At 37.7% G+C, this 72,089-nt stretch overlaps 2 protein-coding genes across 5 annotated transcripts in view; one reads left to right on the top strand and one right to left on the bottom strand.

Annotated features, from left to right (window-relative positions):
- Positions 21,207-49,294, bottom strand: LOC109726066 (uridine-cytidine kinase C-like). The gene is made up of 9 exons (XM_020255495.1): positions 48,900-49,294; positions 48,107-48,236; positions 46,564-46,662; positions 46,322-46,390; positions 46,111-46,245; positions 25,101-25,156; positions 24,809-24,968; positions 21,315-21,479; positions 21,207-21,218 (listed from the first exon to the last, which is right to left on the bottom strand). The coding sequence occupies exons 1-9, from the start codon at positions 49,292-49,294 to the stop codon at positions 21,207-21,209; spliced, it is 1,221 nt and encodes a 406-aa protein (XP_020111084.1).
- The window catches only part of LOC109725817 (putative SWI/SNF-related matrix-associated actin-dependent regulator of chromatin subfamily A member 3-like 2), a 36,081-nt gene continuing 27,837 nt past the window's right edge, over positions 63,846-72,089 (top strand). For 2 of the 4 annotated variants that reach the window (XM_020255186.1, XM_020255187.1), the window contains exons 1-3: positions 63,847-64,736; positions 64,866-64,999; positions 65,128-65,263. In XM_020255186.1, the coding sequence (XP_020110775.1) occupies positions 64,158-64,736; positions 64,866-64,999; positions 65,128-65,263 (849 nt within the window). In that variant the 5' untranslated portion in view covers positions 63,847-64,157. Of the gene's footprint in view, positions 64,737-64,865; positions 65,000-65,127; positions 65,264-72,089 lie in introns of all 4 variants that reach the window. The other 2 variants (XM_020255188.1, XM_020255185.1) reach the window with 2 other exon arrangements.

The raw sequence follows: 72,089 nt of genomic DNA, 5'->3' as shown, positions 1-72,089 counted from the left end.
CAAGTAGGCATGCTGCCATGACTGGAGAATTTGATGCCTTACTGACCAATGCTACTTGGAACCTTGTTCCTCCTTCTATTAATCTTATTGAAGAAGAAGGCGGATGGTTCTCTTGAGCGTCTCAAGGCTCAATTTGTGGCTCGGTTACAAACAGCAATAAGGTATTGATTTTGATGAGACCTTTTCTCCGGTTGTAACTCGACCACTATTTGTGCTGTTCTTTCGGTGGCTTTCTACTCTGGGTTGGTCTCTTAACAACTTGATGTGAAGAAATGCCTTTCTTCATGGAACTATCTGAAGAAGCTTATATGAAACAACCGCCTAGCTTTGTGCATCCTTCTCTTCCTCATCATGTTTGCCATCCTCGAAAAGCGATCTATACTCTCAAACAAGCACCTCGGGCTTGGATCTATAGTCTCAAACAAGCACCTTGGGCTTGGTTTCAGCGGTTTACTTCTTTTCTTTCTGAAATTGGTTTTGTTGACAATACTGCTGATCTCTCGATATTTGTTTGTCATTCCTCTTCTGGCACTCTTGTTCTTCTATTATATGTTGATGATATTATTGTTACCGGAAGCTTTTTCTCTCTTTTAGAGGCCCTTGTTGTTACCTTACAATGAGAATTTGCTATGAAAGATCTTATGCCGCATATTATTTCTTGGACATTGAGGTTAATCGTTCGTCTTCTGGTCTTCATCTGACTCGGCAGAGATATGCGCATCAACTACTTCAGCGCCATGGCTTTCTTGATAGAAAGCCCGTTTCTAGTCCTTTCTCTCCGACTTCTCGTCTCTCTTCTCATGAGGGACGCCCTCTTGAGGATCCCTACATTTATTGTTAGATTGTTGGTGCTCTCCAGTATCTCACCTTCACAAGACATCTCGCGTGTCGTCAACTTTGTTGCCTAGTATTTACATGCACCTTATGAACCATACATGTAAGTGGTCAAGTGCATTCTATGTTATATTCGCGTGATGTTGTTTTATGGCATTCCTATCTCCCGCTGCGTCAATCCTTCCCTTGTGGCATTCGCAGATGCTGATTGGGCTGGTTGTCCAGACACACGTCGCTCTACTTTCGGGTATCGTATATTTCTAGGGCCCAATCTTATCTCCTGGTCCGCTAAGAAACACAACCCACTATTTCTCGTTCCAATTTTGAAGCGGAGTATCATGTTGTGGCTTACACGCTTGCTGAAACAGTTTGGATCCGATGTTTACTTCGTGACCTTGGTGTGTTCTTACAGCGCTTTATCAGTATCTATTGTGATAATCTCAGCACAACTTATCTTGCAGCCAATCATGTTCTCCATGCTCGAATGAAACACATTGAGCTTGACTATCAGTTCTTGCGAGAAAAAGTCCAATCTGGTGATTTAGAATTGGTTCACATCTCTTCTGATAAGCAACTTGCTGATATTTTCACAAAGTCTTTGTCACCTTCTTGGTTTCGGCATTGCGGCTCAATCTTCGCATCCGACCAGTGGATGTTTAGCTTGCGAAGGGATGTTATGATATATTTAGTATATTATGATATATTTAGTATCTTATGGTATATTAGAATACTGTATATTATTATCATATATAGAGTAGAATTATATGGCATGTAATCCTAGTTGTATTATTACTATAGTAGGCAATGTTACTATAGTAGACCTATCTCTTGTACTATATATTTTCATCAATTCAACCCAAGAGGGATTGTTTTTTTGCCCTTCTTACAGTATTTCATTTGCTTCTTAAAAATAATGTTACAGCATATAGCAATATCCATTGCTTTGTCAATATTAATATATCACCGTTAATTAGGTAATTCTAGATTAATGAATAAATGGCAATGTAAAATTAATAACACAATCTGATTATGTGAGAACAAATTAACTTCAGTGCCAAAATATGTAGAAATACCTTACTTAGTAACGATATATCGAGGGAGCTATATTCATCATACTTGAAGTCCTTCAGTTGTTCAGGCTTGTAATAACTTTCCAAGGAAATCACTTCACATCCAACTATATTTGCCATCTTCTGAGCCAGACTTGTTTTACCTGATCCACTTGGACCTCCTACAAATACGCCATCAGAATGCAAGTTAATATATAGACCTAAAACTTGCATCATAAAAATGCAGTGTAACGGCATGACAAATGAAGGAAATAAGAGTAGAAAAATAAGCATATACATATATTTGTTACAGCATGATGGAACAAACGAAAATGATATTTAATGGGTTCAGGGTGTGTTTGTCAATTCAGAAATGAAGGGCTACACTCCACAGCACAGAGTGGGGACTGATGGCATTTGGAGAGCAAATAGGATCTACAAACACACTAGGACAATGGGCCCAGTGTGCAGCCTATCTTACATGCTCCTGAGTTTGCATATGGAGCAAATTTACAACATCAACCCTCCTCTACAGAACGTCGATTTCTCCCATATAGAAGGAACTCGAGAAAAGGCCGGGCTGCAATTCCAGATTACCAAACAGCCCCCAGTCACGGTTGGTGCAAACTGCAAAGGTCCTCCAATTACTAAAATGAAAGAAACTTAATAGCACTCATCCCACCCTCATCCCAAGTAGAGAAATAAACAATATACCAGTTTTGTATCTAGCTGAAAATGTGATCTTCAGAGAAAATATACAAGATATTCAACAGAATTTCCTTCAAAATTGTCCATGCCCTTCTTGGGCGAAAATTTTCTAGATGGAGGAAGAAACTTAAAGCTAGTTTCAAAGTCCCCCAAACCTAAAGAAAGGACAAGGAAAATGGGATTTTCCGTTTCTAGGATTCAAATATCGTATAGATCAATCTAATAATATGTAAGATTGGCCCTTTCAGTACATCAGTCCCCTCAACAGAAAATAATATAATTCACAGTCCAAGCTAATTTCAGATGGTTAGCTAGTGAGTAATATAACATAGATCAACCATCTCGAAACAGAAGGATAACTGATAGAAGATTAGGATAAAGAAAGAATAGGAAAGACTCATAGACACCATCTAGTTCTCGAGGACTCATAGGCACATCTAGTATTCAGGACACAGGTCAAAATATAGTATAAATTTTGGAATCAGGAATAGTAAAGGATGTGTAGATCCACTTGTTCTAGCCATCACATGATCCCTCCACCATGGGAATCCCTCCACCATGGGGTGAATTAAACGGATCTCATTATTGTTGCAACCTTGGTACACCATACAAATCGCTTTATCAATTTATTTTCCTCGTATGGAGAGTTGTGCACAAGTACATAGACTGCCACTTTCATAGGCCGAAAGTAACCAAGAATCATATTTACTATCCAAAACCCCAAGAAACAACCTTATAAGACTTCTTTTGACCGAAAAGGCCAAAATAGGACTATACTATAGCCCGATGCAGGTACCAGAGAACAAGATCATGTCACCAGCAAATTACGTTGCCTCAACAAGCTAGTTCGAAGGAAAATTAGGTTTACCCAAGAATATTTCCTATCCCAACCCAAGAAAAATTTATAATTAAGTTTTTTTTGCCTTTTAACAAATCAACAACAATTAATAAGATCGTTTCTACACATTTCATTTCAGAAAAGGGGCAATGAACAAGTATAAATTTAAATTGAAGGGAATGCAAAATAAATTTTAACTAAAAGGAGAAAATAACACATAGTTCCTCTCACTTTATGTAAAAACTCAATACAAAGATCAAGCATAATCTGAAACACAAATGGTAGCGTTTGGTTCGGGAACAAGGGGGAGAATAAGCCCTTATTCACCCCTTTATTCCCAAACATAATGTTTAGTACCCGGGATCAGCAGTTTTCGGGTTTCTGGAATAAGCTGGTATAAGGCTGGAACTGTTGTTCCACCCTTTTCCCGGAACAAGCTTGCTCCTCGATGAGAACAAGGTTAATTAAAATCTAAATTTAATTTTAATGGTAGTAAATTATTAATTAATCTAATTAATATATTTAAATCATTATTTATGCATTAATAATTAAATAATTAATTAATTTATTATTTATAATTAATTATTAATAATTAGATAATTATTATAATTAATTTATTATTTATAATTAATTATTAATAATTAGATAATTATTATTATTAATTTATTATTTATAATTAATTATTAATAATTAATTTATTATTTATTTTTAAGTAATATTTTAATGTTAATTAATTAGATAATATAATTTTAATTTGTAATTATAATTGTTATTCCTCTTGTTCCAATCTAACCATCAAAACACTATTTACTTTATTTCTAGGAACAACCCAATTTTCATCCAAACGCAAAATTGATTTAGTTCCTACTTATACCTGACTTGTACTTATCCCTGGAACTAGCAGTTCTTACTTATACCCAAACCAAACGCAGCAAAGTTAATTACAGAACCATATTCAACACAAGGTCAAAGTTGATCAATTAAGCGTACTATTACTAACAAGCAAATTATGCAAGAAAGTGACAAACTAACCACCAAATGGAAATTTTCAAATGTCTGCAAGTTACTTAGGGAAGCAAAAAAATCCATGTAAACATTAATAATCAACAAATGTCAGACCACTTTTGAGGGTCAGTAGATTCAGTACGATCCATCCCAGTTTTTCTCAGCAAGGAAAAAAAAAAGCAATACACCCCAACAATCATACAATAGCTTTGTATAGAAAACTCATGCAGAAAACACATAAACAATATTTCCAAAAATGATTAAATGATTGCATGAGAAATTAAGTCAATTGATGTATTTCTGTTCAAAATGACAAAATGAATAAGTGATTTGAATAGTTAAAAGTGTGAGTCACCAATCCCAACAATAACTGGAAAGCCCTTGTTCTCTAATAACGCCTGAAAGATAGAGTTAAGGAAAAGGTAAGTGAAGTGTACAGATTAAATTGATAATAGCACTAAATAAACTTGCTTTTTCAACAGTGTGACTCACCTGAATTGCTTGAACGGAAAGGAGCAGACCTCTATCCAAGTCATAAGAATCGGGAATTGGAGCTAGCTGCATTTTACCCCTGGAAGAAGAATCTGTGGACATTCATAAGAGAAGCATATGCTTGTTAATTTCCAAGATTGATGATGCAATTAATCTTGTAATATAAGTACGTTTTTGAAGAGCACAAAATGACAAATCAGGAAATTGCACCATAGCCAAAAAAAAAAAGGTACTCCTGAAAGAATATGAGTTGAAGAAAACCTGGTATGAAATGCCATTTTGCTAAAACAGGCTCAATATCAGACTTTTTTGTCGGCGATCGAGTCCATGGCTGTGAGAGATCCTCAAGACTCGGTGCAATATTGGTAGATAAGCGAATTGGTTTTGGAGCAGCAATTCTCCTTTCTTGACTTTCAGTTAATAGAGCACTAGAAAGCGGTGGTGGTGTATTTAGTCGTGGAACACCTGAGACCAGTTAACTGCTGATCAGAGAGTATGCCTTCAAAAAGAAATTGTAAAAATGGACAGCAGTGAAATCTCTGCCTTTGCTCTCTAGGATCATTTCCAAATATGACTTTGTGATCCATGGTCCCTTGATACCCAGCCTAGAAGCTTCTGCTCCAATGACCTAAATTATGTAAGAAAAGGAACCAGATTATTCCATATTGAATTACTTTGTCAACTAATAATTGGGAAAAGGTCTAATAGGAGAAGTTTAAAGACTAAGAGTTCATAAAACCCAGCAGTATAAGAGTAATCAGACAAACATGGATAAGAGGTTAGGCAGCACTAGAAACCAAGTCTATCTTTTAAATCATGGTTTTGAGCGCAAAAGACAAACATAGTTATAACTATCTGAAAGATTAAGAAATTTAACTGCCAGCTCCATTTTTCCCAAAGTTGACACATAACCACATAAACAGGAATTAATACAACCAATCACATCGCCAGTCTACTTGACATTTATGTCACATTGAAATTCTCTCTCCTAACATGTACCCAGACACCAAAATCATTTTATTGGAAAGATGAATAACTGATTATGTTTTGGAAAGTTGGGTATTAACCAAGAGAAAAATTTCTAGCCAAGAATTGTCATGCCACTTCCGAAGCCAGTAGCACATCACAACATGGCATTGGGCATGCCAATGTCAGCACATCCCCATATGCCAGTGGGCATACCAGTGGCACATTAGCACGCATAGGGATGTATTTTATTATTAAATTTTCAAAGAAAAATTGGCATTTTTAGAGTTTTATCGTGCCAATGGCACATCAACTGTAACGTACCAAACTTTGGCTAGATTGACAAAATACAAATTAAGTCATACTAGACATAATTTGTTACGGATTTTAAGTTGGCATATTTTGTGAAGTAAGTCAAAGTGTTGAAGATTTAAAGAAGAGACGAAGATCGAAGACTCGAGGACTCGAAGACTCAAAACATGAATCCATAATGCTCGGTAAGTTTAAATACTGTTAATGATGATTTATAAACATTTACAAGTGTTTGGAAGACATTAGGATAGGTATAAATTGATAAAAATTTCAAAACTGAGTTTTCCAAGTTTCAGGATCCGAACCCTAGAATCAAGGTCCGGACCCCGAACGCTGGAATCAAGGTCCGGACCTCGTGGGTCTACCTCGCATTGACGCAGCGAGGGTCCGAACTTTCGGGTCTAGGATTCGGACCCCGTGCACTGGGTTTTAATATTACGCGAGGAGAGTCCGGACCCTGCAGTCAAGATCCGGATCCCGTACATCGGTTTTGCTGTTACGCAAGGAGGATCCAAACCTTGGGATCAAGATCCGGACCTTCAAGATCCAAACCCTACTGGAAGGTCCAGACCCTGAACCCGACGTGAGTTTTCCAAATATGGTTTTAAGGTTTCTAAATATGATTTTTTTCAATCCTAATCTATTTCTAATGGTTTCCAAATATAGTTTTTCAATGCTAATCTATTTCTAATATTTTCTAAACCTATAAATAAGAGGTGGGGTTGTCTCTAAAATACGGTGAAGCCTAGATTATCTTTTAGATACCGTAAAAGCTTGTAGGTAGCCGTTTTCCTTATCTTCTACAACAAGCTTCTCTCAAATTGATTCTCGGTGCCCTAATTCTTGATATTCTTAATTCTTCTAGAATCAATTTGAAAATTGCTTAGAGATTATTCCCACATATCTTTAATGATATTCTAAGCAATAAATCATCATCGACTGTATTGTTCTTGCTCCGGACGGAGTGCGCTCGTGGATTCGAGTCGGCGTCGTGGATTCGACATGTCAAAGCTTTGTGGATTCGAAGTGTGGAAGTTTCGTGGATTCGGGACATGGCGTTCGTGTAGTCGGACATGGGGCGTAGACAACCCAACAGCGTGCGCGAGATCCAAAGAAGATAAAAGAGAGGTTTGAGTCCGTGGATTCGGTAATCACCTTGTAATCTTTTATTTCTTAGTGGATTGTTATCGCATGTTGGTCCCGTGGGTTTTTTCTCCAAATTGGAGTTTTCTCACGTAAATCTTGGTGTGGTTTTTACTTTCCGCATTTATTTTTATCGCTTTGAGATTTGTGTTTTTGGTTTATTCACCTATTCACCCCCTCTAGGTGTTTGACAGTATCTAGATAGATTCTAGGGTTTCCATAACCTACAATTGGTATCAGAGTGGGATCTAGATTTTTAACTTTCATTATGGGTGAAGGTGGTAATATTAATCGACCTCCGCTTTTTGATGACACAAACTATGCCTATTGGAAAGTTCGCATGAGAGTTTTTCTAATATCCATTGATGAGCGGGTTTGGCAATCCGTCAAACTTGGATGGAAACATCCTACCGAAAAGGTTGAGAATGTTGAAAAGCCAAAATCACGGGATAAATGGAGTAAGGAAGAGAAAGATTTATCTTCTTACAACGGAAAGGGAATTAATGCTTTATTTAACGCTTTATCTCAAACTAAATTTTCACGTGTTTCGACATGCGAAACCGCGAAAGAAATTTGGAATACTCTTCAAGTTACGCACGAAGGAACTAGCTTGGTGAAAGTCCAAAAATTTCAAATGTTAACGAACAAATTTGACTCAATTTTTATGGAAGAAAATGAGACCTTTACCGAGTACAATACTCGAATTCAAGATGTAGTTAATACATGCGCGAACTTGGGAGAGAAAATCCCAGAACCTAAAGTTGTAAGAAAAATCCTTCGAACTCTTCCCGAAAGATTTCGTCCAAAGGTTGCGGCGATAGAAACTATCAAACATCCGGACGAAATGAAAGTAGAAGAATTAGTAGGTGCGTTGCAAACATACGAAATGACTTTTCCTACTAATCAATATTCTTCCAAGTTGTCTTCCAAAGTTTCAGGTATTGCACTCAAATCAACAAAGGAGGAAGACTTGGACTCGGATTCCGACGGAGATATTTCGCTAGCCGATTTTGAATATCAATTGGCGCTCCTAACGAAGAAGTTTCGTCCAAACTTCCGGAAGAACAAGTCCACCAAAGCTTCACCTTCGAAATAAAAGATTCTTCAAGTTCAAAATCGAAAGAAAAGAAACTTGCAAAACCTTATAAAGAAAAAGATATTTTTGAAGGAGAAATCCAATGTTTCAAATGTAAAGGCTACGGCCATATTTCCACGGATTGTCCCACTAAAAAGTAATACAAAAATAAGGCTTTGCAAGCGAGAACTTGGGATGATTCTACCTCTAATGAATCGATCTCAAGTAACGAAGAAAAGAATGATGTTGTTGCTTTATTTACAAACACTTCTTTGCCTTCGTCTACTGTTGTTTGTTTATCCTCTATTATCCCTGACTCTTGTGTTTCTCCCTCTTTGCTTGGGACATCGAGCGATGATGGCGAGAGTGAGGAGTCAGACGACGATGACTTAGCCGCCGCGTACAATCAACTTCTTATCGAGTCAAAGAAGATGGTTAAGCACAGCAAGAAGCTAAGGAAACCCCTGCTGGAACTTGAGGATGAGAACAAATCATGAAGACTTCAAACAAAGTTCTCTAGCAGGAAAGAGAATCAATTTTAAAGAACAACATGATCCTCCAAGGAAGCTAGACGAATCGGAATCAACGACCAAATCCTACCAAGACAAGGTTGGTTTTCTGGAGCAACAATTCAAAGAAACTCGTGCATCCAACCAAGTCTTGACCAATCAAGTTCGTCAACTCAAATCCGATATTCAAAAATTTTCTTCCGGATCGAAAAAATTGGATCACATGCTCGGGCTGGGTCAAACGAACAAGCTTGGTCTCGGATATGAAAGGACTTGTGTTGAGAAGGATCAAGGTGCAAAACATAAAGTCTCAACATCTCCAAAAGAAAAGGTGTGCCATAGATGTGGCATCAAGGGACACATCAAGAAGAATTGCCCGAAAAAGAATAAGAAGACTCAACCGGCATCTTCTAAACATCTATTGGCATTATCCAACACTCGACTTCCCCGACGGATTCAAAAGCAACATCAATCTAGTCGAGTACCTCAAATCAATCGGAAGTCAAAGCCACAACATCAAGCTCAACCAAAGCAACATGCAACAAGAAGACCGACGGTGGATCAAAAATCGAAACAAATCGTGCCCAACATCAACAAACTAAGACAACCAATAATCCGACAAGTTTGGATTCGAAAAGGTGATATCTTAAGCCTTAATCTTTGTTTGACTTTGTGTTTTTGCTATGATCGGTTTTATTGCATATCTTTTGATCATTGCATTACATGTGCTTCAAATTTTTGAGAATCATTGGGTAATTAAAACATTAAATAGTGTGTTGAACATCGATATTTTACATTCATTCATTTCTAATTAATTTCATATTAATTATCGGTTTCACTTCATTTTCGCTATTTATGAAGATAATTTATTATAGGATATCTTAATTTTATATTCATCAAATTTGAGTAATCATGTGTAATCTTTAGGCACTTAACCTATCTCAATTGTGTGTGTTGAATTTGATAAATGAAAATTTGCTAAAAGACTAAAACTTGTCAAATTTTTCTTTCAAATAAAAGATTGCATAATTAAAGGGGAATATATTAAAAAAAAAAAAAAAAAAAAAAAACACTCCAAGTGCTTAAACTCCAAGTGCTTAAAAGATGTGAAAAGAGTTACATCCCAAAGGTTGTGTGAAAACTACCACCACATGTAGGAAAGAACTACCACCCCGGTCGTCCGGTAAGTGTGTGAAGCTACCGCATGAAATTTCAATGCATAACCGAAAATGTTGAAAAAAAATGTTCATATGATATATATAAATAAAAAAAAAAATTCGGTGTAGTAAGGTGGTAAGTAAAAAGATGCTCAAAGAGCCACCCCTAGTACATTATTGCTTGGTCTTGAATTTGAACGTTTATGCGACAAAGTTCTGTCATTTAGTAAATCTTCATAAGTCATCTCTATAATCCGTTACATCTTGATAGATTTTGAGCCTTTAGATTATTTTTGATAACTTGATTTTGAAGTATGGATAAAGAAATTTTATTATATTTTCTTTACATCTTGGTGATTTTGTAGTGAAATTCTTAATTTCCATGAAATTGATGTGGATTCAACGAAGTCTGTGTGAATTTATCATGTTCATGCACTAATATTATTATTTTCACAATGCAATCATCATATTCTAAACTCTCTCTATTTTGGTACTTTTTCTTTTGGCAATTTTTAGGGGAGAGAAATCGAAATTGATTATTTTAACACTTAGACGCATGAACAAAAGGGGAGAGATTTTCTCATGAACAAAGGAGGAGAGATTTTCATATTTTTACTACTAACTTTGTTCGAGGAGAAAGAAATCTTTTTGCAGAATTTCAAAGACTTCAAGACTTCAAGACTCCTTGTGTATAAATTATAGAGTTTGTTTAGGAGTTGCAAAATTGTAATCTTGTGTTTACTTTGGATCTTTCACGCGAGAAGTTCATTGTTTTGGTGATGGGCAATGAATTTCAATTTTGATTTTTGGAGAGTTGAACGCTGAGTTTTTTGACATAATTTTTGAGTTTTGTCACGAAATTGCCAAAGTGGGAGATTGTTACAGATTTTAAGTTGGCGTATTTCGTGAAGTCAGTCGGAGTCTTGAAGGTTTAAAGAAGAAGAGACGAAGATCGAAGACTCGAAGACTCAAAACATGAATCCGTAATGCTCGGTAAGTATAAATACTGTTGATTATGATTTATAAACATTTACAAGTGTTTGGAAGATATTAGGATAGGTATAAATTGATAAAAATTTCAAAACTGAGTTTTCCAAGTTTCAGGATCCGGACACTGGAATCAAGGTCCGGACCTCGTGGGTCTACCTTGCATTGACGCAGCAAAGGTCCGGACTTTCGGATCTAGGATCCGAACCCCGTGCACTGGGTTTTAATATTACGCGAGGAGAGTTTGGACCCTGCAGTCAAGATCCGGATCCCGTATGTCGATTTTACTGTTACGCAAGGAGGATCCGGACCTTGGGATCAAGATCCGGACTTTCAAGATCCGGGCCCTATCCGGACGCTACTGAAAGGTCCGGACCCTGAACCCGACGTGAGTTTTCCAAATATGGTTTTAAGGTTTCTAAATATGATTTTTTCAATCCTAATCTATTTCTAATGGTTTCCAAATATGGTTTTTCAATGCTAATCTATTTCTAATATTTTCTAAACCTATAAATAAGAGGTGGGGGTGTCTCTAACATACGGTGAAGCCTAGATTATCTTTTAGATACCCTAGAAGGTTGTAGGTAGTCGTTTTCCTTATCTTTTACAACAAGCTTTTCTCGAATTGATTCTCGGTGCCCTAATTCTTGATGTTCTTCTAGAATCAATTTGAGAATCGCTTAGAGATTATTCCCACATATCTTTAATGATATTCTAAGCAATAAATCATCATTGACTGTATTGTTCTTGCTCCGGACGGAGTGCGCTCGTGGATTCGAGTCGGCGTCGTGGATTCAACGTGTCGAAGCTTCGTGGATTCGAAGTGTGGACGTTTCGTGGATTCGGGACGTGGCGTTCGTGGAGTCGGACGTGGGGTGTGGACAACCCGGCGGCGTGCGCGAGATCCGAAGAAGATAAAAGAGAGGTTTGAGTCCGTGGATTCAGTAATCACCTTGTAATCTTTTATTTCTTAGTGGATTGTTATCGCGTGTAGGTTCCGTGGGTTTTCTCCAAATTGGAGTTTTCCCACATAAATCTCGGTGTAGTTTTTACTTTCCACATTAATTTTTATCGCATTGAGATTTGTGTTTTTAGTTTATTCACCTATTCACCCCCCTCTAGGTGTTTGATAGTATCTAAATAGATTCTAGGGTTTTCATAACCTACATAATTAAAATGGGTTTTGAGAAGTTTAGACAGCATTTGGATCGAATTGAAATCAATTCAGATCAAAACGAAGTTCTAAAAGAAAGAAAATCTGAGTTCCATGCTTTTCAGACGCACGGAAAAGGAATTTGAGCGCCCGAAATGGTTTCGAACGGCTCTGTAGAGTGCCCAAAACAAGTGGACACTCTTCCAAAGATTGAGGTTGGCAAGAAGCCCAGCTTTCGGGCATCCGAATAGTCCTCTGGGTGCATGGATCTTTTCAGATCCTACTTGAGGGCGTCCGAAACATTCCGGACTCCCAATCCGAAGCTTGGATTGTGAAGAATTAAATATTCAGGTGTCCGAATGACCTTGCGGGCTGCGAGCGCCCGAAACATCTTTCAAGCGGTCCCTCACTGGTGTCTGAATGGCATTCAAATGCTCAACCCGAAAGCACAGGCGGATGCCCGATCTCCCTTACGGGCGCTCAAATTGTGAACCAGGCGAACTGCGTGGGCATCTGGATCATCAACCAAGCACAACTATGTGAAGTTCAGGCGGGCGCCCGAAACCTTGCATATAAAGCAATGTGTCACGGCCTTAGCGTTTTTGCTTGCAAAGCCTATACAGCGCCCGCCTTCTTGCTCGAAGATGGACAAGCCTAACTCTCTATTGCTAGCCTAGACATCCGCATCCTGTGACTAAGTATGCAAAAAGAAGAAAAGAGAGAGGCAGCGGTTCTCAAAAAACTAAGTACTCTACTACTTAGAAAAAGAGGTATACAATACACTCCTCTAGTATTTCCCCTTAACCAACCCTCTATTTATAGGCACAAAATATATTGAACCTAGCCTACAATAACTCATCCACTAAGCATAGGAAAGAGCCCTCATAAATGTAAGGTGATCCCAAGAATTGCCCATGCCCCTTGGGTTTTCGTTGGCAATTATGGAGGCATTGATTGCAACAGTTTCATAATCCTTCATCTCCCATGAAAGGCTGCTGTTTTGGTGCCCCTTTGGCTGCCCACTTAGCGAAGTTGGGCCAGGGACTTGGCGAGACTTGGCCAGACTGAAAAATCGCCAAGTCCCTGACAGGTCGATTACCTAATAGCAAATATGAAATGCTAGGGGATTTATGTGCTATTGTAGCACCTCTATATAACCCAATATCACAACCAAAACCCTAATCCACACCATTTTCTTCTCTCTCATTCTCCCTCTTCTTTCTCCCTCTAGAGGAAATGAAGCTCTAAAATTCCCCATCGTTGGAGCTTGAGGATTTATCTCCTTGGGAGCTTGGGGAAGATCAAAAGGATCGAGAGGAGACTCCAGGAGGGGGAAAACAACCACTTCACCCACGTTTCTCTTTCTAGGAGGTTGAGAGGTGAGTTGATATTTTTACACGGGGGGAAAGCAACCACTTCACCCACGTTTCTCTTTCCAGGAGGTTGAGAGATGAGTTGATATTTTTATTAAATTATTGTGGCATATTGTGTAAATATTGAGGTCTTGTAGTTGTATTTGATTTCTTACACTTCTATTGTAGAAATAGATGTTTTATTATCTGCTAATGCTTCTTTTGGACTGAGTGACTATAGAGCGTCACTTTCGGCAGTTGCACCTACTGGAAACTTATTTCAAATTATCACCGCATTGTTCTTTTAACTTCACCCCTTTTTAGATCCTACTATCACCGGCAAGGCGTAAGACCCCGACAAGGGCATTGCAGAGTAGCTAGATCGTGGTGAGTCAGTCTAGTGGGTAGCTTTTTATATGGACAAACCAAATTGTATTATTTGTGGAAAGATCAGTGTTGTAAACCTTTAAGTGAAAAAATTGTAATAATTTTAATTTAGAAGTATTACTCCGATGCTCTATTATACGATGCTCTATTATACCCGAGTAATCCTCTATTATACCCATGTCATGTATGGCATTGTATAGGTTCGTGCAAGGATCAAAGTGCCGCCCCGTGCCGTACACATACCGCAGGGGCACGGTATGGGGGGAGTCTCCAACCCCCCCCCCCCCCTCGGTGCCATGCCATGGCACACAGCGCCGTGTCGCAAGAGACAAAGCGGCACAGCGCCGTGTGCCGCGACACAGCGCCGTGCAGGCACTGTGCTGTTTCCTTTTTTGGTTTTTTTCTTTTTTTCCTCTTTGTTTTGTTCTTTGGGATACCAATATAGCTTTGGATCCTTTTCCACAGCATATTATCTCTACTCCTTTTTTTTGTCTTTTTGCACCTTTTCTTTCTCTTTTTGACTTGGATGTTTTTTTTTGGCCGTTTGTTTTCCTTTTTGGTGGTTTCCCCTCTGGATAACCCGAAAGCCTAAGCATCTCCCCTCTCTTCTTTTTATTTTTGTCATGTTGCATTTTTTTTTTCCCGTTCTTATTCTTTTTTCCCCTTCTCTTTCTCCAGTGCATGGCTATCTTCTCCTCTACTCTCTTTTTTTCTTCTTAGTTCTTACATTTTTTCCTAAAATTATTTTTCTCCTCGCTTTTCCACCGCTTGAAAAAGAGGCAAAGACATTGCATATCACAAATTTGCTTGTTAGTTAAGTCAAATAAATTATAATTTAATTTTTTTTGTTTATAAATACAGGGGCTAATTTTTAATTGACATATCCAATCCACCACAGACATCCACTTTCTTTTCACAAATTATTTTTCCAAAATTTCTCGCACCGCAAAGATTTCGGCGAATCAGGAGAACAAAATCGATCTCGTAAACAAACTTTGAGGTACATGAGTCATAAAATTTTATTTTTGCATTAGCATTTAGAAGACTTAAAATATTGATAAAAGCAAAAGCTAAATTAAATAAATTGGTACTTAAGTTTATTTAAGTTCTGTATTTATCGGTTTATTAGTTTAATTTATGCTTTTTTTATGATCTAACAATCTTTCTAAAAAATTTTAATAAAATTATTTCCCCTTACAAAATAATTTGTTTAATTATTTAAAATTATTTCCTTTGTATCTTATAAAAGAAAGACCGTAATACGATTAAAAGAAAGAGAAAAAAAAGATAATCTTTTGTATTTTAAAAATTGTAACCTACAATAAATTTTAAAAATAATATACAAATAATTTTAAAATAATTTTTAAAAAATTTAATTCTAGCTAAACTAATTGTCTAACTTCGTTATTTTTAAATTATTAAAATGCGAATAAAAGATAGAAGAAAACTTTAAAAAATTATTTTCTTAGAATTTTGATCAAATATTTTTTAAAAGAATAAAAAAGAAAAAAATTATGGACGTAATTGCGGTCCTATTTTGTTTGTTCTAGTCATTATATGCTTCTTAATCGAATCAATATATAGATCTTGAAAAGTTTTTAGAAAAAATAAAATTTTCTATAATTTTATCTGTTATAATTTTTTAATTTTAAAAAAGATAAAAACAAAAGAATTTTCAAGTTGATAGATATGATTCTTTTTTCATCATGTCGTTCTTTTTCTTATTTTTCTGGAATAGATTTTATTTTAGTTGTCCATATGTCAATAATTGTAGATTATAATGCCACCTAAAAAAACAGAATATTATGGTTGGCAACATGAACAAATGATTGATGGAAACAGATTTCATTGGAAGTGCAATTAGTGCAATATGGTCAGAATAGGCGAAGGTGTCACTCGCCAAAAAAAACATATCGTTAGGGGTTTTTCTTAAGTAGCGAACTCATAAAGTCCCTCAGTAAATAAGACATGCAATAAAAATTGAGTTAGAATTTGCAAAAATAGCAAAAAAAGAAAGTAAGGGACGATCGAGATGAACTAGATAAACAAGCGACTAAATTTCCCCCTATTGACCCATATGAAGGTATGGTGATGAATTAGATACTGATACTAGAGCTGCCATAGAAGCATCTATACAAGAAAGATGGCAGCGAGATGAAGTCCAACGACATAGAGCACAATTTGGACGCTCTCAGTTTAATACCGGTGGTGGGTCTGGGTCTAGGTCTGGCTCTACACCATCTGGTTTAGCTCGAAGTGGTTCTATTAGCCGCATGTTCGACAGATTTAAAAAAGGACCAAAAGGAAAAAATGGAAGACATACAAATATTATAGATATAGACCCAACAGCATTTCCTGACCCAGATGCTCAACAACAGCTCATAGATACAATGCTAAAAAAAGATAAAAAAGACAGAATTCGTCAAGCAATAGCAAAGTTTTTTCACTTCAGTCATATTCCTTCCCATGTAGCAAGCACTTCATATTATAGATCAATGATCGTTACCATAAAAAAGGAGGGTCCCAAGAATTGAACCCCAAATGCCGTATGAGGCCTCTGGTAAATACCTTGACGCGGAAGTCAATGATATTCATGCATAGGTTAAAACTTCAAACAACAGTGGGAGATGTATGGTATTATCTTGATGTGTGATAGTTGGATGGGACCGACAAAAATGAGCATTATAAATTTTTTACTTTATTGTAATGGCAGGATGGTCTTCCACAAATCAGTCGATGCCACCGGTCGATTTGAAGATGCTGACTATATACATGTATTATTAGAATAAGTGTTGCATGAGGTTGGTGAGAAATGTATGGTACAAGTTGTATCGGACAATGTTGCAAACTTCAAGAAAGTTGGCAAACATTAATGCAAAAGTATCCACATTTATTTTGGATTCCTTGTGCAGTGCATTGCATCAACCTAATGATGTCTGACTTTGGTGAGATAAATCGGGTGAAAAAAACTGTAGATACTGCACAACGTATATCTAAGTATTTGTATAATCATCTTTGGGTCCATGCATTAATGGTGAAATTCACAGGACGAGAACTTGTACGTCCTGGTATCACACGATTTGCCACAAATTTTATTGCTCTAAACAATATCCTTCAAAATAAAAATAGATTAAATTCCATGTTTGCATCAAATGAATGGCAAACATCTCATTATGCCTCCACAGCTGATGGAAATCGATTGGGCAAGCAAAGTTTTAGGATTATGTGAAAAAGATTGTTGATATTGTGGAGCCGCTATACATGGTCCTCTGTTTAGTAGAATAGGAAAAAATACCTTAAATGGGGCATGTCTATTATAAACTGAGAATGGCTAACAATAATATCAAAAAAAATAATCCATTATGGTGTCAATCTTATCTAAAAATTATTGACAGACGTTGGAACGTCCAGATGAGTCGAGATCTACAACTAGCAGATAAGTTAGAAATTATAATAAAACTATTTATTAGTAACTGTTCATTTGTATTCTTGCATTTGTTAATAGAGTGATTTCTTTCTTAATAATAGGTTATTATCTTAATCTGTCGTACTATTATCGTTATAATCTTGGATTCGATGATGAACTGTTGAAGGCATTACGAAACGTCATCAATAGATTGGAGTGGGATCCAACACATGCTGCTCTTGCCATAAGTGAGATATAATGGCTTTTTCAATGTATTATTAATTTGCTAAATGTTAGTATGCTGATTGCTGATTATAATACTATCATAATAAAGGAAAAAATATTTCGTAAATCCTATGAATCTTTTGGTGAAGCAGGTGCAATTAACAGAAGACACAACACCAATCCCAGTAAGTAACGTCATAATTTAGACATTTTACAGCTGACGATAAATCTTATTTGATATATTTTTAATTTTGTAAAGCTAAGTGGTGCCTACAATATGGTGGATTAGCAAAGTATTTAAAAAAGATTGTTGTGCGTGTCTTATCTCAAACGACAACGCCTAGTGAATGTGAACGCAACTGGAGCACATTCGCACTGACACATACCAAAGTGCATAACTGATTAGCGTACGCTCGATCAGAGAAGCTAGTTTATGTCCACTATAATATGAGGCTTCGTTTAAGATGCATGCCAGAGGAGTATGATAAGAAAAAAGAATTAAAAACTTATGATCCCTGGATACAAGCTTTATCAATGATGAATCAGACCCCATACTTGATTGGCTACAAGATAGAGACATTCGAGAGGACCCATTACTCGATAAGCCTAGAGATCCACCACGGCCATTCAGAATAATTGCTCAGGAAGCAAGAATTAGTGATGTTGAAAAATGGGCTGACGATAGCCTGACGAGAATATAGGAAGGTCTCAAGGTAATGTGCAAGAACAAATAGCTTTGGACGAAGAATCCCAAAATCCTGCACATGACTCTGTTGCAGGATTTGAACGTCTTATGCAAGGACCTAGATATGGTCATCCACGTCATACTCAAGAGTCAAATCTGGAAAGGAGAAAACGTTTTATATCGCAAAGAGGCCTTCAACGACAGTCCGAAGCAATAAGAGTAAAAAAAGTATGACATTGATAGATCCATTAGATGCAACTGATGCACTCCCACAAGATGATGATAGTGATATATCAACACCAGCAGATTCTAGATTACCAGTCTAAAAATGAATGTAGTGAGGATGATGATACCACTGATAGCAGTGAGGATGGTGGCGACTTCATTCCACCAACACAACAGGAGAGTGGGGGTGGTCTTATATTTATTGAAGAGCAAACCTTCACGCATGCGCCTCAAGATGCTGATCATGGGTCTCGACCATGTCAAACATTTAGAGTGGTATATGACCGTAGGAAAGACAAGAGGTCCTCACAACAAGATTATGAGGAAATGAGAGAAGGTTTGGAGGCAATATCAACTAGACATCCACGAAGGGATGATACTTTGCACACACAGTTTGATAGTACTTCAATATTATCGTATCCCTTATATCAACATCGCCTTTATAGAGGGATATTTGATTATGATGCATCAATTCATGGCACTCAGAGTGAATCCCAATCCATCCTGCATCAATTGGAGCAACAACAATCCAGTTAATATCCTTCTATCTTCACATAATGAAAGCACATTATCTTGTGTGCTTTGGCCTTAGCCATACCCACAATTTATAGGCCTAAAATACAATGAATCTAGCCTATCATAACTCACCCACTAATACATATAATGAGCCCTCATCAATGCAAAGCCCAAGAGTTGCCCATGTCTCTTGGCAGTTTTCTAAGGCATAGTGGCAGCAGTTTGCAACCTTCATCTCCCAAAGAAGGGCTCGAATCGGGCCTCGTTGATAGCCCGTTTCAGCTTGCGGAGTTGCGCCAGAGACCGAGCTGCGTAGAAATTTTTCTAAGTCCCTGATAGGCCGCTATAGTGGATTTACCATGCGACTACTACACCATAATGTTAAGAGAGCGATTTAGCAGAATGGGTTTGTAACTGCCGCTTTAACAACATTAAGGCCGCTAAAGCAGCCGCTATAAAGCGGGGTCGAAGCGCAATGCCCCTTTAGCGGGTGATATAAAAGGGGGTCAAAGCGAGCGCTTTGTGCCCACAAGCTTGGAAATTGAAAATGTCTAAAAAGGTCTCACTAAGTTCAGGTTTTGAAGTTAAAGAAAATGATCAGACTCTTTAAATAGATGATAGTTTTTCAAGTTTTTTGTCCTTTTGTTTTGCCAATAGTTAGTCTTGTAGATAATGACATTAAATATCCGCAGGCTTACAACACTAGAAAAAGGTAATGGTTGTCTTTTCTACAAAAATCATATGTAATTTTTATAATGAATATCGATATATTTAGTTTTTTGTGTAAACCGCTATGGGTATGTAGTGCCTGCTATGGCACCCACTATCTGCTTTCTGCCATAAGAACTCCCAAATGCTATGTGTCCGCTATCAACTATTTACAACCTTGCTAATGTAGAATAGGATTTTAATTTTGCATATTGAATATGAGTGGGATCCTAAGGCTATTCATGCATGGGTTTAGGTATAATATGACAATACCAACTTTGTTTTCATGATGCTATCGTGACAAATTTTTTACTTCATGTCTTTCTTCCACTTCGCACACACATGATACACTAACACTTGAGCTGATATCGAAGGCCAGAAACTAAGGTAAGAGAAACTCACTCTTCTTTATTAATTGAATTGATCAACTACAAAGAGGTGTCCAAGAACCCTATTCATAACTTTGATAAACCCTACGGCCCCGCTTGGTTCGGGGGATAAGCGGGGATAACGAAAGTTATCCCCGCTATTCCGCCAAACGGGGTGAAATTTGGCCGGGATATTTTATCCCGGTCAAACCTTGCTATTCCCAGTTATCCCAGATTAGCAAGGAATTTGCTATTCCACCATTTTGGTGGAATAGTGCCATTCCAATTCTTAATTTCAAACTTAATTAAAATTATAAATTGAATCAAAACTAAATTATATAAATATAATATGTTATATATTATAATACATTATTTTTATTATAAAATTATTAATTGTACTATATTAATACATATTATTTATATTTAAATACTATAATAAAATTTATAATAAATTATATTTAAATATTATAATAAATTCTTTTTATTAAATTTAAGTTTAAGTAGAATTTTTAATAAATTTATNAATTTATAATCTCAAAATTAAAGTTTATAATTTTAAATTTTAAATTTTAAATTTAAATTTTGATATTTTAAACTTTTGAAATTTAAAATTTGATATGTTATATTTTTCAAATTTAAATTTGATCTTAAATTTAAAGTTTGAAATTTCAAATTTAAAATTTGAGATTTTAAATTTCAAATTTTAAAATTTCAAAGTTAAAATTTTAAATTTAAAAATATAAATTTTAAATTTTAAAAATTCAAATTCAAATATAATAAGAGGATAATATCATTACTTTTTATTTATAAAACCCACTATCCTTCTTATTCTATCTTATCTAACCAAACGCTATTTTTTTTATTCCCAGAAATAACTCAATTTTCATCCAAACGCAAAATTGATTTAATCCCCGCTTATACCTCAATTTATACATATCCCTGGAATAGCCACTTTTTGCTTATCCCCGAACCAAACGATACCTACAAGAATCAGGAATCCTAAAACTGTCCAATAAGAAATGTAACTCAAAAGCTAAATCCTATTTGAAAAGGAAACCATAATCTAATAAGAACCAAAAACTAATTATAACAATCAGCTAAAGCTACTAAATAAAAACCTGCAAACTTTAAGAAGTATAATAGCAACTAGCAAGAATTCTCTAGTAATTCTATGCTAAAAGTTCTAGAATGTGAGGTAAACAAAAAGTCCGTACTTTCCTGCTTGTACCCTTCAGGACCAAAAATGACTTATTGAGTGTGTCAATGCTCTCTACGGCAATCAACAACTGATCTTTGTTGACGGAGGTACAAGCACGCTTGTAGCTAACAACAACATTGTAGCCCAAAGCCAGCAGTCCACCTAGCGTTGTTCGTCCAACCTGAAAGAAATGTATAATAGAGAATAAACAATCAATCAAGAAACAAATTACGACACATAGAACTAGGATAAACTAATCACATAACTTTATTTCAAATCATTGTCCCTTATCTGCCGAAACATGGTGTAAAGAACCAGTAACCAGCCAGTTACGAAGTTAATATCATGTGTAGCATACGGACATGTGCAGAGATGTGTACTGAAAAAAAGAATACCTAATGCACTAGTGGGGATAGGTGATGTACTAGACGTGCTCGGAAATTAGGGGATGGCTTAACTGTTGCTATTAGCACTAAATTGACTAATTTCCTTGCACCCAACATATATCTACTGTCACGCTACCTAACATCCATTTGACACCCCAAACTATTGAAAGTGTTCTACCTAGTCCTTGTTCTTAGATATTATTAAAAATTATATAATTGCCTAGCCGAGTGTATCTGAACATTCGTCAAGCATGCGTATATCGACCATTGATCTTGTCGTATTTTTCAATCTTACCACTCATCAAATTGTAGCCACTTTTCTATTCAAGAATTAGACTTCTAATTAAACGTATGAAATGGATGGAGGACTAATGGATTCTTATTATACATTCACAACGGATGAATCAAGTGCAGGCAATAATTATTTCGCTAACACAGTATTGAAGTGAGGCATTTTCAAAAGTTTGGGGTCTCAAGTGCCTAGTCTAAAAGTTCAAGGACCACAATGAAACTTAACTAATAAAAAGTTCAGGGAGGTGCGATTTACCCAATCAGTTTATCTTTTCGCTTAAATCATTTGCAGTCCAGCTTGTCGCAACTCCAGCAAAGCTCATATACGCAGCTATAGTACTTCACTGACAGAATAACATGCTTAACTTTAAGTTAGCCTCCATCGCATAAAGCTGACATCAGTATGGAGATTTAAAAACAAATTCAGCCATTAGGTGTACTAAAATACTACCCTATGTTCAGTGGTGAAACTAACAAACTTTTGTTCAGTACCAGAACTGAGATCTAATCTTAGATGATACAATTACACACATCAATTTAAGAACCTAGTAAAGAGTACTTAAATTTCAATAGGTCATGTTTGGTTGGCCCAAAGTGAAGCGCTGAAAGTATTACTTTCAAAAAGTGACGTCTTATATGTTGTTTGGTTTGCGAAAGTGAATATAAAATCCTATTTGCAAAGGTTAAATTCAAAACCCTAACTCAAAACCCTAAGAGACCTTTGCCACAATCTTGTCAACTTCTTCTTGCTCAAGAAGAAGGCTCTCCACTCCAAGAAGCATCTCCAAGCTCAATGCCTCCAAATCTCCAAGTGTTGGAGAGAGATTTCTAGAAAGAGGAAAGCGAGAGAGAAGAGAGAAATGTGTGTTCACTGGTAAAAGGAGAAAGAGGGTTGTGATCCTCTTTTATATTGTGTTGTGACAATCAGAACTTACTTCCCCAAACATCCAAAATTGCACCCCTTCAAGATCTATACCAAGCAAAGCTAAGTACCATTCTCGGGTTTTAGTACCGATACACGACCTTTAGTACTGATACCTCGAGTCCAGTTCTGCAGAACCCGAACATTGGATTTTTGAATTTTCTACTGCATACCAGTACTCATCTGAATCAGTACCAGTAAACCAGAACTCAATGTATCAGTACCAGTACTCAATGAATTAGTACCGATATTCGGAAAGAGTTTCGCAAAACCCGAATGTTGGATTTCTTCAACGCAAGTGAGTTCCAATACTGCAATTTAGTACAAATAGTCAATACAAAATCTGCAGTTCAGCAGAATTAACTTCCAAAGTCCATTTTTGCACCGAGTTTGTGCCGAAAACACTCCAATACTCTTCGAACCTCGATGGGACAATCCAAATAGATTCCTAAGCTACTCCTCACTAAAACTCCGCTATATGTATAAGTTCAGTGTAGTACATGTAGAGAGGTTATTATTTGACCTAGTTGGTCGGTATCACACGTACCCTTGCGACATTGCATATTGGTCGGTGGATTCTCTCGATTGTGATATCATTGCATTATTATATTATTATATGACAGGAGTTGACCTAGACGGCCAGTGTTAGACACTGATAGATACATTATCTATGACAATTAGTTGACCTAATCAATCTTTATCATATTATCACATTATGATTTAGTGACATTGTTTGACATGATTTGTCAATGGACATTATATTGATATCTTGGCTATTTGCCGACGGTTTGACTACTACTTATATAGCATCGATCACCACTGCTCATGAAGTATTTCACGTAAACCAGCAGTTTGGCAACCGCAACAGGTTTTTTTTCCCCAGAAAAGTAGTCGTGATCCGGCCCATGAGCCCTATACGGTATTTTTTGCAGTAGGGTTATATGCCCGGTGATTGAGCACAAGTGTAGCACTTGAGATCTTTAGACCAGCACGGCGGTTTTCAAATTGGGTTTGGGTATTGGATTGTTCGTCTGGTTGGCATACCCATAGTTGCTTATTTGTGTTATCGAAGCAGTATTTATTTCAGTTATTTAGTTGTATACTCCTTTCCCTGCTTTACTTTTGCTACTGTATTTTTTGTACCTGTTTATACCTGTCATATTCACTATATCTTTCCCTTCTATTGACTAGTGCGTACAGCTTGCCTTCGGTGGCTTGCGGTACCCACTAGAAAACATGTGTACATGTTTCTCACCCCCTATTTTCCACAAGTGACACTGAAAGGGTTGGGACGATGCATAAGGGCGTTAGTAGAGAGACATGTTTACCGGGCAGTAATTTCAAGATTTAGTTTTACCTACATTCGTTTTACAGTTTGCTATTTGATTATCACCTATTTTAGTATATGTTGATTGGTGTATCTGATATTTTCATGTAGCTTCAATTCAGTTTGGTTTTCAGTATTAGTAACTCCCTATTGGATAGTTGTTTATTCATCTTGTTTAGTATATTTTCTCGTTGTTGTTGATCCTATTGTGGTTGACGTGTTGGTTAATGCTATACTTTAGATTCCAACGTCATGCATGTACAGCGAATACTCTATCCATTTATACAGGGGAGCTTCTGTCCATGCGGTCTGTTCGGGGCAATTATTGGTTTTCGTTAAAAACTTATATATATGTTTTCTACTGTTTCCTGTAAAAGGTTCTACAAAAGAGGCCCGGAGCGCGACACAATTAAACAAACGAACTGAAAAATCACTTCTATAAAAGTGACTTTTTCCTTCAGCTTCTTTCGGGCAACCAAAGAGGCCAAGTAAATTATCAAAAGAAAAAATTCCAACCTCAAAGTGAATGAAAAACAGTACATAGTAACTATAAAAAGCTATCAAATATTCGAAGTTTCTCATACCTCAAATTCAGCTTTGGGCCGTATAATAAAATTCTTGTCAACAATTCTCTGATCCCCAAGTGACAAATAGTATCTTATTCCACATTGTCGGACTTTAATCCAATCATTTATTCTTGCTTCTTCACTAGCAAAAGGTGGCCTAAGGTACATCTCGATAAAGCTGAATTCCACAAGTAATGATAAGCAAATAATGTAAAAAATTTAGATAATTGATTGCTAGATGTGGAAGAATTCAGAAGCACTGCAAGTCTGATACCAACTTTCTGCCAAATCGTGAAATATAAATACTCACTTCTCAGTTTCTGCTTCAGTCCTATCAAACGAGTATATTATCTTCCCTTCCGGTGACTGTAAGGATATCATCAGATAAGTTAAAGAATCAAATAGATGATGAAATATTCACAGACAACTAAAGACATATACATATACAATAAAATGAATGTACAAGCATTTTTCTCAAAAGAGAAAAAAAAACAACTGACAAGAAAATATAGAATCCCAAAGCTAGGGGAACTGGGAACATCAAAACTTTGTATTCGTATACATATAGCTTTCGCAATACTAAACGCAATACCGAGATTCCTTTGGATGAAATACAAATTAGAATGTCTGAAATAAAACGAGAGCGAGTTCCTTAAATACAGCATATAACCTTTAAAAGCAATACCATCTTAGTTTGTCACCTAGGATAACTCAATTCAGGTTAAAAAAGCCTGAAATTTTTAAACCAACCAAATCAATCTTTCATTTATTCCACCAATATTTAGAAACCTCTAAGAATTATAATTTAGCTTTCAGCAAAGTCTTGATCATATATTATTACACTGAATTCTAGGGGTATTTTACTTCCTACATCATAGTTTTTATGTTTACCAAACTCTTCCATTAAATTTTGTGCTCTACGGAAATCTCCACACTCCACTAACAAAATGGTAGCTAATCCTCGAAAATTATCCACTCTTAGTTGCTGCTCAATGGCAAAGTTTAGAAAATTTTTATTTTGATTAAGAAAACATCAAAATACAAACCTTCTACAATCATCAAACCTCAAAAAGAAATTTGCTAGTATGAATGAAGCTCCCTATGCTTGCTTAGCAGTACTGCTTGTAACATATTGGACCTTTGCGAATCAGCAATGTCACAATCTATAAACTTATATTAATCCCCATAATCTTTTGTCCATGTGGCATGTGTAGCTTAATGTTGGGGCATGTGGGGCCTATCTGTCAGTTTTTTAGCTCTCTATGAACCGGTTCCTCTTCGCATTTTAAATGTTTCTTTATGATGTGGGGCCATCTGTTGGTTTTCCATCTCTCCATGAACGGATTCCTCTCCCATCATTGTGACATGGGGCCCACCTATTGATTTTTCATCTTTCCATGAACCAGTTCCTCGCCCAATTTTGAATGTTTATTTATGATGTGGGGCCCCCACATGTCAGTTTTTCAGCTCTCTCCATGAAACGGTTCCTCTCCCAATCATTGTTCGGGTTCGCCGATTCGGATGGACTTCCTAAGGGATTACAGCATTCCTAGCGTGCCTTCTTTACGAACGGTTGACGAACGGTTGACATGGCAGAGAAGGGTGGTGACTGACGCTTAGCCTTCTTCATAGGAGGCCACAAGGAGGAAGAGAAAGAGGAGGGTAGGGTTCGATGACAATGGAGGAGCTGGGGTTGTGAGCAGAGGTGGCGATGGTGTTGCTATACGAGAAGGGCCGCTTTGCGTGAGCGGCAGCGGTAGCGGTGCTGCTACAGGAGAAGGGCCGCTTTGCGTGAGCGGTAGCGGTAGCGGTGCTGCTATAGGAGAAGGATTGCTTCGCGTGAGTCTCTAAATTACAAAAGGTAATTTGCAATTTAGTTCGTCTCAATTATTCTCTTGATTTAAATAGTATGCCAATTATCATTTTGCGCTTTACAATTGCCTATTTTAGGTGCCAAAATTTTGTAATCATTGACAAATATTGTGTCAATTATCAAATTTGCAATGTAAAAAAGAAATATAAAATTAAATGAAAGAGATCTCTTACTTTGTTAATAATATTAAAATTGATTGTTTATAAATAGTTTCTTTGGTTTTCTTTCTCTTTTTCTTTAATCTATGATCTATTTCTTATTAAATTTATGATTCTTGAGATCATGCTTGATCGGCTCCTTCCGATTTCAGAGTTTGAACGTCTTATTGATTTTTAGGGACGTTTTTTTAAAAAATAATAATCTTGATTGAGTTTGTAATCGATTTTTAGGGACGTTTTTTAAAAAAAAAATAATCTTGATTGATTTTGTAATCGATGGGTTCTTAATCAAATTGTGAGATGGGATCGCCTCAATTTAGGTTCTCTTGATGTCTCCTTTTGAGACGAGAATTAATAATTATCGCTAAATTAATTGTTTAATTTGAGTATATTTATTTTTAATGAAAGTATCCTTATGTAACTCTCTTTAATTACTACGTCTGATTTGCAAATACAGTAACCATTTATGCATATAACTTATTTTGTGGCATCAAGCTGTGAACTTGAGATTTAAATTTGATTTTTTTTCTTAGTCAAAATGGGCACTTTTGGTGTTTATTTTGTTTTGATTCTCTTTTGTAATGAAATTAGTTCTTTCTAGGGTTCTTAGTCAATAATTCACCGAAATCTTTTGGTTAATTGGACAATTTAAAAAATATTCAGATTGAGATGGAAGACAAAAATTATTTCCCTGCAAAAACAATGATAAAAACAGAAAAAGTTTTAGTATTGTTATGTTGGACTATTTTGGAAGAATTTGTGTTTTTATTTCTCCTTTTTAAGTTTTAACAATTTTCAGGTGGAAATGGGCCTCGGATTATCAAGTCTGCAGCCGACCAACTGAACAAATTGTCGTTGTACCATTCCTTTTGGAATCGAACAACAAAGCCCTCGCTGGTACGCATTAACCCTCAAAAGTTACCATCTTATTTTCTATACATTGTAATGCTTATTCATATTAGAACAATGTTTATGGTATGCAAATACTCGAACATGGAGTCCAAACTATGTTATAATTAGATCAATTTTTATTCCTAATCTTCTTTTATTTGTTGGTTTATAATACTAAACTTTTTTTCATGCAGGTTTGAAGATGTATTTTCATGCAGGATCTTGAAAAAGAGATTCTCGAGTTTTTCACAACAAGGCAAATGGAAAAAGTCTTCTTCGCCAACAGCGGCTCCGAAGCAAATGATTCACAGATTTGTTCTATCTCAAGAAGTTAGTAGCAAACATCTAGGATATCCTACTGCAATTACATTTCGATCTAACTGTTCCTTGCAAAACTACTACATTGATTGTTCACTTACATACTATTCTTTCGCAAATACAGTATTACCATCTAATAGCTTTCTCTTGGAGATGTAAGTCTGCAGTTGTATAGATTGTAAAGCTAGATGATAAACAAAACCCAATTGTATAGATTGCAAATGCAATCCATCACCCATCGGTCCATTCAATCACATAAATTTTAAGTTTAAGTTTATGATAAATAAAAAAGCAAAAGCAATACCAAACAAGAAATTAGTTAGTCATAGTGTTCAATATAAAGATCGATCTGACTCATAAATAATATTCTGGAGTGGGTGGGGGTAAGTTCTATGGCATTGTATAATTTTCTAAATAAGTTTCGAAACACTATTTTTCCGATTCATCACATTTAGATCTTGCTATTATGCTTATTTTCGTTTGATTGTGTTATGAAGCAACATATAATTGACACTTTCTACTCAATTACCATCTTTAGCCTAGAATCTTGATTGTGCTTGATTTGGTAAAGTATCCACTGCTGAGTGGTCATTGTTGTTGCAGGCCAACAGTCACACAACTCAAGGTTTAAAGTGCCGCCCTGTGCCGGCGCTGTGACACACGAGACCGTGCGGCACGGCGCCGCATGCACTGTGCTAATTTTTTTTGCTTTTCTGCTTTTTTTTTTTTGCTTTTTGCTTTTTTTTCTTTTTATTTTGTTCTTTGGGGTACCCCACCCCCCCTCCCCCCCCACCCAAAAAACATTACAAATCGAAAATTTACTTATTAGTTAAGTCAAAAAAATTATAATTTAATTTTTTTTGCTTATCAATATATGAACAAAAGATTTGTTCGAGCCCTCCGCTTCCACCACAGACATTCATTTTTTTTCACAAATTATTTTATCAAAATTTGTCGCACCACGAAATTTTTGGCGAATTAAGGGAACAAAAATCGAACTCAATAAACAAATTTTGAGGCACATCAAACATAAAATTTTATTTTTGCGCTAGAAGATTGAAAATACTTATAAAATTAAAAGCTAAATTAAATCAATTGATACTTAAATTTATTTAATTTATTTATTATATAATTTATTGCTTAATTTTTTTGATAGATCTACTAATTTTTTGAAAATATTAATTAAAAAATAATTTTTTCAAATATTTTTTAAAATAATTTTTTCAAATACTTTTTAAAATAATTTTTTCAACTAATCTTTAAAATTATTTTTTTGTATTTTATAAAAGAAAGACTATAATATGGTCAAAAGAAAAAAAGATGTCTTTGCATTTTAAAAGTTCTAACTATAAAAATTTCTATTCTGCATCAAGTATAGTTGTACTTTACATACAAAAAAGCTTACAAGTATGTTAATTGATGAGTATAGTAAGTTACACATAACAAATATTCACAATTATTTGATTAAATCTTTCAAAATAACATTATAAGATCTCATTGGAATCAAAAAAACTGAAATAAGTCTATGCGAAAGCGTGCCAGTAGGAGGTCATGCATATCCATCAGCAAGCAAGCGTATCATGTGTCGGCACGAAAGCGTGCCGATGCCGTACCGTGCCAGGCAGACAGCGGCAGACCCCCATGCCACGGCACTTTAAACCTTGACACAACTATTCTGATGCAAGCATCTCAAAACAGGGTAACCAAATCATTCATGGATTATAGTTTGATTAGTCAAGTCATGGATGGTAGGTACATTCAGTCTTTACACAACAACTTATTTGCAATTTTAAAGTATATTTTCAATTGATTCTTTATATTATAGAGGACTCATTAAAATGCATGCATTAAATCATTTTGGCACACTATCCCTAACTGAGATATAGAGAGGACTCAATAAAATGCATATATTATAGAGGACTCATTAAAATGCATGTGTTAAATCATTTGGCACACTATCCTTATTTTGTGCTTCGATATATGAGAAAATGTTTCATGCTAACTAATTAGCGAATTGTTTTGCTTAAAATATTTTTTGTAGTTAAACTACGCCAACAAAGCAAGCTGAACAAATAATATCAAAGACCAAAGGAAGGATGCGCCTTAATATATAACCATGAATGTGGAAAAAAAAAAGAACAACACACGCTAGCACATCAACTTTATGTCAACTCCGTCACCAAATTTAACTTATTACCACTTTATTACTATTATTATTCATTTTATTTTAAGATTTGTAGACACCGTAGAAGTATTTATGCTTCTTGCTGTTCTATTAGTACTATGCTTGAATTATAAACTATTTTACAATTGTTTCTACTTTGTCTATGCAAATATTCTTTTGGTCTTCTTTGATTCAGGCATTGGACGATGGTTGCATGTAGCGTGCTTCAGTTTTGTTTCCTAATTCTATGCTCTTTTTATATTCTTCTTTTTATACTTCTTCTTTTATCTATATATTGATTTTTACTATTTATAATTGTTTTTATATTTATTCTTTAGCTAAGATAGAATTTTGAGTTTGGCAATATCAACCCGTCGCATTGCGCGAGTTATTATACTATATGAGATGATAATTGGTACTTCTAAAAGATTTCTGGAGGTCACTGCGTTGATTTAGATCTATTCTGATGTGAAAAGGGCAAGAAAACATAATCCGAAAATGTTTTCAGATGAAACTAAACTTTCTAAATACTATCGGACATCCGAAAGTAGCTGTGGGCGTCCAAAAGTGTTGTGCTGAGTGGAACACAATGTTTTGGATGGTCCGGATTGTCCTGTGGACGCCTGGAAGATTCAGCGCAAAATTGGACACCCAAAAGTGTTTCAGACGCTCAACCCAAGAGCTAAGGTCTGTTCACGCAATGTTTCGAACACCTAGAAATCCCTATGACGCTCAAAGTCTACTGATAAGATCAACAAATAGGAAAGCAGTAAACAGGTGACTCATCAATAAGGTTGTGAACGATCGAAAGTGGTTTCGATTGCCCGAAATTGGTTTCAGGCTAAGCCACTTAGTTGGCTAATTCCATTGATTTGAGGCGTTTAAACGCAATTGTTGCGTCTCTATAAGAGGGCTTTCACCACAAGTAGCTCCTTTATTTCCAGCTTAAGGAACCCCATTTCTCTCTGTAACGATCCAACCAGCTAGCAATAATAATAACTCGTTAGACCCAAACCACCGACCCAAATGCTTAAGCCCATTTATTATCACTAGGGTCCGTAATCTCTTATATACCAGATCACTACCCTGCTCCCATCCGATGTGGGACTATCAGGATATCACAGACTCCTCCCATTTAGGCCCTGACGCTCTCGTCACCCTAAGATCACCAAGCAATGTGAGATTTGTTTCGCTAGCTTTGTCATTTCGACCCTGGCTTAGCCTGTTATTTCCAAAACCCTGGCTTAGTCTGTCATTCCGACCCTAGCTCAGTCAAGACTCATCTCACACTTTCGGCTAGTGAACCAGCTGTAATACCAAATATCGTGACCCGACCCGCTAGAAATAATAATAACTCGTTAGGCCCAAAATGCTTAAGCCCAATAATTATTACTAGGGTCCATAGTAGCTTATATGCCTAATCACAACCCCACACCCATCCAATGTGAGACTATTGGGATGTTACTCTCCCTCTTCTTCCATTTTTTTTATTTACCCGTGGATCCTAGATTTAAAGGGCCCTCAAGTTGATTAAGCTTCCTCCTAGTAACTTTTAATTCGTATGCAACTGAGAGTGGAGTGGAGAAGGAGACCTTTCAAATGATCCTATCTTGTGCTCGAACCTGTTAGTGCATAATCAAGGTAAGAATTGAGGGTCGAGATATGAAATATAGAGATTTGAGATTGCTTTTGCTACAATTGATGTACCTTGAAGAGATGATATTGGCTGAGGTTTGATCTATATAAACATACTTGTATAGGGCTGGAGAGTTCCCAAGAGCTGAGTTGGAGTTACTACAAATTGGAAGAATTGATCTGGTGGGTATTTGTTGCCGAAAATGGTGAATTAATCAATATGTCTATACCTTCATGTTCTGGTGGAAATTATTTGTCCTAATGGCATGATGAACTTGTTAGCATCTTGTACTTCACTATATCTTGCTATAGAGAGCATGACAGGGAGAGTGGCACACTGGCACCTGAGTTGGAACCTATGTAAACATAGTGAAAACCTATTCGTAGATTTAAAGGGCCCTCAAGTTGATTAAGCTTCCTCCTAGTAACTTTTAATTCGTATGCAACTGAGAGTGGAGTGGAGAAGGAGACCTTTCAAATGATCCTATCTTGTGCTCGAACCTGTTAGTGCATAATCAAGGTAAGAATTGAGGGTCGAGATATGAAATATAGAGATTTGAGATTGCTTTTGCTACAATTGATGTACCTTGAAGAGATGATATTGGCTGAGGTTTGATCTATATAAACATACTTGTATAGGGCTGGAGAGTTCCCAAGAGCTGAGTTGGAGTTACTACAAATTGGAAGAATTGATCTGGTGGGTATTTGTTGCCGAAAATGGTGAATTAATCAATATGTCTATACCTTCATGTTCTGGTGGAAATTATTTGTCCTAATGGCATGATGAACTTGTTAGCATCTTGTACTTCACTATATCTTGCTATAGAGAGCATGACAGGGAGAGTGGCACACTGGCACCTGAGTTGGAACCTATGTAAACATAGTGAAAACCTATTCGAGATACTTGTTAGAGCCTTTCAAGTTCTATCACCTTGAGATACTTGCTATGTCAGGAGACATGTGAGAGTGGGGATTAGTGGGCATGAACTTATGTGAAAGTGATATGAGGCAAGTGAAATGTGAAATGGAAAGCTCATGTGATTTTGTTGACCATGGCACGTGACTATAGCTTGCAGGAGCCAAAGTGAGCTCAACTATATGTGTATACTTATGTGGGGTCGCTCCCCAATAAGATAGCCCTTCGAAGGCAGTGCTGTGCAACTATGCAATTGCTCGAGTTGCCTTAATTGACAACCTTAGTGGTTCAAATGCGATTGTTCTATGTTCACTAGGCGCGGCGCGGACTTAACCAGACTTATGAGTCAGTCGGTGTGATTGGATAGATATGGCACTTATTATCAGTTACTATATTTGACACATGATGTGACATGATTTATAGTTCCAAGCACTTTCTTTGTAGAGGCATAATAGTGGCTATTTGTTGATAGCTTGTTATATCACATTGCTATCTATTTCAGCTACAACTTATATTATTGATGCCTCAAGTAGACCTAGTGATATAGGTCATCTTTATCGTCAATCATACCCACTAGAAATAATTTTTTAATAGTTCTCACACTCTTGTTGTTATATTAATTTCAGAGCCCTTAGTGCCGACAGGTAATCGAAGTAAGAGAATCGCGAGCTAGATAGCATCCCTGGAGAGCTTCTAGTGGAGGATCCATATGGCGATGGAATAGCTAGCAGTACATATGTTGTAGAGAGAGAGAGACGGACAAATGATGGGTATTATTTTGGGATAAACAGCGATGGCTTGTATAGTTGTAGCTATAGTTGTATAGTTGTACTTAGACTCTGATATATCTACCATATGCTTTCCATACATATGTTCTATGAAAATGGTATGTGCAGGTTAGTTGTGTTAGGCTTCGTATGTAGCATGCTGTAGAACAAATTAAGAAAACCCTAATCTATCTTGCAGATAATGAGCCCAAAAAAAAATATAAAACCAAATTTAGAATTTTCTAAAATTTTAGTTTAATTTTCAAATTTTTTAATTTATAAATAAAATAGTGAATTTTTAAATCAATTTTCGGAATTAAAAAAAAGAATAAAATCCAGAATAGATCGCCTCTAAGAATAAGGTTCCGACAATTTTTTTTGTATTTAAAAAAAAAAGAAATTAAGAGAAAATGGAATAAAGTAGCCAAATAATAGGGGAAAAGCAAATCTAGAAGAAGGATAAGAAAGAAATAGATAAAAAGAGAAAAGATGAGAAAGGAAGGAGAAGGTGGAACATTTTAGAAAGAAGGATTTTGCCGACGCACATTGCAAAGAAGGGGAAGAATATACCATGATCACAGTCAAAACACAAACCCAAATTTTATTCCATCACAACTCGTCCCTAAATTACAAGGCATAGGCTATATTTATAAACTTCAAAGCATAATCCTAATTTGATTCAAATTCCACTATTTTAGAGATCTTTCCTAATTCGAATATATCTAAGCTTTCCTAATTCAAATATATCCAAGAAAAAGCCTAAACCATATCCCTAATTTTTAGAGATTTATTCCACATGATAAATCCTAAAAATCTTTAAAACCGACTAAAACAAATTAACAAACAAAATAATTTCAAAAATTAGAAAAATAATTAAAACCTAAACGACTCAATCCTAGCTGCACCCAATTCTGCATCATAGCAAAACCGTCTTCGCACATACGGCAGACCTGTTTGTATGCCTGAGGGCTTCCACTGTAACCCAAGGCGTAACGCTGCTCTCCATTTTTCCTCAATAAAAGACATTTAAGAATAGGTTACCTATTGAAACTAGGTCTTTTGTATGTCAGGGATCATAGGAAATATAAGTGGTGAGAAATTGCTCAAAACTATTTAAAATTTTGTCATCTGTTAATGTAGTATAGAAATCATTGTAGAAACTAAAGTATAATGGAGAGTTGGACAAAGAATTAAGTATAGTGTAGAAAATAAAAGCACCCCTAATATTTAGTGTGAGATAGTGTAATTAAGCCTTTAGTAGATAGAAGTGTAACTTTAGTCGTAGAATATGTGCAGAAGCAAGAAACCAAATACTACAATACTTCAGAATATAGCAGGGCATAGGGAGGTTCTAAGTACTTATATGGATTTTTTTTCTTTTTTTTTAGATCTAGGTCGACAAATTTATTTTAGATTACAACGGCAGCACTTCAATAGTCTGGGACTTGAAACAAATTCACATCTAATTGACCCAATAACTGTTGAGAATCACGAATACCCTACAAAATGTAGTTGAGAAAGTACATCAAGAGTGTTATTTATTTAAAGGCTCAAACATAAGTAACCGCCCGAATACACCATGCTTTCCACTTTCCCCACTAAATACTAAAAAACCACAAAACCCGCCAAATCTTTGTGTCATTATCATTAGAAGGCACATGAATAGGTTAAAGCCATTATTGAGCTAATGCTTCCAGTGTCGATTCTCAAGTGGACATTGCCAAAGCTTTTCTAAATTTATAGGGCTTTTTTTGCATTTAGCCCCCTGGCAAATTTTTATTTTAAAATTAGCCCTGTCAAAATTTAATTTGCAAAAATGGCCTGGGCCTGCCATGCAGACGCCACGTCAGCGCCACGCGGGCAGGACCGGGGCCCGTGTGTTAAGTTGAACACGGTGAACGATTCACCGTGTTTAGTACGTATTTTTATTGAAAAGAGGAATAGGGAGTAGGGATGTCAATAGGTATGGATATCCGAAATATTATCCGAATCCAAACCCAAATAAATTATATATATATATATACATAATTTATTTTTATTTATTTATACAATATATAAAATATTTAATAATTTTTATTTCTTAGATCTTCATCCAACGGTATAGATTTTTAAAACCCGCTGGGTTCAGGTTCGGGTATCGAGTTTTTGGTTAGATATGGATATGGGTATGAATTTTTAAAATCCGTCGGGTTCGGATCCGGGTTTGGATTTTAATTTGATTTTCGGGTTCGGGTTCGGATTTTTGAAAAAGAGAAGAAAAGGAATACAAATTCCCTATTCCTCTTTTCAATATACAAAAAATACGTACCAAAACACGGTGAATGGTTCACCGTGTTTAGACATGGTGAATGGTTCACCGTTTTTAACTTAACTACCGCCCCCCAGCCCCGCCCGCGTGGCGCTGACATGGCGCCTGCGTGGTAGGCCTAGGGCTATTTTTGCAAATTAAATTTTGACAGGGCTATTTTTAAAATAAAAATTTGCCAGGGGGCTAAATGCATAAAAAGCCCAAATTTATATAGTTTCTCGTTGTGTGACTTGGGGAAGAACACTCCATATCCGCTTGAGGCCTACTCTTCCGAAATCCCCTTGAGTGCTCATCCTACCCTTACCAAAATGGTTGAGAGCTCTAAAATCAAGAATGCTCTATGAAGCATGCCAATTGGCAAGGCATCCAATCGTTTATGCAGTACGCCAATAAAGAATGCTTTATTGTACACCAAGCGCCGAGGGGTTCTAAGGGTTAGGAATCTCAGAGTCGCTAAGGATGCTTTTATTGCAAGAAATATTCTGAGAATTCTAGATAATGTGAATTTTGGNGGGGGGGGGGGGGGGGGGGGGGGGGGGGGGGGGGGGGGGATTCTCACTGTGAGAAGCCTCAAACCCCCCGTGCCTTACAGTGGCTTCTCACTGTGAGAAGCCCCCCCGCGCCTCACAGTGAGAAGCCTCACAGTGGCTTCTCACTGTGAGAGGGAGGGGGGGGATTCTCACAGTGAGGGCTTCTCATTGTGAGAAGCCAATGTGAGGGACTGTGAGGGGACTTCTCACAGTGAGAAGCTTCTCACAGTGAGGGATTGTGAGGGGGCTTCTCACAGTGAGAAGCCCTTCTCACTGTGAGAAGCCTCACAGAGGCGGGTGGGGTGTGGGGTGGGGTGGGGCTTCTCACTGTGAGAAGCCTCACAGAGGCGGGTGAGGGCGGCGGCGGCGTCGCCGACGGCGGCAGTGTGGGCCACAGAGGGGGAGAGAGAGAGAGAGAGAGAGAGAGAGAGAGAGAGAGAAGCTTCTAGGGCTAGGGAGAACGAGGAATGAAGCTACCTCGGGCAACAAAGGGCGGCGGCGGCGTCGGCGTCGGCCAGAGAGAGAGAGAGCAAGAGGAAGAGAGCGAGAGAGAGGGAGATCGAGAGAGAGGGAGAGATCGAGACAGAGTTCGGGGGGGGGGGCGGCGGCGGCGGCGGCGTCGGCGGCGTCGGAGAGAGAGAGAGCAAGAGGAAGAGAGCGAGAGAGAGAGAGAGATCGAGAGAGAGGGAGAGATCGAGACAGAGTTCGGGGCGGGGGGGAGTGTATTCAAAGAGGACACGGTGATTGGATCACCGTGTCCAATACAAATCTCTGGACACGGTGAGTGGTTCACCGTGTCCAATACAAATGTATTCAGCAACCCCGAAAATGGTTAAGTCCGTGACCAATACAAGTAGCCAATCCGTGTTTGGCCAAAAATGGAAGTGAAGGACACGGTAAATGGTTCACCGTGTCTAAACGCGGTGAACAGTTCACCGTGTTTAGACACGGTGAACGAATCACCGTGTCTAATGCAATAGTAACGCCCCGCGCGGGGTGTGACCACAATGAACACGGTGATTGGTTCACCGTGTTTAGACACGGTGAACGAATCACCGTGTTCAACTTGAATACCTGGCCCAGACCCTGCCCGCGTGGCGCTGACGTGGCGCTGGCGTGGCAGGGCCAGGGCCATTTTTGCAAATAAATTTTACACAGGGCTAGTTTTGCAAATAAAATTTGTCAGGGGGCTATTTGCAAAAAAAGCCCTTTTTGAGGCCTATAGTTCATTAGGCAAATGAAGTGAAAAACTTATAAAATTTGGTTTCTAGAGAGTTCCAACGGATCATGTCTAACATAGTCGATCACCACATCAGATGTCCCATCGAAAACAACTTGAAAGCACGCAAGTCTCCATACGTTCGCAAGCATAGAAGCCTAGCTCTACATATATATAATCTCAATCGTCCATTTAAAATTGTAAGGTTGTGATCTATTTCTAATACAAAATACTATTTAAAAACCAAACACAAAACCCTATGTCGTTTAGTCCACGTAAATAACAAAAAACCCTCTAGTCACTTTAATCCTATTTATCTTCTTCATTAATTTCCTGCTCTCTACTCTCTAGTCTCTACTGCTCTTTTTCCCTTTTTTCTCTGATTCTCTTCTCAAGTCTCAATCATCTCATGATCTCAATGGGTTACCAATTTACAATTGTTGCTGCAGTCGCTCAAAGCTCAATGGCTGACGGCCCCACACTTCAATCCAACAACTAAACTATTCAACCTAGACAAGTGCGAGATATTAGTCAATTTGCTTGCAATTTTGTGGGATTATCTTACAATTTTTTTCATTTAGTTACTTTTTATCTAAGTTCATGTAGGATTTTTCTTAATATTTCAATCTATGTCATAATTAAAAATGACTATATCTCTTGGGTTAAAAATAGATTTAATGTGTAGATTATGTTGAGTAATCTATATAACTTTATGAATTTCCAATTCAAACATGCAACGTAGCATGAGGGTGCAGGTGGGAGAGGTGGGTTGTGTTGGATCGTTGGCACTAACCATTAATCCCAAAAGCTCGAGCTATTAGAAATACGCAACCAATTCACTTAAAGCATACAGAGAGAGCGCCCACGGGTCTCAATTGTGACTCGGCCCACCTGGTCTCACACCACTTCGAACATGATTCGGCCTACCCAGCCTCACGCAATTTCGAACATGACTCGGCCCAACCCGGTCTCCCGCCACAGGGCAGAATGCTGGCCCATGTAAGCCAACAATCCCCCCTCCAGCACCACCTGCAAACATTTGCAGCATGTGAGAATCGAACAGGTGACCTCTGGATCTGATACCACTTGTCGAATCGTTGGCGTTAACCATTAATCCCAAAAGCTCGAGCTGTTAGAAATACGCAACCAATTCACTTAAAGCATACAGATAGAGCGCCCACGGGTCTCAATTGTGACTCGGCCCACCTGGCCTCACACCACTTCGAACATGACTCCGCCTACCCAACCTCATGCCATTTCGAACGTGACTCGGCCCAACCTAGTCTCCCGCCACAAGGCAGGATGCTGGCCCATGTAAGCCAACAGGTTCGTGCCCGGCGAATTTTTTTTATTTTTTACTCTCTTTTTCATTGATTTAGATAGAGCGGGTGCGATTAGGCAATTTTTTTTAATCTAATCTAATTTTTCTTCCTCTCATTATAAAGAAAACTAAAATATATAATTTTTTTACATATAATTTTTTAAATAGTTTAGATTGCATGTATTAAATATAAATTTTGATTTTAAATTGATCATTTAGATATAAATTATAAAATAAAAAATGAGAGAGATTGATAGAGTTTAAGTTAATTACTTATTTTAATAAATTTAGTTGCGAGAATTACATAAAGTATACTAACTAAATCTATAAAAAAAAATGATGCATTCAAATTTTAAAGTCAAAGTACCATTGACTAGCTCAAATCTAATATATTGAAAGATTGGATAGTAAAAATAAAATTTTGAAAAGTTTGATAACTTATTCAAAATAGTTTATAGTTCAAAAAAGTTTTATATATTTTTATTTTGATTTTAATATCAAATTTCAATATTATATTTATAGTCTAATGAGCGATCAATTTCACATTCAAAATCTTCTGAAATATCTAAAATATGATTGGTCAACTTTAAATTTGGTATTCTAAAATTTATTAAATAGTTTAATAGATTCTTTCCTTGAATGAAATTACTAAATGAACAAAACCTCTATTATTTTTATTCTTTTTAATTTTTTAACCTTTCTTTTATTTTTTTGGGCTAATTTTTTTAGTTTTATATATTTATTTATTTCTGCGGACTTCACTAGTTTTATTTTGAAGCTTGCCTTTAAATATTGATATGTATGCAATATGTTGAGATTATATTATCTTTAACATTATTTATGTATATTTTATTTTTGGAAAAACTTCAAATGCCACCCGTGGTTTCACGCTTTCTCACTTTAGTACGATGCAATTTAAAACATGTAACTTTAGTACCCTGTGGTTTCGTTTTTCTCTTTCCATTATCCCCTTCATTAATTTTTCGTTAAATCAGTGACAAATTTAAAACCACAGGGTACTAAAGTAAAAATTCGGTAAATCATAGGGTCCTAAAGTGAATATTCAATAAACCATAGGTAGAGTTTTTTGTATATGATTTAACAGAGAGTTAACGGAGGTGCTGGCGAAAAGAGAAAAATAAAATCACAGGGTACTAAAGTGATACACTTTAAACCAAAAGGTACTAAAGTGAAAAAGTGCAAAACCACAGGTGGTATTTGAAGTTTACCCTTTACTTTTCTTGACATGTGGTTTAATTTTGCATACAAACAACTAAGGAAGACGGGATACGCCTCTCCAGGATTATATCTTCTTCGACCATGCAAAATAGGCTTAACAATTAACATATTGAAGCCTCCCTCATTGTTAGTATATGTGTGTGTGTGTGTGCGTGTGTGTGTATATCATAAGATCATCTAATGAAGTTTATAGTTAGTTTCGTTTACATTATTCATAATAACTAATATATGATATATCATATGTTTCCTTTAGATGTCAAATGCTAGAGAAAGTTCACGTACAACTCAAAAGTACAAATGAGATTGGCAGTTTAAAATCTAGATGTTTCAGATCAAATAGAGTTATGTGTCACAAAAAAAAAAGGATGCAAAAGGCAAATATGAAGGATAGATCTCAGGTATAATGAAGGTGTTATTAGAAATAAAATGTAATTACTGTCCCCAAACATATAATTATGATGCAAAAAAAAAAAAAAATGGAATCACCTTTAGGCTCATATGAGTAGGTGTCCTAAGTTCCCACATAAGAATCCTCGTGACTCAAGACAAACCCAATTGCACTTCCAACCACCAACAAATAGTGGTGACAGTTTCCTTACCTATCAAAAGTATGATCCAGAGGCAACAAGAAAAGGAATAACATACATGATAATTTTTAATAAGCTTCCTTTCTAGTTTGTTGAGAACCAAGGTTTTAGATATGTATGTTGGCTTATGGAACCAAGATTTCATGTTACATCGTGAATTACAATTGCTAGAGACTGTTATCAATTGTCCTTGAAAGAGAAAGCTAGTTTGAAAGCTTTTTTGAAATATCTACGTAGAAGACTTCGTCTAACAACCAACACATGGACATCTTTGCACCAAGTAAACTACATGGTTCTCACAGCTCATTTTCTCACAACTCAACCTAACCATGGGATTACAAAAATATAATGGAACACACAGTTATATTAGGTCAATAGTGCCAGTCAAGGATTAAAGTGTTGTGGCACAGAATCGTGCCAGAAACTTGCCGGCACGGTACGGCACAGTGCGTACCGGGCCGTGCTAATACATGCCGGTCAAAAAAATATATGTGTGCCGACATGTAATGACATGAAATATTTATTTTCTTTAGCAACAAAATAAGTCAATTATTTATTATGTATTTTTATCAAATCTTTCGAACTTTGTTGAGAAAATCATATATATATATATATATATATATATATATATATATAGAGAGAGAGAGAGAGAGAGAGAGAGAGAGAGAGAGAGTAGGGCTAATATACTCTTATGAGTATTGGGTCCTTCGTACTCATAAGTTGTTTTCGATGATTGAGCTTCTGAATCGACAATCCACTCCGCTAAATATGATCTAGAGTATTTGAAACTTCTAGAAAATAAATTTCGTAATTTTTCGAAATCATAATAATGTCCATCAAGCGAGCATAAAATGAACGGTCAAAATCTAACGACGTCTTAAAAATGGATGATCGGATCCTTTAATTTAAGATCGGAGTTATTGATCTTTATCTAGGTAGTGAATAGAATTTTCTATCAAAATTTCAACCTATTCGGATTCTTTTGCACCGTTAAACTAGCAAGTATTCCATACCGACCGTTAAAAATTGTCAATTTTGTGAGCTTTTGATCGTAAGGTAAATGATGTCTAAAAATTATGAAATTTGATTTCTAGAAGTTTTAAATGCTCTAGAAAATGTTTAACGGTATGGCATCGTCGATTCAGAAGCTCTATCATCAAAACGACTTATGAGTACGAAGCAATCGTACTTATAAGAGTATAGTAGCCGGACTTATATAGAGTAGGGCTAATATACTCTTATGAGTATTGGCCTTTCGTACTCATAAGTTGTTTTCGATGGAGCTTCCGAATCGACGATCCATTCCATTAAATATGATCTAGAGTATTTGAAACTTCTAAGAAAATAAATTTTATTATATATATATATATATATATATATATAGTATTTTGGAAGCATGGTTCCAAGTGAACCACAAGACGTCACGTGGTGTAGTTTCATAAAAGGTTCTAATATACCTTGAGAATAGTATTACTTATTGTGTTCCAGTTTATATATATATATAAATTTTAAACCCTTAAATTATTTATATTTTTAAATTAAGTTAATTTATACAAATATTCAAATATTTAAAGTTTATCCTTAACTTTTCAAATTCTTTCATTTAATTAATAAGGTTGTTTTTTTTAGTTTTAAAGTCAAAATAGAAAAGAAAATTTTTGTATTATGTAAACAACATATAGCACAAAAAAATTTTATCGTTCTTACAACTTAAAAATAAATTAAAAATTATATATTAATGTTGCATAAAAATTATATTACATATAATTATAATATTAAAAATAAATGACATTAATTTAATAAAATTTTAAAAATATTGTTATAACTCCATGCAAAGCACGGGTCTGTTACTAGTTACCTACTAATTTCAAGAATAGAGGAGTTTGAGTTGTACCAAAAACACAAAAGCTGTATCGTGCCGATATCTTGCTGGCACGATACGGCACGGTGGATACAGCCCGTACCGATGGGCACTTTAATCCTTGGTGCCAGTATGCCCCAAGTTCCAATACTTCAATGCTAGGTCATGATAATGTTTGCTTATCATCAAAATGTTAGAAAATTGCGTACGGTAAAAACACAGCAGAAATAAAATCAAACAAATTTGATTTTTGAAACTTGAGATCCGATCTCAAAAACCACGCAATTAGAATCTCTCATGTTCTTTAAGATTAAAAGAGAAAAGGAAGATCCAATCTTTACCTTTGCGCGGGTAGATCTTCACCGCAATTTGATGATAGCAGAATTCAGTTCTCTTGAAGCCGCACACGCGTCCAACCTCTATACGTATCCACACAAGGTTGGTGATTTGATCGATGTCCTCACTGGGGTGCTAACTCCCTTGCAAAGAACGTCTTTCTTGCTAGAGAAAAAAGAGAAGGAAAGAGAGAGGAAGAGAGATGACGGCTAGAGTTTGCTAAAAACTCTCGTATATTATATAGAGTATAATCCTCTTTTTAATAATATAATAACCATTAAGAACAAGTACAAATCTAGATTTAAATTTATCCTTTCCTTAATTGGTTAGATCGATCAAATCCTAATTTGATTCGACTTGACCTTCATCCTAATTTGATCATATCAAATGAATAATGCAATATTTGCACATGTCATCTCATAATTTACAAACTATTAGTAAGTCCTCTCTTGTAACATTTACACTTTAATACCACTAATTTGTAACAATTATAAATTAGTCCAATTATCAACATATTGACAATTAGGTCCTCCGGCGATTCAAAAATCGCAATCTAGCTATCCGATCAGTCACAACCTCTTATGTAACCTCATAGGTTCTATTCAATTTGGTAGTGAGATATATTTTGATCACTATCAACAATATCACTGAAACTCCTTTCAGTAGATCGGAACAATTCCAACTCAGCCCAATGAGAATTATCGATCATCTAAATAATTCTCATAAGTCTCACAATCCACCAGTGACGCCTAGTAACATGTAGTGGCATTCTAGTAAAATAGAATACTGAACCTCTTGGTGCAGTTACCGTGTGATACGGTCCTTCTATCATGAGTCCCGACTAGACAGAGGTTATGGAATAACTCGTCAAACCCCATCATCTGTCATATGTCAAATTTATTTGACTCGAGTTTTTAATATGGGAAACCCTTTTCCGCTATTAACTCTGTCCTAGCCAAGGTCTTCTAAACTCAATCTCATAATCACATAGGACTAACGCCCCTATCTACCAAAGGAGATAGATTCCATATAAATGCACACCCTATTCCTACAATGAACCTACTGCAGCCAACATGCACCGCAAGGACCCGAATGGCTAGGGACCAAGTGTATGTACAGTCAAACTACAGTAACCTCATTNCTGTGAATAGCCGAGGCACCGCAGGCCAAAGGACCAGTCACACAACTGCAATATTGAGTAAGTCACTGACGAGTGAGTAGACATCTACGTGACTTCTCGCGTTGGTCACGCTCGGTACTCTTGTTCTCTAACAACCACCAGCATATTCGCTTCAATGTCCCCACACTGTCGACACAAGACTCGTCTACCCAAAAAAGAAAGCGACCTATGCACCAATCTTACCCGATCAATCACCATCCCTATGATAATCTATTGATCGGGAGCATTTAGGAATTAACCACCAATGACACGTCTTAATTCTCAACTCTTGAGAATATATATCATCATCTTATTAATTCCTTGAACGATTCATGGACATATACACAACATGAATGAAAATAAGAACCCAAATTTATTCATAATATTTTAAAGTCAAATACAAATTTATGTTCTAGAAGGAATACATGTGTCGGTCTGGTTGGCTTCTAGCGCATACATCTAACACAGAAAACTTTCAATTATCAAATCATAATATACACTTACATATACTTACATATCACATAGGTAAAACTATTTTAGATAGACACACTAAAAAGTCATGCAAACCCTTCAATTACTACAATGATAATCAAGTTCAGATCTAGGTCGTGCACTATTAAATAAGCCAAGCTTAACATGGACTATACTGCTGGAGTTGAGCTCATTGTTGCAAGAATCAGTGCCTACGCTACATCAATGCATTGAAGAGAGATCTTAAAAATCATTGAGATAAGTCAAAGATAATGCATTCTCGCATCTCTTCCCCAGCTACGAGATATACAAGATTAGACTTGGTTCTCCTCCTCTAGTATCCTTGATACATCTTTCTTTCTCCTTGATACATCTTTCGTTCTCAGTAGTTCACCACATACCGAACACACATCTTCTGATATTGATACAAGTCATATAGAAAACTGAGCTGCTTCATCCTATGTTTAGGATGGCTAACGATTTTAGAACACATCAATTGGATGGATTATATATATATATATATATATATATATATATATATATATATATGTGTGTGTGTGTGTGTGTGTGTGTATACTTCCGTATACCACAATTCTAGTTTTAGCTTAAGATGTCAAAGTTCCTTCTTTTTTTCCTTCCTTATTTGTGATATCATGTGTCTAGATCTAGAAACTATTTTCTCTATTGGGTGAAAATAAACTATATGGTGATCTCCACACCTCAATTGTCTTAATTAGATTGAGACTATTCTCTAGTCTAAAATTGTGAGACAGTTGTATCACCCTCAAGAGTACACTATTTGTCATTCAACAACTCTTTGAAGAGCCTCAAAATGCACTTGTTCTCTTCTTTTCTTTTTTTCCATTTCCAGACTTTTACTACCTTTATTACCTTTATTACTTCTTCAATTTCCTGCACAACTTAATAATAATTCCTCTTCACATTCTCAGATATTTTCTTCTTGAAGTATTATATTTGCTTATGCTGAATTAGTAATTGATATGATTAAAACTAATAGTTAATACTTCTCTTTTGGTCCTTTAAAAGGGTCTTTAAAATATCTTGAAAGTTGAAAGTATGTGTCTATGTTATAAAGAGGACCATGGAAGCAAATAGGCAGTAGCTAGGCAGTTAAGGGATCCTCCACCTAGAACCGTCTAGGCGCCTTCACTACCTTTTATGAAGATTCATACAAGTCAATATCAGCTAATTTAAACTCTGTAGTACTACAGTTCCCTTATAAGGACTATTAATTACGCTAATCCTATTTGTTATGCTAATCCTATAGGACATCAAAAGGTTGTAATAGTCACTCTGAAGCAATCAGATGGCTAAATAATAGAACAAGAACAAGGAGTTCATAGATTCATTCAGAAATATAATGGTCAGAGAAATCACAATAGTTTAGAAAACCATACCAACCTCACTTTTGCATTTCAATTTGTAGTAAGGTTCCCGAAATGATGACACAAAGCTGTTGTTGATTCTAATCTGTGAGACATGAAAGGAAGGAGTGGAGTACAGATCACCAAATGCCTTCTATAATGGTAAAGCAATAACTAATCACCTGCGCATGATGGAGATCTGGCTCGATATGCTTCCTAAATAAAGGAAATATACTATCTATGAGGTAATCCAAAGAACAAGAGTCCCCAATGTCTTGTCGAACTTTTGACAGCAAGCTAAAATGAACGCCACCAACCTACAATTCATAAGAGAACTTACTCAGAATATATCTTTTGTAAGAGAAAAATAAGCTTCCAAATTATAACACTCACTACAGCAACTCTGATATCAAGCAAAGATCGTAATGTTGAATGTAGCGCATAAGCACCATCAACAATCACCTGAGAAGAATGAGTCACCACCAGAGCTAAATGGCACATACTTGATTAAAACAAATATATATAGGTTTGCAAAGCGGATAACTGAGACCATCAGAAAAGCTAAATATACGAAGTTATGAAGATGATGTTTATTCAAGAAGCCCAAAACAAAAATTATAGAGGGACAATCTCACAACTCCAGAAGATGAAATCTTCAATTGCTTCCAACCAGTGCATTTCTTCTCTTGAAAATCAAGCAATGGCATCAGGGTATCCTTTCCCTTTACCAGGTCCTGCTTTGCAAATGTAAATGAATAGTTTTAGCTCGAATGTCAAACTTTGGCAACTATAAACGTCAAAGCAAGTAAAATTAGAAGCTACGCTACTCAAAGATATTGCTCAAAAGCTAATAAATTTTTGAGTAGTACACCAAAACAAACATGCAATTACAGTCGTTTATTTGACAAATGGTTTTGAATAGTCCTCATAAGTTAAATCTTCTTTTCACATTGTTACTAGTTTTATAGATTGCAACTAATAACTTTGATTCTCTGTCACTAAGATGAAACAAAGTAGAACTTTTTAAAATAATAACCCTTAAAAATTTTCTAATTGATCATTTGACCCTTCCAAAATTTTATTTGGCCCATTAACCCTCTTCTTGCCAACTAACTGTAGCATTGAGAAAAATGAGAAAGGCAGTAAATCGTTCACCGTTTTTAGAAAGCAGTAAATCATTGCATGTTTTTATATTGTTATCGTTGTTTATAGATTTTTTTTTTGTATGAGTTATGAGGATTTTTGTGAGGTTGTTGGAACTGTATGTGAATTATTAGATTTGTTTGATTGTTAGGATCGTATGGATAGGTTGTTAGGATTTTCTGGGCTGTTAAGATTGTATATGATTTGTTGAAATTTTTGTATGGTAGTCAGGGTTCTATATAGGAAATAGAAGGAAACAGCGAATCATTTACCGCTTTCCTTGTAAAGGAAAAGACGGTAAATGAATCATCATCTTTTAAATTTTATATTAAAAATGGTGATCCATTCACCGTTTCCTAATTGTTCTTCCACCCTCATGCTGAGTTGGACAAAATAGGGTTATTTGGCCAAATAAAATTTTTGATAGGGTTATTTCGCAAATTATGAACTTTTTAAGGGTTTAGTTGAAAAAAAAAGTCCAAAGTAGAACATTACTAGTTCAGAAAAGCATTATGTTCAATATAATTGAAAGGATGACGAGCGAAATACATGAAAGCACTATCAAGAAACTCAAGTTAACAAATATTGTACAAAAATGGACACTTTGGATTGGAAATCCATTTTCTATCAATTATTAGTGATATTAGTTGGACACAAAGACAATTTTACAACGACCCCCCGGAAAAATGTATGCTCACCTGCTCCAAATCATAAGTGAGAGAACATCTCATGGGACTCCATTATTAGTTAATAGTTAGTGATAATCTGAATAAATAAATAATAAGGTTTTTACATTTGGAAAAACTCAAGGAGAATTTCTGTGCACAGAAATGTAAGATATAAGCAATTATGTACATAATCAACATATAGAAGTAAAAGCAATATGTATAAAGCAGTATCTGGCTTACTTATCAATCCTTTTTCATATCTGCCAGTAGTCTAACCTAGGATATTGAGCAATATAATGAAACACAAACATAAATAAATTGGTTGGCTAATTCCCGAAGGAAGTAAAATGAGGAAAAAAGAGAAAACCTGGAGGTTGCGGACAAGAGCATCAAAATCTATCGAGTCTATTACGTCGTTTGCATCATCAACACCTGTCCGATAGTCCTCCATCGAAATAACCACACAGCCAAGGACAGACGCTACCTTCTCTGACAAGCTATACAGTCATATCCATATATAGTGTAGTGCTACTATACTATCGGAAGCACGGAGGCCTTTGTGTTTTCATTTTGTTTTGATAATGGGGAATGCAAATTGACCATTAAACATGATCTAGAGTATATGAAGTATCTAGTAACCGAATTTCATGATTCTTTGTCGTCATTTCGTAATTTATCAAATGCCACAAAATGAACTATCAAAATCAACCAACCTTGCAAAATTTGACGATGTGATTCTTCAACTCAATACCAGGGTTTTTAACCATGACCAACCTAGAGAGTGAAAACAATTTTCTACCAAAATTTCAACCAACTCAGATTGTTCTACAGAATTCAATGAAAAAACTGTGTCATATTGGCAGTTAAATTAATTGATTTTGAGACTTTTGGTTACTAGCAAATGATGTTGACAGATCAAAATTTTGATTTCCATCAACTCAATATACTACATCATATTTAACAGTGTGGGCCATTTATTTGGTGTGCCCCATGATAAAAACAAAATGGAAGAACGGAGGCCTGCGTGCTTCTTAAAGTATAATAACTCTACTCCATATATAAAGTGATAAAAAAACCAATCAATCCTAATCGATCTTCCGGTAGAAAGAAAGAAAGAAATGGACATGGATCAACCAGCCAACCATCTAATGAATTCATACCTAGTTTTACCGGAGCCGCTGGGGCCGCCGATCCCGACGGTGACAATTTGGCCGGCTTTCTTCTCGCGAAGCTCTTGAATGGCTTTAACCAACAGGTAGTAGCCGTGATCGAACGACTGCGCACCGATCCAGAAAAGAAGACGTGAATAATCAGGCGACAATAGCGGTGAAGAAATCAAAGATGAAGAGGATGGTGCTTTTACGCCTACCACATGGAGAGGAAGAGATTGAAGAATGGAGGAGGAGGAGGAGGTGGCGGTGGAGGGGACGGAGGTGGATTCGGCGGTCGGAGACGGGGGAGGAGGGTTAGCAGTGGAAGAGGAAGGGGAGTAATAGGAGTAGTAATCTCGGCCCCCCTCCTCCAAGACCCTCTGAAGGACCTCGTCTTGCTCCATGGAGAACAAGACAGCACCGCAAACGCAGATCAAGACAGAGGAAGGCGGAGCAAAGAAGCAAAACAAGGAAAGGTTGGGGCATATAGCATTGGTCCGTACCAGGAGCGGTGGTCCACCCAGCATTAGAACTACTACTACTAATAATAATAATAATATAATAATATAATTATAATTATAATAATAATAATAACAGTGACCAGCGCCATGCCACGCACATATACTTTGCTTAAACATAAAGAATATAAAAAATAAAAAATAAAATTTGGCTAAATTACAGAAAACCCTACTATAATAACCCGCTTTTCCCCTTTTTCCCCTCTGACATTTAAAAACCTACACTTTACCCCCTTGTAAAATAAAAAATGTGCACTTCGCCCCCTACCATTAGGGTTCCGTTATAAAATATTTTTTTATGCCGAAAATATCCCTCCGCCCTCTTTCTTGTTGCTTCGCCTCCCTCCGACTCGCCTCCTCGCCGCCTCGCCGTCCTCCACTGCCTCGCCCTCGCCCACATCCCCTTCGCCATCCTCTGCCGCCTCGCCTTCGCCCTCGTTGCCCTTGCCTACCTCTCCATCAACACCCACCTCGATTTCCTCCCTACTATCGTCGAAATCGAGGTGCGGCGAAGGTGCAGGAGGAGAAGGGGAGCAGGTGGAGAAGAAAATGGAGAGAAATCGCAACCGATTGAGGTGGGAATCGCGGCCGATCGAAGGGGTGGCTGAGGAAGATGAGGAAGAAGACGAAAATTGCGAGGGGCAAAATGGTCATTTTACACACCGTAACCCCCTGTGAACATTTTTTATTTTACAATGGGGCAAAGTATAGGTTTTTAAATATCAGGAGGGGAAAGTGAAAAAGCGGGTTATTACAGGAGGGTTTTCTATAATTTAGCCAAAAAAATTATAGGATTATTTAGTATGAATATATTTATTTATATAGTGGTCAATAGCATAATTATCTATATTTGTATATACCAATTTTATTATTTTTTTATTTCTTATATACTTTTATTGCATAAAGTAGGAGAAACAAATTATTATTTTTTATAAGCATCGCGCGAAGGCGGACTTACAAATTCAGAGTCCAATTGTAAGGAAGTGAATTCTCGAAATGCGAGAGTTGAACTTCGATCAAAATTGACCGAGTGTTAGTTTGGTACGCTTCGGAGAGGCCGAAGGCGTCGAAAATGCAAAAAGTGCATTGAGGAGGACCTCGAGGAGCAAGCTGAGAAATTCTACAAATTGTAGAAATTTTGCTCTCGGGGACTGGTCCCTGGCGGGAGGGACCAATTCCCGTACGCATGGTAGGTGGTAGGAAGTTGTTGCGCACAAAAGTTGCTCTCGGGGACCGGTCTCCGTACGCGTAAATGGGCAGAATGGCTCTGCCCGCAAAAGTTGCTTTCGGGGACCGGTCCCTTTAAGGATAGACCGGTCCCCATAGCCCGAAAATGCCCTGGATGGGCTGTGTCATTGTCACGCCCCGCGACCGCTACCAATTTGGTTCGGCCCGGGCGCGTCGAACAGACGCCGGACGGACAGCACCTCCCCTGTCCGCCCAAGGCTAACAACAAGATTGTGTACAACAAGTCCCCAGGAAAACACTTGAATACATACACAATCAATAGTTACAACGAGAGCACAATCAGTGCACAACGACCAAGAGCAAGATACAAGTATAGAACATACAAGTAATGATAAAGAGAGAGCATCTATCTATTACATTCATTCAGCCTTTATAATACAACTTGATTATACATTGAACTTCCAAAACATAATATAAAGCTTACATTCACCCCAAAATAGCTCACAACCTATACATCATCTACTCTCAAAGCATAAAAGGTACTCTAATGCAGAAATAGGAAAGTAGACTAATGCAACTAGGGCGCTAAGCCCTTACCGCGATCCTCGCCGTGTGAACTCGCGCTCGGCCCTGTAGTAAAATGGGGGTGAGAACTAACTTCCTTAGTTCCCAGTGGGTTCGGCCGCCGACTCCGCCGATCTCCCCACTAGGTCCAAGTCGGGCACAAGTAGATAATCGATAGATAGATAGATAAGGAAAGCGGTAAATGACAGGAGTAAAGCTACTCTACTATGCCCAATCATAAATATATGAATGCATGTACAATGAANTAGTGCACTGCTGAGGTGGTCATGCAAAGGACAGACGTAGTTGTCCGCAGACGGTCCCGGGTGGGTTGACAGGGTCCTCACCTAGGGGATTTAAGATGTGAGTCGAGGGCGAACCTTCGGGTTAGTCAAGGATTCGGTATTGAACTTATGAGAGTTATGCACATTGAGCATATTCAGCATAGTAGAGTCGCATTCATGCTTGATAGAGATGTAGTAGCATGTTAGTGATTACATTGCTATGTTGTTTACTCATGTTCTCAAGGCATAGTAGCATAGTGCAATTCCTTTATTATGCATTAGTTTCAGCTTCAGACGTCTATCTATCTATCTGCTTATGCCTGCTTAGACCTAGTGGGGAGATCGGAAATGTGATGTAATTGATAGCCTTATTTGTCTTGCATTTGTGTATAACTCTTGCAAATGTTTTGTTGCTAATATTCCCTGTTTGGATGTATGTATGCATAGACTTTGTTTTACGCTTCAGGCGAACAGGGAAAACTCTGTCCGTTCGGCGGGTCTGTTTAGGGCTCGAATTGTCCAAATTGGTCGTGTCGGGTCGTGACACTCAGCTTGGCAGAGTGCTGTTTTTGAGAGATAAAAGTGTAATTTCAGTGTGGGCTTATATAAGGGGCCATTCTCCCCTTCCCCCAGCAGCAAACACACACACACACACATACATACGTAAAGAGAGAGAGAGAGGAGCTCACCTTTTCCACCCTCTTCTTCTTCCTCTCCAAATTGGAGAAATTGGTGGAGATCGAGCTCGGGAACGCGTAGGGAGCGGTGGTTCGAGCTCTCGGGCGCGTGACAGCGCGGAACGCTTCCGACTCGAGATTCGTTTTTAGGGTTTGAGCTAAGATTTTGGGTTTAAGCCTTCTAAATGGATTTCTAGCAAACCCTAGGCTAATCTAAGCTACAAATTATAAGAGATTAGCAAGTGGATTGGGTTTCTCCCCTAGTTTTGAGAAAACCCTAGGTTAAAAGAGAGGTTTTTTTGGTGGAGGATTTTAAAAATATTTTAACCATTTGGAACCCTAATTGAGGATTAGGAAATCATGTGAGAGCACTTGATTTCAAAAGAAAAGATTATGTAGTGGTTCGAAAATGGTAACGAAGAGATCTCTTGTATAGGGCAAGAAAAGCTTGGGGGCAAGCTTGGAGATCCAAGTGGTTGGCCTAATTACAAGTGTATACAAGAAATTAGGAGGCTTGTAACGTGGATTGTGCTTCACCGAAGTGGCTAGGTCGCTTCCATGCCAAAGTGAAGTATGGTTTCATTATTGATGCATGCATGTAATGGTAGATTAACTAGTTAAATAAGTAGATATAGATGGTATGCTACTTAGGGTAAGTTATCTATCATTGGACAAGAACGTAGGCATGAGGAACATATAGAATATATATGTATGCCTAGATGTGGCTAGTAAACATAGGTCGATGAACTCCAGGAAAATTAGAGAACTCGACAGTTGGAAAACAAGGACTAGATGTCATGAATCCTAGGTGCGGACAATTAGGATAACGGGTAGCATGGTTGGACATTAAACCTAATGTTATTGAACATAAGTTGGACATTGAACCTAGTGTTATTGAACATAGGTTGGACATTGAACCTAGTGTTATTGAACATAGGTTAGGACATTGAATCTAGTGTTATTAAACATAGGTTAGACATTGAACCTAGTGTTATTAAACATAGGTTGGGCATTGAACCTAGTATTATTGAACATTGGTTGGACATTGGACCTAGTGTTGTAGAACCTAGGTTATGAGAAATAAAGGTAGGATAATCACTAGGATATGAATGACTTGAACCTAGAAAGGTTGACAACATAGGGTACGAGATTGCCACGCCCCGAGATCGCTACCAATTTGGTCCGGTTCGGGCTCATCGAACAGACGTCGGACGGACAGCACCTCCCATGTCCGCCCAAGGCTAAGCATCAAGATTGTGTACAACAAGTGCCCAGGAAAAACAACTTGAATACATACACAATCAACAACAACAGCGAGAGCATGACCAGTGCTAAACAAATAAAAGCAAGTGTCACGAGTATAAACAAGTGAACAAAAGAGAGATACTCTAACTATTACATCCATTCAACTCTTTAATACATTTGATTAACTTTACATTCATTTTCATCCAAAACATAAACATAAAGTTTTACATTTCTCCCAAAAGCACCTCACATCCTATACACCATCTACTCTCAAGTACATAGGGTGACCACTAATGCAAATAGGAAGCATCTACTAACACTAGGGCGCTAAGCCTTTACCACAATCCTCACCGGGGGCGCTCGAATTCGGCGCTGCAACAAAGTGGGGTGAGAACTATATATTGTCCATAGTTCCCAGTGGCTTCGGCCGCCGACTCCGCCGATCTCCCCACTAGGTCTAAGCAGGCATAGTAGGACAGATAGATAGATAGTTATGTATAAAAGCAGCAATAACTTATCAGGAAGAAATGCAAGTATTCTACTATACCTCAATCCAATATAATGAATGCAAGCACTTCGTAGTAGACGACTAGCTATCATGCTACTATGTTCAACAATGGAGCCATTCATTAGATCACCGAATCACTCGGCTAGCCCGAAGGCTAGCTCTAAATCTCACGTCTCAATCCCATAGGTGAGGAGTCCCAGCCGCTCGACTCACCCGAGACCGCCTGGGACAACTAGCTACTGCTCTCTCGTGTGACCAACCTCCGAAGTGCACGGCTTGTGTGGAGCGACCACGACAAGCATATAACAAGCTACACGAGCACGATCCAATCCTCGTCAACTAAGGATACCCTACCAACTAGGGTTATCATCTTCATGGAATCAATGTGTTCCTATACTCATCATCCTAGTGTTTCAACTACACTAAGGTTCTCATATGCCACTCATCATAGGTTTAACATTAACTAGATGCCACTCGTTCTTGTTTAAGCGTTCTCAATACACTAGTTATACATCATTAGGTTTTCCTTTATTTAGAGTCAAGTTCATCATTATCACATCATTATAGGGTTTCAAGTCGCTATGCTTTGTCTTATGCACACTAGGTTCAAGTGCCAAGCAACCAACACTACACTACCACTAGCATGCATAACGGGTAATAACCATCTAGCACCCTATAATGCAAAAGCTCAATATGCAGACTTGATCAACAATACACTTAGGCATAGGGAGCAGTTCAACTGCTTTGGGATGGTCACCACCCACCTCTCGGCGATGCTGCAACTCGTGGAACGGAACTCAGCAACTCTAGGATGTCGCTTCAGCCCTCCAAGTAGAAACGGAGGCTATGGCCACCCCCTTTTGCCGATAACTCTTCACTGACTCGACGAATCGTCGAACCGTCTTCGTCGATGCGTTTATACACCTAGCAATTAGGTTTACATATGATCAAATTATATCAAAACCTACTATTTCCCAAAACCCCTATTTTGGAGCCCTAGGTTTCAACAACATAAAAATCCTTTGTTCTAGCCCTAGATTCAAGCATGGAACCTCTATTAGGCATACTAGAGTTCCAACTAAACCAATTTTAGGGTATAAAAGATAAACCTAAGAAAAATGCCATTAAAAAGGTTAAAGCTTACCTCAATACCTAGCTCCAAGCTTAAGAGGAAGAAAAAGAAGATGATCTCCTTGCTCATAGCTTCAATCTCCACCAAGTCTCCTCTTCTTTTCCACCTTGAAAAGAGAGAGAAAGTGAGCTCTAGAGAGAGAGAGAGCTATTTGGGTTGTAATGGTGAAGAGAGGGGAAGAAGGGATGCCTTAGCACCCTTATACACTCCCACTTATTCACATTTGCAAGAAACCCCCTTAACTTTGCCATTATGTGACAGCCCATCTTTGGGCATTTCGTGGTATGGGGACCGGTCCCTCTAAGGGAGGACCGGTCCCCGAGAGCAGTTTACACAGGCTGAGCACCTGCTCAGCCCCCTACATGCTTACGGGGACCGGTCCTCTCCCAGAGGGACCGGTCCCCGAGAGCATGAAATCAGCAATTGTGCAGATTTTTGCACAGGTTGCTTTTGTGGGTCCTCCACAATGCACTTTTCGCATTTCCATCACATTCGGACTCTCCGAAGTATACCCAATCGACAATCGGTCGATCCTAATCGAAGTACAACTCTCGTATTTCGAAAATTCACTTCCTTATAGAGATGAACCCTTAAGTCTTGGAAAGTGGATTCCGGAATCCCTAGGATGGGTGGCTGCGAGTATGTTGGTTCTCTCGCTCGGTAGCGGTTTATACTTGCGGGTATATTGGTTCTCCTCGCCCGGCAAGTATCGTAACTACGAGTATGTTGGTTCTCCTCGCCCGACAGTGATTCAACGGGTATGTTGATTCTCCTCGCCCAGTATGCGACTCGTGGTCAAGGGTATATTGGTATTTTCTCGCCCGACGGATGACCTACAGTCGAGTTGATTTAAGGCTCAGGTGTATATGAGACGTTCTTCACCTCAAGCTTGGATAATGAGCAGTAGTCCGCTGGTAATTGACTCAAGACCGAGTCAGGTGGTATAGCTTGGCTAAGGTAAATGAACCTTAGAAGTGGATTGTAAAGAATATGAGTAGTGAAATAAAAGGTAGAAACAGTAGATCTACTTGTTATGCATTTATGTTGCATTATCGCATGTTGTGAGGCATAAGCATGTTAGTTGTTAGTTGTATAAATTTATATGTTTACATATGTAACAATGTGAACTCTCGAAATCCGAGGGTTGCACCTCGTCTAGAATCGACTAAGGGTCGAATGGATAAGCTTTGGAAAAGCTAAGAATACACGAAAATCGAGAAGTGTATTGGAATGGAGTCCGCGAGAGCAAATAATGCAATCTGCATTTTTGGGCTGAGATTGCTCTCGGGGACCGGTCTCTGGAGGTAAGAGACCGGTCCCATCGGCTGAAGGCTGTGGGGTTGCTGATGCAACCGGTCCCTGGCAGAGGAGGGATCGGTCCCAGCCTACGACATCAGTGAGAAGAGCCGAAAATCGGCTAAGTCCCGAAAGTTCAGTTCTCGGGAACCAGTCTCTCTGAGAGGAACCGGTCTCCCGAGGACCGGTCTCTCAGGGAGGGACCGGTTCCCGAACGCGTGCCTGCCGGGGGAGGCCCCGGGGACCGGTCCCTGGTCGGGGAGACCGGTCCATCAGCGCGCAGAACGCCCAGTAAGGGCTGTGTAAGAGGTGAAAAGTTGAGGGGCCTTTGGGGATATTGTTACAAAATGAGAGAGGGTATTAGAGAGAGATCTCTTCCTCTCTCTCTCTCTCTCTCTCTCTCTCCCTCAGCCTCTCTCCTTCTCTCCGATCGTGCAAGGGAGAAGAAGAAGAAAAGAAAGAAAAGAGAAAAGGGAAGAGAAGAAGAAAAAGAGAAAGGAAAGGAAAGGAAGGAGAGGACCAAGGAGGAGATCCTCTTCCTCATCTTCATCTTCATCTTCTTCTTATTGGAGCTCTTGGAGAGGTAAGCTTCCAAGCCCTCTCATGGTAAAACTTTGTAGATGGGTTTTTAAACCCTAGAAATAGTATTTTTGGTACCCTAGCATGCTATTTAGATGGATTCTCCCCAAATTCTAGATCGATTTGGTGGATTTGCTAGTGATGGCATTCTAGGGCATCAAAATGGGGTTTTTGTAAATAGATGAGTTTGATCTCATTTGACCCTTCGTAAACCAAATTGGTAGGTAATGAAACACGTTGCGAACTCGGTTCGGCAATCCGACAAGCCGTTGCGAAGATATTGAAGAAACGGGCGCTCGGAGCTTCATTTCTGCTTAGAAGGCCGAGGCGACGTCCATAAATCGTGGAATCGGGTCCCGAGCACCATAGCGGCAAGGCGAAGATCGCTAGCACTTGAAACGGCGAAGCGGCGCGCTCGAGGGGAGCAACTGTGAGATCGGGCCCGAGCGGGTGCCGAGTGCCGCGGGAGGCCGATTGCAAGTGTCGACGAGCAATCGGAAAAGCTAGCTAAGGTGGGTTGTGCTTACCGAAGCGACTAGGTCGCCCTTTATGTCTTAGCAATGTATCTCCATATTGATGCATGTGCATGTAGATAAGGACAAGAAATGCATGATAAATGATAATGCATAAAGTAAAGGCTAAGTAAAGAATGCATAGTAAGTAGCAAGCATGACAGGAACAATATAATTGACATTTACTCTTTGTTCGATAGAATGAGAAAAAGTACTCGTTGCAAATTTAAACTGTTAGGGCGCAACAGAGTAGTCTAATGTTGTTCTGGTTTTGGTTCTTCTGAACGTTGACATCGATTCGCTCCAATATTAAACTCTCGGGGCATAATAGAATAATATAATTAGGTTTTACTCTTCGTTTGCTTGAATGAGAAAAAGTACTCGTTGCAAAGTTATACAGTTAGGGCGCAACTGTGTAATTTAATGTTGTTCATGTTTTGGTGCGTGTGAACGTTGACATCGAGTCGATGGAAATTTGCACTCTCGGGGCATAATTGAACAATATAATTAGGTTTTACTCTTTATTCAATTGAATGAGAAAAAGTACTTGTAGCAAATTTATACTGTTAGGGCGCAATTGAGTAGTCTAATGTTGTTCTAATTTTCGTTCTTGTGAACGTTGACATCGATTCGTTTGAAATTTACACTCTTGGGGCAAAATAGAACAATATAATTAGGTTTTACACTTTGTTTGATTGAATGAGAAAAAGCACTCGTTGCGAAGTTATACAGTTAGGGCGCAACTGTGTAGTTTAATGTTGTTCCGGTTTTGGTTCTTGTGAACGCTGACATCGATTCGTTCGAAATTTACACTCTCGGGGCATAATAGAACAAGATAATTAGGTTTTACTCTTTGTTCGATTGAATGAGAAAAAGTACTCGTTGCAAAGTTATACTGTTAGGACGCAACTTAGTAGTCTAATGCTGTTTCGGTTTTGGTTCTTGTGATCGTTGACATCGATTCGTTCGAAATTTACACTCTCGGGGCATAACAGAACAATATAATTAGTTTTTACTTTTTGTTCGATAGANTTTCGCCGCCAGGATGGTTAAGCCATTTGAGGATCAGACCGCCAGCGCAGACTGAATCTATGCTGGGTAAGTACGATGCGGGTGCCTCCAGGTGGCTGAGTCTGACATGTACCGTTGTTGGGTGTGGTGCGATCCGTTCGCCGCCAGACGGTGTGTCAGGACTCGAGCTCACGCTGGGTAAGTGCAACACGATCGCCACCAGATGGTCAAGTCGTGCGACTTGAGCCGAGCTTAGCGTGTGCAACGACTTCGCCGCTAGGGGGCTGAGACAGAGAGGGCGGTAGGCTGATGAGCAGCCAGTGCGCGGGCTATCCGTGAATGATTGACTCGAAGCCGAGTCGTGTGTTTAGCATCGATAGGGTAGAGGAACCCTTATGAGCTAGAGATAGAGGCTTGAGCTAAGGTAATAGAGACCTTAGAAGCCAGTGGACTCAGTTGAGATCCTAAGGTAATGGAGACCTTAAAGTAAAGTTGTAAGCTAAGAGTAGCTAAGTAAAGTGTAGAATCTATGGATCTACTAGATATTGCATAGAGTTGCATGGCTTTCATATCGCATATTGTGAGGCATGGCATGTATTTCAATTGAATATATATATATATCTGTTGTATATTGTTGAACTAACATATTGCAGCGCCTCCTCGGACCTATCGGTTGAGCTTTTTCCTTGGGTGGCCGTACCCACTGGGAACAATGGAGTTGGTTCTCACCCCACGTGATTTTGGGGTGTTTTCAGGTTGTACGTGTGCAGCGCGGTGGCGCGAGGTGAGGGCGTAGCTCAGTAGATAGCGCCCTACCACAGAGACCGAGGTAGCAGTACCCTGAGGCAGTCTAGCTTAGGGGTCTAGAAGGCAAGAATCAAAATGTATCAAACTTGTAAAATTAAATGACGTAATAATGTGATTGTAATTGAAAGTAAAAATGTAAACTGAACTGAGATGTACTAAGTGAATGTGAATGAATGCTTGTAATAGCTGTTAGTTTTATGTATTTGATACTTCATTTGCAATCTGGATGGTTATCCGTTCCTAGTTGAAACACTCGTTGTATTGTTTGGATTGCGACGCCTAGAACGTACAGGGGAGACTCTGTCCGCGTACAGGGGAAATCCCGGTCAGTTCGGCGGTCTGTTAGCGGCGCCGCAACCCGGTCCAAATTGGCGGTTGGTCGCGGGGCGTGACAACATATATATATCTATTGGACTAACCTGCTTATCTTGCCTCCTTTGGACCTGGCGGGTCGAGCTCTTCCTTTAGGTGGTCGTCCCCACTGGGAACTATGTATATAGTTCTCACCCCACATTTTTTCAGGTCCATGCGTGAGCAGCGCGACAGCGCGAGGAAAGGGCGTAGCTCGGTAGATAGCGCCCTACCACTGAGACCAGAGATAGAAATACTTAGAGTCAGCTTAGCTTAGGGGGGTAGAGAAGAAAAGAACGAAACAATTTGTAATAATAAAATGATTGTATTTGGAAGTTGAATGTAAACTTGATATAATTGGGATGTAAATGTGCTGAATGCTTGTAATAGCTTAACAGTTATGTTTTTAATACCTTCCTCATGCAATCGATATATGAATTCTGTTCCTGTTTGGAACCTTGTGAATTGTACTGTCTGCGACGCCTTAAACGTACAGGGAAAACTCTGTCCGTTCGACGGTCTGTTGGCGCATCGAATCCGACCAAAGAGGCGAGTCTCAGGGCGTGATAATAGGGGAGATATAAGGTTTGGCTGTAAGAATAGGTAATTTTAGAAGTGCTACAATTACACTTAAACACTCCAACATTTCTATTTACAACCAGGCAAAGTTTGGTATTCATAGAGTTGAGTACCAGTACGCGGGTTTCAGTATTGGTATGCTACTCGAATGTTCCGGTACTCCAACTGAGTTTCACAAAATCTGTACGTTGATTTTCAATAGTTTATATTGTGTATCGGTACTCACCTTCAGTAACGCTTGCCCTTTTTAGTACACTTAGAGCATTTCTGTAGAACCCAATTAAGAGATCTCGGAGCCTTCTCGCAGTCGAGTACTAGTACTTTACTCTAGTACTGGTACTCGGTAAAAGAGCTACAGTTTGCAGATTTGGCTCTTCAATGTCCGTTTTCTTGTTGAAAATACTCTAATGCTTAATTTCCAAACACTATAGGAATCATCTAAATAGCTTTTCATTACTATTCTTCACTAGAACTTCACTATTTGCGAAAGTTCGATGCATTACAGAAACAGTCAAATATCTTGTTGAGGCGAATCATAGGGGCAAAGTGCCATGACAAAGTGAAGGTCATGTAGATGATCGAGCGTATGGTGCGGGCTTATTGCTTTTACTCGCCAAGAGTGACGGGGCACTCAAGTCACGCAGGCTGAACACGAGGCACGTATGTGTGAAGCGTTGACGTGCGAGATGTCTCACTAAGTCATTAAACTTAGGAGTTATGGTAGCTTGTGGCATACATTTAGGTGACGACTTGATATATTAATGCTGTTGGACCAAGCAACAGGTTGTGTAAGCGCTATGGCCGTGGGCGTCATAAGGCGCTAGTGATAATGCGGTGGGACAACTTATATTCAACAGTGCTCGTCGTAGCATGCAACGTTGCGAAGTCTGTACTTGAATGTTTTTGGCATGCATGCCAAGTGGTGGGAGCGAGATGCTCGATACTATACTCTAATGGGACTAAGTTGGGAAGAACTTGTGATGCGCTTGTGACTAGCTTCGCGGGCAACGAGACACTCGGTTGTATAGTACTCACGAGCGATATTATATAAGAAAATAAATTGAATAATTTTCTACCGTGCATTTTTATTGTGTATAATACAATCTCCCTATAATTCCAACCGAATCTTATACTGAATTCAATTCCCTCTAATCTCATTCTCTAAATGTGCATGCGATGCGGAGTTATTTTATTATATCAAGCTTCAATAAAACTAGTGAAGGCCCGCGCTACGCGGCGGGGAATTTATGTAAATTCTAAAATATTTTAAATTATATATTAAATAGCACATAAACTGCAAAGTCAGCAATATCAGAAGATATTCGATTTAAAATTTAAATTTTAACTTAAAATCAAATTTTAAATTTTAAATTTAATTTTTTATTTTTTGTCTGTGATCCAAAATTATACGAAACAAAACAAAAGGGTTAGAAAAGAGGGGAAAGAAGGGAAAAAAAGTTAGAAAAGGAAAGGAAAAAAAAGAGAGAGAGGAGTGGGTCCCACAGGAAAAAAAAAGCTAAAAAACAAAAATACTATATATAATAAATAAATAATTATAAAAATAAATACTAAATTATGTAATAAATTATTATATAATAATATATCTATATTATAAAAATAAAATACTATATATAATAACTAAATATATATTTATAAATAAAATTATATATATCAATTATATATATATATTATTTAAATAAATTTATTATATTATATATATAGATATATATATATATATACTATATTAATAATATATATATATATATATATATATATACTATATATATTATATATAGACCTAGGTTGAAATACTATCAATAGCCACTAAGCTATTGGTGCATTGATTTTCTCCTTAGATGAGAAATGGCGGTGGTTAGGATGGATGTGGGCCCCTAGGGTTGAGTGAGTGGTTGGCTGCAATAGTATAATCTAACTTGGTAAAAATAATCAAAGGGTTAAATCTAACGGTGGGAAAATCCGATAGCACCAAATCTTGTATACTATCGATAGTTATCCCAGCCGGGACTCTTATATATATATATAGGCTAGGGCTACTATCCCATTAATAGGATAGTAGCATTGTCCTATCAAATGGTCTTGATGATTAGAGATTCGAATCGATGATCGGAGCCGCTGAAGCGATCTTAAAGTACTTGAAATATCTAGAAACTCAAATTTATAATTTTAAATTATTTACATGTGATCAAAGTGTCGATAAAATCGAAATTTTGACGGCCTATATGAGCCAGTTGTGCTTGTTTACGTAGAGAGGCTGTAGAGCAATCCCAAATTGCTTAAATTTGTGATAGAAATTGTTTATACTATTTAGGATAATGTTTGATAACTGCTGATTATGAATTGAGAACAGTCTTAACCACTATTTTAAGAAGATTATTCATTTATGATCGTTCATTTTTAACTTTTAAGATGAACTTGATTAATGATTTTTAAATATTACAAAATTTCGTTTCTAAACATTTCTAATTGTTGTTAGATCAATTTCAAGCGTGCCGATTATCAATTGCCCAAGTTCGATCATTTCAAAACGGACTTGAATAGCACAAAGTGCCTCCTATCTATCTTAATAGGATAGTAGCAGACTCATCTCTCTCATTCTCTCTCGTATATATAATAAAAAAACACTATATATACTAAATAATAATTATAAACAATAAATAGTAAATATATATATATAATAAATTATTATATAATAATATACTTATATTATAAATAAAAAATCACTATATATAATAAATCAATAATATATTTATAAATAAAATTGTATATGTATATACTCTTATGAGGTATATTCCCCATGTCTCATAAGTTTTTTGGCGCTTAGATCTATTCTTTTGATCATTCCACCGTATTTTTCTTACTATTCAACAACCAACCACCCCTCAACCCGTTAGTGGGATACTATTAACTTAACCGGGGACCACTAATCATCTTAACCGCCATCTCTTCATCCAATTCCGGAAAGTTAATTGAGTACCAAAGGGGGCTATTACTCATTAAGAGTATAGTAGCCCTACCCGTGCCTGCCGGTCCCGACCCCCACCCGGCGCCGCGCGACCGCACCCCGCCACTGCCCGCGGCAGCGGCGTAGCCTGCCACCGTGCCGGCGACCGCGCGCGCCCGCTCCGAGCTGAGGAGAGGGGGGAGATGGGGCGCGAGAAAGAAGGGAGAGAGACAGCTCGGGGGGAAGGAGAGGAAAGAGGGGGAGAGAAAAGGGGAGCGGGGAGAGAGTCGTGAGGAACCGGGCGGGGAGGGAGAGGAAGAGAGGGAAGAGAGAGGGAGGAGAGAAGGCAAAGAACCGGGGGGGACTGGGTAGAGGAAAGAGGGAAAGAGAGAGGGGGAGTCACTCTCTCTCTCTCTTTCTCTCGCGCGCGGCCACCCGTGCTAGCACCCGCTGGGCGTCGGTCCGCGGCGCACGTGGGGAGAGAGGGAGGAGAGGTGGGGAGCCGGGGGGGTAGATGGGGCCCTGGGAATGGGAAGAGGAAGAAACCCCCAGAGTAGAGTGAGAGAGAGGGGGGCCTGTGCCATGTGCGGGCCCCCGCGCGTGTGGAGAGAGAGAGAGAGAGAGAGAGAGAGAGAGAGAGCCCCGCCAAATGCGGAGAGGCTTCGGAGAACTCTAGATTCAATATAGGTGTATGTATAGATATGCCCACATCCTCTAAAAAAAAAAAAAAAATAAGACTTATTCCAAAATATCACGGACTTTGAGGGATCTCCATGCATTTTTCTGTTTCCTCTTTTCCCGCGACCGCGGCTGCTCGCCGACCGGTATCAGACGCGGAAAGATATTCGTAGGCGCGATGGTTTCCCGCCCTCTGTAGTGTACCCCATCTTTCGCTGGTCAATCGCCCTCTCCCGCCGTCGCCGAAGCAGCAGGGCGTCTCTCCTTGTGTGATAGCCTGATAGGGGTAATAGCTGCCCCGTCGATATTGCGATTCGCTCGCAGTACGATTCTAGGGTTAGGTTTAGGGTTCCTGTTCGGCGTCCATTCTCCGGCGATGGGGAACAAGGCCAACGAGGAGCAGATCGCTGTGGTCCGCTCCGTGGTCGGCGCGGACTTCTCGGAGATGGACGTAATCCGCGCCCTCCACATGGCCAACAACGACGCCGCCGCTGCCATCAACATCATCTTCGACACCCCTCACCTCCGCCTCACTACGGCCGCAGCCCTTGCAAGCCCCACGGCCGCCGCCAGGAAGAAATCCCTCAAATCCTCCTCACCTCCTGTTCGGCAAACTGCTTCCGGCACCGCCACCTCCATTGCTAAGGAGGTAGCTCGGAGCGCGGACATTGATCGGAATCTTAGTAATGTTGGCGCCAAGGGAGATCTGGAGCCCGCAAGCAGTAGGTTGCCAGATCGTAGAGATACTGATTGGTGGTTTGTCGGGAGCTCTGACATCGTGGGGCTGTCGACTTGCAAGGGTAGGCGGCTTAAGGTGGGAGACAAGGTGGCCTTTACTTTTCCTTCGGGCAACAACTCCTCCGTCTCCCCTTGCACCGCGAGATTTCCCGGCCGAGGGCGGCCCATTGCTCCTTGCTCAAAAATAGTGAGGTTTTCGACAGAGGATCACGGAGAGGTGCCATATACGCTTCCTTTTCACTTCTCAGCATGCTTTTTAATGTGGAAAGCGACAAATGTAGCCTTTTCTTTCTTTTTTCCTTTTGCATCCCATCTCACTTGTTTGCATTGCCGGTGTTGCTTTCAGGTTGGCCGCATACCAAATGAGTGGGCTCGGTGCCTGCTTCCTCTTGTGAGGGAGAAGAAGATCAGGATTGAGGGGTATTGTAAATCTTCCCCGGACGTTCTTGCAATCATGGATTCTATAGTGTTGTCTGTCAGGTATGATTTACAGGTAATCAATCATTCTCCATGCAAAGATTCTACTTCTGATAATCTCCTATGACATAATTAGCAATCAATGTCTCTGTCATTGAATTACTTATGCATTGGCTTTTGGGACTTTGCAGTGTGTACATCAATATTTTGATGTTACGTAAGCACGCCCAAACATCAGTGAAGCCTGCTGGGATTGCTAGCGAGGAGTCTACAATTCATCCACTACCAACACTGTTTGGGTTACTTGGGCTCACTCCTTTTAAAAAGGTGCACTTTCACATATGCCCCTGCCATACATTCCTTCAAACATATTCTTTTGTTTTATTTCAATCGTCTTTATCAATTGATGGCTTTGGTCCTTAATTGAAGAGTTTATGCTGCATTTGAGCATACTTGCACAATTGATACCATTTATTTCGTCAACCCAATACACGTGCAAAAGGCGTTTTTGAATTTTGATCTGTAGGCGTTTGAATTGGTGCAAACCATGTGGCTATATTATATCGTTGATTTTCTCTAGATACTATAAAGGCCTCACTGTCATGAAGTATCTCAGTTCAGCTGTGTGCATGCATTATTTTCTTTTCTTGCAAGTTTCTATTGTTAGTTTTCTTAATTATTAGACTCCTTTCACATGTCTTAAGGTTGAAAATCTCTTGGTGCTCCTGCCTGAAACTATTGATTGGGTAACCTCTTTTTTAAAATTAAGTAACCATCTTGTATCTGAAGGTGTCCTCCCACTCTTGGCAAATAACAAGGAATTGTTTGATCGTCAACATTGTTCCCTTCAGTCTTTAGGCATGTAATACTTTGAGCGCATATCTTTCTTTACACATATGTATAATATATGTATGTGTCTAGTTAGGTATAGAGGTGGCACACATGCCTCTGTGCTTCCACAGTTCCACTTCATTTCGATGATTGGGCATTTGAAGCGACAATCGACATTGTTAAATATAGTGTATGTGTGTAGTTAGGTATACATGTGGCACGCTTGCCTTAGTGATTTTGTTTGGTTTATGATTACGTGACGTTTGAAGTGACAATCGACATTGTTAGACATGTTCTATCTATTTGAAATATTTAGGAACCTAATTTAATAATTTTGATATCATTACTTAGTGATTGAAAGGTCAAAATGAACAATCGTAATGACTGATATGAGGAGTTTTACCAAAATAATTAACGTATCAATTTATAGATAGATAGACAAATAATTCGATTGGACGTCAACGGAGGAAACTTGGACAGCCTGCTCGTAAAAGGAACCCACCGGCATGGGTGACCCTTGGTACCTCAACCAAGAGTGGGGTGCAACAAAACCCCAAAAGTCCAAGTGTGCACTCGTCGCGCCGCCGCGCTCCGTTCCCGCATCGAGGTATCTATCACGGGATGGGTCTCTGGTCTCCATCGTCATGGTCACAACCGTCAGATCGAGCCCCCTAATTCAAATTTTCTTACATAGTTTAACATTTATTCTTTTCACAACATTATAAGATCTAACATAAACCTCCTTTAGTCAATCGTTAACACTACATTTTACTTACAGTTTACTTACTTACATTGTTGAATCCTACACAAATACAACTAACTATGGAAGGACTACGTTAGACAAACGGTTCATGACAAGGACCAACCTTGGAAACATAACATGAACAACGCTGCGGATCCTGCATGTCCCCTTTGAGACAGGCAAGCCGCCAGACAGCCGCCGCGGCGCTAGGCCGGTTTATCCGCCCCCAGCGCCCAGCACTGTCTCTCTCTGAACCTGGGTTCATTTTACTAGCGTAACATTTTCCGATGGAAGTTCGGGCACTTTTCTTCATATTTCCGAACCGGAAGGGATATTTTCCGGTAGTCTTTATCACCTTAAGTCACGAAGTTCTTTCCCTAGTTGTACTCGCATCCGTGCAATCGGTTTGGTGCATTTTTAGTAACGCAAACACTAAAGAGAGAGAAACAAAATAGGAAATAATAAGCGTAAATGCTCTATCCTGGTGAATTAGCCTTTGCAGTCTACACATATTCTCTGTCTATATTTAGTCGGGAGAATCCAACGGTATAGCTAGGTGTAGATCTAAGCTTAAATATTAAAAAAACGGTAGTAGGTGAAATACTAGTTCTTTAGAATTTGACTTACCGACTTTTACTGTTGGTATATTTATTGCTAGTACTTTAACCTCAAAGATTCGTTACTATGATATAAGCAGGTTTATCACTTTTCTTAAAAGACAGTTTTTAAATCGGCTAAATTTAATGAGATGTGATAATTTGAATNCTCTAAATCCAATAAAAATAGTATCCCACACTATTTTTATTTATTTATTATTTTTATACCAAAATCTGGTATGTTACATTCTCTACCGGGACCATTCAAATGGCTCCCCAAATCATTGTACACCATAACTTCCTAGTTTTAGAAGTCCGGTACCTTACACTCTCTCTCTCTACAACTACGATAGAATAGAGCTTTTTGAATTACCTGAAACTCTTAAAAATAATACAATGAAACACTTCTAAATTCCTTGGTAATAATCTCATAGAATGGATGTTTATAATCCAAAAACTTCGTTATTCGTGATAACAAAATCTGGAAAGAACTAGGCCTGACGACTAGTTTATGGTCAACTGTACTCACCCCTTGGTCAACTATTGGCCTCCAACGGCTATATAACAACTAGTTTTTGAGTCTTGGGGCTTCTGGGTACTTTAAGGTTGACTGGGAACATTAGATGGTCGACCGAGTTGCTCAACAGTTGACTGTGGAGGTTTGGGTCAATGGCACAGTTCGTCAAAAATTAGCATAATTTGAATATTTTAGCCCGATTTGACCAATTTTAGCTTGTTATGACTTTTAGCCTTTGTTGACCATTTGAAATGTTGACTTTCTAACCAGGAATGAAATGCCAATATAAATTAATTGTTCTATCAATTTGAAAACTATTCAACACTTAGAAACTAAGTCTTAGAGCTGTGACGCCTTACTTTTTAGGGGGTCACCCATCCTAGGACTACTTTAGCCCTAGCACGCTTAACATTCTTAATCTCTTGGGCCTAACCACTACCCAAAATTAGCCGAGTTAAGAGTTTTCAGCCCTATTATATCTTATATATAGGACTATCTGGGGTCTCACAAGAGCTGAGTTTAATGTTATGCTTTTCATCAAAATAATTGATCGAAACCGCGGATTCAATATTCTCCCTTTTTTGATGATGAAAAAACATTGATAATCGACAATTTTTTTTTTTTTATTAAAGATGTAGCTAATAAAATATGAGTTTAGAGAGGATTAACAATTTATATATCCTCCTTTTTTGTCATCAACAAAATGATACAAAAAATTGATGTCTTGTGAATATTTCGGAAAAAAATATAATTTGATATCCAAGAATGAACAATTTAGAAGTAAATCTCCCTTTCATAAAGCAAAGTTAGCTCATTTTTCAAAATGATTTTCTTCTCCTTTCAAAAATAAATTGAATAACTTTCACAAGAGAGATGAATAACAGAATAAGAATTTTACCTAAATTCACTCCTTTCTGCTTGAAACCTTGGGACTTGTTGGATTGATTTTCAAATACATATGAAATTATAAAAATAAATTTGGTACCCATTTCTTGATGTGTCCATGATTGTTAGATACCTTAAAAATAAAAGTAAGGAGATAAATGAAAACAATCAATACAAAGTAGTTTTCAAAATACACCATCTTTAACTTAAATCTTTTAAAAATGTTAAAAAGGGGTAATTTTCAAAAAAAACTTTTGAATTAAAAAAACAAGGCAATTAGGTAATAAAATAGGACTTAAAAACTCTAATATTTTTTTGAAGAAAATATGTTTTTTTACAAGAATTTTCTTCTTTAGAAGGGTTTGTGAATTTTCTATACAAAAGTTTAGAAAATTCTATTAAATTTATACTTTTTTCTGTTAGTGATGTAAATTTTGGCAATGATATTCAGTTCAATCAGCTGATCTTCAAATGAATTTGATTCCTTCTTATTCCAAGTGACTTTTAGAAGCTTTCTTTTTCTCTACTTCGTTCTCCTTCTGATGGTCTTGCATTTGATAATGATGAATCATGAGAAGATCAATGAGCTCATCTAATGATAGTTTGTTGATAGTTTGTCGAGGTCATGACTCATGAGTTTCGTGTATAGCCATCAATTTTGACTCCCACAACCTTGATAAGAATCTGAGAATCTTTCTCACAAAGTTGGAATAAGGGTAACCATTTTCTAAATAACTAATAATACTTGTAAGACATGATATTATATTGGAACTCAATTTACAAAGGTCCATACCAAAAAAATCAAATGCAGACACTTGCTTATTGATTTTGAGCTCTTTAACTTAAGTCATCCCCTCATGGACAATTTCAAGTTTATCGCATACGGCATATATCTTTAGCTGTAGTGCAAATTCAAATTCTTTTAAAGAACAATAGAAAATTTTCATAACACGTGAAATGAAACTAGAAAGCTTTTGTCTTTATCTTTCCAATCACTTTTTGTGGTGGTCGGTTTCATATATCGACTTCAACAATGGAATACAAATCAAAATCTAGAGATTGGGGAAAAAAAACTAGCATATGAATTTTCTGATAGGTGTTGTCGCTACTATCGAAGAATGGAGGATGTGTCATCAATTGGCCCTCATGCAATGTTGCCATCTCACTTAGAAAATTACTCTTAATTTTGTGAGATTGGATTCTGATACCAATTGTGGATTGATATGGCAACTTAAGAGGGTCGATTATATATATGTGTGTGTGTGTGTGTGTGTGTGTGTGTGTGTGTGTGTAATAAAAGGAAAACCAAAATCTGATTGCCCAAGTACAAATGCAAATAGTAAAGAACAAGAGAATGGGAGAGTAATCACAAGCACAATGTTTTTTATGTGGTTCGGCCAACATGCCTTTGTCCATACTGATCCTCTTAGGCACCAAATTCTAAATCTCCCATGGCTTTTCACGGGCAAGGCCAGACCTTTACACTTCCATCTTTTCACGGGCTCGAAGGTGTTACAATCGGTCTTACAAAGCAGTTTTTCACTCAAGCTTAATCTTTCTACAATTACAATAGAGCTCTTTGATTGAATCGTTCAAGAATCTCAGGAATAATGCATTGAAGCACTAGTAAATACCTTAGCAATAATCTCATAGGATGCGATATTTATAACTTCAAAGCTCATTTGTCTTTTGTAAAAAAATATGGAAAGAATCAGGCCCAATGGCTAGTTTGCTCCCTGGTCGGACTTTGGCCTTCAACAGTGATATAACGGCTAGTTTTTCAGTCCTGGGGCTTCTAGGCACTTTACCGTCGATCGGGAACCTTCTACGATCAACTATGCTGCTCCATGGTCGACCATAAGATGGCTGACTGTTCTTCATAGTTTGACCAAAATCAGTACAACTTAATTGTTTCAGCCTAATTTGACCACTTTCCGTCTAGTTTAACTTTCAGCCTTCATTGACCATTTAGAATGTTGACTTGTCGGCAACAAATGAAATTCCAACACAAATTGATCGTTCTTTCATTTCGAAAACTATTCAACACTTAAAAATAAACATCATAGATGAGTGTAATGTTTTGTTATCGTCAAAACAATTGATTGAAACCTTGGGGCTTACGCTATATATTTTAAATACTCTACCGTCGATTGCCAATTTAGATGTTTTGTCTTCGAAAACAATTGCAAGCAAAAAGGCCTTTGTGCTTCTAAAAGCACTCTAGCTCAACACTATCTGAAGATATACATGTGTAGATATGTATGTATGCTATACCCTCTGTTTATCTAAAGATTGTGTCCAACTTTATTTTTAGAACATTAAAACGATGACCTGCCTTACTTTCAAGGAACAAAAAAAAAAAATGGGTGATCCACTATTTATCTTTATCCTCAAATTTACTCAATGAAATTGTTAGATTTTGTGGTCCAATTTTATTTTTAGAACATTAAAATGGTTATCTGCTTGCAATTTAAAGAAAAAATAATGGCGATATATATATGTAGTGGGAGAGAGAGAGAGAGCTAGGTTGGAGTGCTTTTAGAAGCACGGAGACATCCGTGTCATCAAGTTGTTTTTGATGATGAAACTTTCGAATTGACGATCGACTCAAGTATATTGATCTATAGTATTTGAAGCACCTAAAAAATAAATTTTGCTATTTTTTATATCTTTTACTTAGTGATTGAAGGGGCTCAAAATAAATGATTTTAATGGTTGAGGTGAGCCATTTGCAAGTTTAACGATGTAGAAATATTTAGATCATAGAAAATATTTTGATAGAAAATTTTTTATCCGATATAAAACATGATCAATATCTTTGATCTAAAATTTTAGTGTCATATCATCATTTTTGGTGAGATTTTTATTTTTAGTTGTTGATTTTGAACTCTTTTGATCACTAGGTGAATGATATTGAAAAATTACAAATTTGTTTTCTAGAGAATTCCAATATTCTAGATCAAGTCTAACAGAGCTGATCATCAATTCGGAATTCCGATCATCGAAAATGATTTGATAGCATGGAGGCTGCTGTGCTTCTAAAAGAACACAAGTCGGACAGTCTCTTTCCCAAGTTGGAGGCCATTGTGCTTATAAAAACACGCAAGCCTGGCTCTCTCTCCCCCACCTTCTTTGTGTGTGTGTGTGTGTATATATATATGTTTGTATTTCAGCTAGAAGGCTAGAATACTATTGATCATAAATGAATAGTGTTTGCTATCAACTTTGTAGCATTTTGATCATTACTATTCTACGCCCTACTAAACCTTAGGCATCAAAGAGCTTAAAGTTTGATAGTAAATTCTATTCCCTTACGTAGTATTCTAGCTTCATTCTCTCTCTTTTTCGATATATATATATATATATATATATATATATATATATATATAATTGAGCTAGAATGCTATCTGTAGCAAACGGACTCTGTTGCCACCCATTTGTTTTCAATGATGGAACCTTCAAATCGACGATCGGCATCGTTGAACATGGTCTATACCACTTGAAGCATCTAGAAATCAAATTTCATGCTTTTTTGATATTGTTCTCTTGTCCATCAAGTTGACAAAAAATGAACAGCTGAAA

Source organism: Ananas comosus, linkage group 20, assembly GCF_001540865.1.
Source record: "Ananas comosus cultivar F153 linkage group 20, ASM154086v1, whole genome shotgun sequence".
Taxonomy (NCBI): Eukaryota; Viridiplantae; Streptophyta; class Magnoliopsida; order Poales; family Bromeliaceae; genus Ananas; species Ananas comosus.
This window is presented reverse-complemented; position numbering and strand designations above follow the sequence as displayed.

Excerpts from the sequence above, each read along its gene's own strand:
- LOC109726066 (XM_020255495.1), bottom strand. The coding sequence starts at position 49,294 with ATGGAGCAAGACGAGGTCCTTCAGAGGGTCTTGGAGGAGGGGGGCCGA. Across the intron at positions 48,237-48,899 it reads AGCGGCTCCGGTAAAACTAG|CTTGTCAGAGAAGGTAGCGT; the intron begins GTATGAATTCAT and ends ATGACTGTATAG. Across the intron at positions 46,391-46,563 it reads AGATTTCATCTTCTGGAGTT|GTGATTGTTGATGGTGCTTA; the intron begins GTGAGATTGTCC and ends CATTCTTCTCAG.